Source organism: Bos javanicus, chromosome 9 (genome assembly GCF_032452875.1).
Source record: "Bos javanicus breed banteng chromosome 9, ARS-OSU_banteng_1.0, whole genome shotgun sequence".
Classification (NCBI taxonomy): domain Eukaryota; kingdom Metazoa; phylum Chordata; class Mammalia; order Artiodactyla; family Bovidae; genus Bos; species Bos javanicus.
Window position 1 is genome coordinate 72729956 of NC_083876.1, and position 72089 is coordinate 72802044.

Genomic DNA, 72089 nt, shown 5'->3' on the forward strand with positions numbered 1-72089 from the left:
CCGGAGACAGTGGTTACACTGTACCTTTATAGTCACCTAAGCCCCACCTTCAGAAGGGTCTGTTGGTGAGGGATGATCCTAAGGAAGCAGACGTTGAATGAGACACACTTCAAACCTACCTACGAAATTCTTTCAGGAACTTTAAACAAAGCTATTTTCAACCTCCCATTTTTCCTATTAAGAGTTCATTGTATTGTGAATGCTATCAGTAAACACTTTTAATTTTGAGGGTCTCATGTATCTTTTCTAGTGTTAGGGTGAATCTCTCAAGGCTGATGCTGGCCCCAAATCTCTGTCAGACCTGAGGATGCATTCTCTTTCCTCTTAAAATCCACTTGGTCAAATCAGTGAACCTCTTTCTGCTGGACACTCAGACGCTATCATTGGTGTCAGACTTATCCCAAAGCACTGTTGTTATTTCTCTTTTTAATGATGGAGGAAAATAACAGTTTTTATTAATATATAGTGCTACGTTCAAAATCCTCCATCGTCACACTAGTTTCTAATCTGCAGTTGGTACCAGCCTGCTCCCACCTTTTCTGCCCATTGATCATTAAGGATGCTCTGAGTATTAAACTCAGAAATTAGCTAGACATTTTCCCTCCAGTCCTCATGTGATTTAAATGGCCTGTGCAGACATGCTGAGACTGTAGGTACCAGGCTGCTGTCTCCACCCACATTACTCTTGACTTCACAGTCGTGGCTGATGAAACACCTGAATGTGGGATCATGAAAACTTTAATTCCTATCAGACTCACAAGTACAGAGTTGGTTAAAAGATACCCTTCAGTAGATAGCTGGTTTAGATGGGACCTAGGCATTTTTTCCAACATATTAATATTTGAGAGATTAAAAACTTATTTTTAATTTAATTTAATTTATTTTTTATTTTATTTTTTGTGATAATAAATTTATTTTTTATTTATTTATTTATTTTATTTTTTAACTTTACAATATTGTATTGGTTTTGCCATATATCAACATGAATCCGCCACAGGTATACACGTGTTCCCCATCCTGAACCCTCCTCTTTCCTCCCTCCCCGTACGATAATTTGTGTGTGTATGCTTAGTTGTGCTTGACTCTTTGTGACCCCAGGGACTGTGGCCCATCAGGCTCCTCTGTCCATGTCCAGGCAAGAATACTGGAGTGAAAAAAAAAAAAAAATACTGGAGTAGGTTGTCGTTTCCTCCTCCAGAGGATTTTCCTGACCCATAAGATAATTTGCATACAGCAAAATTCACCCTTTTTTAGTGTACAATTCTCAGATTTTGACAAATATATACAGGTATGCCACTACCATCATAATCAAGGTATAAAAGATCCCCTAGAGTAGGAAAAGGCAACCCACTCCAGTATTCTTGCCTGGAAAACCTCATGGACAGAGGAATCTGGCAGGCCATAGTCCATGGTGGTCATAAAAGAATCAGACATGACTCAGCAGCTGAGCACAAGCATGAGAACAATCCTATCGCCCCAACATGGTCCCCCACCGTGCTTTATAGCAAGCTTCTCATTCCAAAACACTCTTTAGGTGACGGTGATGGCAGTCATGCTTGGGAACCACTGAAATGACCCCAAGCCTTTTACAAATGGAAAAGTTGCACAGCTCCTCCAGAGTCACACTGCTTAACAGCCAGGAAGAGGATTTAGGTCCCCCTTTCTCTTTTTATCTTGTCCCAGCACACAACACTTATTCTAAAGTGTTTTCTTTGTTCAAGATGGTTCCTCTAAGTAAAAACAAGCCTGTGAAATAAATAAGAAAATAACCATAAACTAAAACAACTCCCAAATTAAAACAGGATTAAAAAAAAAAAAAAAAAACTACAATACATAATCCAGAGAATCCTTAAACTAGTCTGAATATACTCAGAAGAAATATCAAGGGAGAAAGGATTGATTGTACCTGGTTCCCAGCACAAAATATTACTCTTTCCTTTCTTTTTCTCTTTTCGCAACACTCTATGCATCTAACCCAGTGCTAAAATACACCCGTGGTGAATCACCTCGAAGCAATACCCCAGAATATAACCTCCTTCCTCTCTTACTTTCCCTCTGACCTGGACAATGGGAAGGGACAAACTTGGAGAAAGCACATGCCATAAATATCTCAGGGTGACTGGCAGATAGACCCAATCCAATTACTGCCTTATGATTAGCCTATAAATAAAGAAGCTTTGCCTGCTTTAAAGTGCACCTCCCAAAGATAGAGGCCATTTTGCTTTGAGAAGCAAACAGCCCCACCCAGGGGATGGGCCAAGAAAGGCCAAGAAATTATGAAATCTTATTTGTTTTTAAATGTTTTAACATGGGTGTGCCCATGTGGGACAGCTCAGTGTGTGGGAGAGATCCATGCTGGGGGTAACCAACATTAGCTGCTTTGCTCTGCATATGCCAGGAGCCAAAGTCAAGAATCATTTAAACCCAGACTTGTGCTCCAGACTGAATGGTGAGCTTTAGGCATCCTTTAGAACAGTATGCGGAGAAGGCAATGGCACCCCACTCCAGTACTCTAGCCTGGAAAATCCCATGGACGGAGGAGCCTGGTAGGCTGCAGTCCACGGGGTCGCTAAGAGTCGGACACGACTGAGTGACTTCACTTTCACTTTTCACTTTCATGCATTGGAGAAGGAAATGGCAATCCACTCTAGTATTCTTGCCTGGAGAATCCCAGGGACAGGGGAGCCTGGTAGGCTGCTGTCTATGGGGTCACACAGAGTTGGACACGACTGAAGTGACTTAGCATAGCATAGCATAGCATAGAACAGTATGACTTTTTCATGATGCCTAAAGGAACTTTCTACCCAGAGATATGTTTTTCATCTTCTTCCTTGACTCTGTGCTAGAAATGTTGCCCTCTGAGGCGCTTTCAATCCCATAGGTCTTTAGGAGTCCACAGATCCTCAGGCCTGAATCCTAAACAGTTTTTATTTCCTTTTCTTTCTTTGGTTTATTATTCAACATACTGTTCAAGGTGATCTGATAAAGCTTTGGTTGGAGTCCTTTCTCCAGCCTTGAACACTGGGCAGTACACTGAAAGATTAACTTCCCGACCAGTAGCCTGTCTTTCTCTGAGTGGTATGGCCTGGTGCTGAAGTGCCCAGATGCTGGCAGCAAACCACCAGGGTTTGAATCCTGACTCTACTATTTGTCTGCCATGTTAGTGGGCAAGTTAGTTAATGACTGCTGGGTCTCAGTTTCCTCATCTGAAAACTGGGTGCAATAATGTTACCTACTTCAAAGGGGTGAAAAATGGAAGTACTTACCCGTGTGCCCAGCACAGAGTGAGTCGTGTTGTATTAGGAAAACTTGGAATAGGCTGGGCTTCCTTGGTGGCTCAGATGGCAAAGAATCTGCCTGCAATACAGGAGACCTGGGCTCGATCCCTGGGTTGGGAAGACGGGTGGGAAAGGAAATGGCAACCCACTCCGGTATTCTTCCCTGGGGAATTCCATGGACAGAGGAGCCTAGTGGGCTATAGTCCATGGGGTTGCAAAGTGTCTGTGGCAAACTGAGTAACATTTTCACTTGCAGCCCATCTTGACTTCTTTAGGAAACAATGTATCTAAAATACCTCTTGCTGGGGTCAGGCAATGGAGAACTCAGTTCAGTTCAGTTCAGTTCAGTCGCTCAGTTGTGTCCGACTCTGCGACCCCATGAATCGCAGCATGCCAGGCCTCCCTGTCCATCATCAACTCCCGGAATTCACTCAGACTCATGTCCATCGAGTCAGTGATGCCATCCAGCCATCTCATCCTCTGTCGTCCCCTTCTCCTACTTCCCCCAATGCCTCCCAGCATCAGAGTCTTTTCCAATGAGTCAACTCGTCTCATAAGGTGGCCAAAGTACTGGAGTTTCAGCTTCAGCATCATTCCCTCCAAAGAAATCCCAGAGCTGATCTCCTTCAGAATGGACTGAGAACTAGTAGTCACCAAAAAAATATGCCTGATATTAAATATTTAACTTAAAAATAATCTTTGGTAATGCTTCACCAAACTATTTTAAAGTATATAGAAATGAGCAATTTGCCTGGAATGTTAAAGAAAGTCAGTGACTAATGTTCTTCTGAAGGTCCGTATGTTTTTGCCATTGTTCAGCCTATGAGGCCACATCACATTCCCAACATTCCAAAGAAACCACAGGTAAATTTTTGAGTGTCTGAATTTTTAAAAGACCATTCATATTCATTGTCCCCATTCCCACTAACTGTGCCACACGAGACAAATGCGTTTGCCGTGTGTGCTTGTGAGGCATACACACATGAACATCAGTGTTGTGCTATTTTTAATTTCACTATAGTTTCTCAGTTTTCTCTACATTATATCTCAGGAATACTGGGAAAAAAAAAAAAAAAGAAAGGTAACTGTCTGGAATAAAAAGCAGAATTTCCCTACGTTTAGTCTCTGCTCCTTCTTTGAAGCTGGTTTGAGAAGGAGAGGATCAGTTATGTCACCAAAGGCTGACATTTCTTGGTGAGCATGTTTGCTGAAGCATGGTGGGAGGTGGCTGCTACGTGAACCCCAAATTCCTTTCCTCCCCTGAGATTTCTCCTGTTGTTTCTCACATAACGAGAGCATACACAGAGGCATGAAAAAATTAGAAGTGTCCAATTATGGAAAGGACACAGCTCCAGAGTTAAAAGGAGTTGAGTTTAAATATCCCAACTGCCACCTACAAGTTGCAGGACCTTGAGTAAGAGACTTAGACACTTTAAGCCTGTTTTACCATCTGTCAAACAGTTTGCAGGACTTTCAGGAAAATTAAATAGCAAATGTGGAGTATTAGCACATAATAGATGCTTGAAAAATAGAAGTGTTTATCCTGATAAGACTCCAGGCTGCAAGCACCAATCATCATTGAATAGGTATCAAGGTTTTTAACTGAGTAAAACAAGTTCTGTTTAATTAGGCTTTGCTCTAACACAATGGCATGGCTAGAAAAAAAAAAGCTCCCAATACAGACCTTCCATAAAGAACTCCAAGAAAGGCTATCTGAGGCCAAGGTTGCAACATATGAATAGACACTAGCAAGCAGAGCATAGTAAAAGTTAATATTCAAGTGTATATTTTTAAGCTCACTGTGAAATGAAATTCCTTTCAGGAGCATAGGTAACAATTTATTAACTAGACTGAGATGCCTTTTTGAAAAATCACCATTGCTTCTTAAAGGATTAGTTGATTGGCTTTTTCCATTTTCACCTGACTTGTTCTCTGTGTGTGATCAGATGACAAGCTAGTCAGAGCTAGTTTTCTAAGAGCTAGTATAACTCAGTACATCAACATGGAAAAGTTAATGAATCATAATAGGTGTTCAGGACATTGTGTATGCACCAGATGAGAGGACTTATTTTCTTAGTCTGATGCCAAAAGACCCATCTATGTGTTTGTAGTTAACCTGGTGGCTGGCACACTTGTATATTTCCAATACAAAAACTATCTGACTTCCTTTAAGCTGCCCGAGGAATACAGAAATTCCAAGACAAAGAAATGATCTAGTGTTGTATTTAAATGCATAGCTATCCAAGATGATAGATGGATATTAAGATTAATATATTTTCAAGTGAAAAAAAAGTCTAAGACTATTACCGATGAATCTTGATCACATATCCAAAATATTAATTTTGTATATTTTGTTTAATCGATTTTATCTGAAGAAAAGTATAACATTCATATTATAGAATTTTTCTTGAAAGAGAAATTATATCTGTGATCAACCACGGAAACTTCTTGGCATATTACTGAGCTTTGCAAAGAGCTATAAATAACTAATATGACACATGTGGGATTATCTAACTTTTAAAAAATTGAAGCATAGTTGATTTACAATGTTGTGTTAGTTTCAGGTGTACAGCAAAGTAATTTAGCCATATCTTTTTTTTTTTTTTTAGATTATTTTCCCTTATGGGTTAATTCAGAAATATTGAATATAATATACTATACAATAGGTCCTTGTTGGTTATCTATTTTATATTTTATACATAGTAGTGTGTATATATAAACTCCTAATTTATCCCTCCCTCTCCCATCTTTCCCCTTTGGTAACCATAAATTTGTTTTCTGTGTCTGTGGGTCTATTTCTGTTTTTGGTAAAAGTTCATTCATATCACTATTTTTTTAGATTCTATATGTAAGTGATATCATATGACATTTGTCTTTGTCTGGCTTACTTCACTTAGTGTGATAATCTCTAGGTCCATCCATATTGCTGCAAACGGCATTATTTCATTCTTTTTTGTGGCTGAGTAATATTCCATTGCATATATGTACCACATATTCTTTATCCATTCATCTGTTGATCGACATCAGGTTGCTTCCATGGCTTGGCTATTGTAAATAGTGTTGCAGTGAACATAGGGGTGCTTGTATCTTTTCAAATTATAGTTTTCTTTGGATATATACTCAGTTCAGTTCAGTTCAGTCACTCAGTCATGTCCGACTCTTTGCAACCCCATGAATTGCAGCACGCCAGGCCTCCCTGTCCATCACCATCTCTCGGAGTTCACTCAAACTCATGTCCATAGAGTTGGTGATGCACTCAGGAGTGGGATAAAGACTTAAAAAAAAACTATCATATGATCCTGTAATCCCACTCTGGAGTATATATCTAGCAGTAACTATAATTCAAAAAGGGATTGCCTAACTTTTGACACAGATATTTCATATGCCAATGCAAGACTAATAGTTATTTGACAACTCCATAAATGCTTATTTTAAGGAACTTACAGAAATAGGTGTTCAGCAGAATAAGCAGAGTGGAGAAAATGAACACAATATGCTGTCACCTTCTAAAAGAACCCAAATCATGTGTTGAAATTTAAGATCAACACAGAAATAAAGGAGAATGAGAGGAAGTAAAACCAGTGGAGAATGTCAAAACTGGCATCATCACACTTATTCAGAATGAGTTTGGATCTTTACTCAGTAATTCCACATTTATAGACATTTACGGTAAGATATGGGCTATGGTCAAAACCTCACAGATAAAAAAATATTTTTAAAACATGTTTCATAGCAAAGACAAATTGGAAACAAAAATTAATGATAGGGGATTAGTTGAATAAATTATGTCACATACTGAAAAGGAATACAACCCATCCTAGAAATATTATGCTTCAGGGAAATACTTATTTTTTTTTGGGGGGGGGGAATAGTTATGAAATGTATTTGAAGAATAATGTCAGATATAAAATAGCATATATTCCATAACCTACATTTTGTAGCACCATATATAAACATGGATGTGATAAGGAAAATGTGATTATATCCTCCAAACCCCTGAAAGATGGGCCCTGAAGCAGACAAGTTGTTTGGCTAAACTGGAGAAAGATGGCAATAGCAATGAGGTATTAGAGGCAACCTATTTCCATTTTCTGACTCTCTGAGCCCTGAAAATCAGGAACCTAGGTATCAGAAAGTCCATAGATTTTTTATGGATATCAAAATATATCAGTGTCTCCTTCTTAACTGCCAGAGTAAATAGGTGAGTCAAAGTTCATTTTTATGAACTTTGCAAAACGGAATCATAAAAGAACTCAGTGTCCCCCTCATACTCATCACTTCATCAAAATTAATTCTGTACTGAAGGAACAATTTAACCATTGTGAAGTTTAACTGAAAAATAAACAAGTTATTTAAATCCAGGGCCTCTGTTAGGAACACAAACAAAAAAGCAACCAAGTTAAAGGAAATGCCAAGAATGTGCCAAGCTCTTGTCAGAGATCTTTCACCTCCATGTATAAAACTCAAGTTCCCGCTGATCTTTGGTGCAATAAAAAATGTAGAGTACAGCGTGAGATGAATCACCATAAACAACGCAGACTGTCATCTCATGGAAACGTGGAAGTCTTGTATAAAGGACACTGAGAAGAGAAAGGGGACTAAGGAAGATGGACAGTCCAGACAAGGGTTGAGCCAGCCAATGCAGTCTCTACAGCACAGTCCTTTTCTTACTCTCGCTTTGAGGGCTACTTGCTCAAAATTAGACTCCACAGTCAAATAGGAGGGGTCTGCAGAAGACACCACTAGTTAAATGACTACTACCCTTGGCCTTCCAAGTCATCAGTAATCTTCTGTTAGGTAGCAGGAATATTTCTACATTATTGACAGTGGTGGAGGGAAAACTTTCAAAATTTTCAGACAGAAAGACTTGGGTCCCAGTCTGGCTCAGTCATTTACTAGTTGCTTGTGTTTATGAAAGTCTTTTATTCTCTGAATACATTTCCTGATGCATAAAACAGTGTTAATGATATCTACTTGGCAAGAGCTCTCTGAGGATTAAAAGAAATATTATATGTAAAATGCCTAAAGTAATGCCTGGCACACAATAGTTGTTTAATAATAGATGCCCTCTTTTATCACCTTCTCTAGGTATAAGTTCTATTTAGTAGTTGCTTAAAAATAGTGAGAAAGCAGAGGAGGAAGAGAACAAAGAGAATTATTTTAGTAAGTTCAGATGTAATTTAAAAGTCCCAAAGACATGACAGGTTATTATAGACTCTAGAGGTTTCCTATTTATGCCCAGATGTCAGTTAATGCTATGTATGTGCATGTGTGTGTGCCTTGTTAAAAGAATTATACTCTTAAGCTGTTTAACTGCAAAAGTTTGTGTGCATGTATTGGTATTGACCGTTGTGTATATATTTTTATTTTGCTATTAGAATTAGGAAAATAATATCTAGAGAAAAAATTCTTAGGCATTTTCCCAGAGATCAAAAGAAACTTGAGACTTATCTTCAGCAAAACTATATAGGAACTACATGGAGAGATGGCTTAATTTTAATTAATTTACATGAAGCAAATGAGCAAGAGAGATTGAAAGTGTGAGTTTGTAGTGTGGTCCTCTATCTGAACAGCTATATAACAAATCCACTTATTTTACAAACATTTATTGGTAACCTTTTTCTGCCAAGATTGTGCTATATCCATGTGCCAATTCTGTGCTAAGAACATGGACCTTTCCCAAGCCATTAATTGCACATGGTTTCTTAAGCTAGTGCTGCAAACACCCAAAGTCATTTTCTAGCTGCTTTCTTGCTATTTTCAATTAAGTGTCAGCATCTGGGTCTAATCTGACCTGCACCAAACCAGAAGCTCCAGGATATAATTCTTCATAATTTGTAACAAGGAGGAGCCAGAAGTAACAACTAAAGGTTTAGTTACTTTTCCAAAGCAGTGAGGACTACGAACCATGAAACAATACTGCCAACTGGGCTTTGCTGGTCCCAGGAAAGCGACTTGAAGGACATGCAACTAGCTTAGGCGTGATTTGAATGCTGCAAAATCCATTCCCATGTTGCTTTTAGCTCATCTGAATGCTCATGCAATATGCAGCTATTCCTCGGTACCCGTGGGAGATTTCTAAGCAAAGTAAAATATTTCTACACAAAACTTGTCACTTCTGTGAAAGAAACTACAATTGTCAAAAATTCTTGTAATTACACCTATTTCTTTGTAACTAGAGCATGTCAGCATAATACCCAGGTAGGGTACAGTTATCAACACTTTCACAGAGGGAAAATCTACCTGGTTTATTTTTCTAGTTCCTTTAGTAATGAGTGTCTTGTTTGCTAGTTCTCTGGCTTTGGGAACATAGACTATCCTTTCTCTCAATTTCTCTCTCTTTCTCTTTTCTTTAAAAAAAGCATTGTGTTGTGGAAAAAGTCTTAGTTAAAGGAAAACAACTGCTTTGATCTGATAACGTGGAAAATAATAGTTATGTAATATTCACAGGAACAATTCTTCCAATTCTTGTTTATCTTTTAAAAATTTTTGATAGAAAAATGAGCCAAGAGAAGCAAGTTTTTAAAAATGTATGCCTAATCACTTCACTTAGAGATACTGTTAGCACTTTAGTATACATCCTCTGGTTCTGTGCATGTATAAATAGACAGCTATAATTTCCTTTAGCTAAAATGGAATCATATCTCTATGATATTATATACCTCACTTCCCCAAGGCGTTCAGTGTTCTCCTACATCGTTATTTCTAATGACAGTGCAGTGTTCCCTGTATTATTATTTATTTAACCAATAGAAGCATATATGAATGGCTTCAGGATAAATAACGCCTTCAGAACTTCAGTTTTTAAACCACCTTTCCCCTCTCCCAGACGGTAAAGCGACTGCCTACAATGCGGGAGACCTGGGTTCGATCCCTGGGTCGGGAAGATCCCCTGGAGAAGGCCATGGCAATCCACTCCAGTTCTCTTGCCTGGAAACTCCCATGTTTCCTGGTAGGCTACAGTCCATGGGGTTGCAAAGAGTCGGACACGACTGAGCGACTTCACTTTCACTTTCCCCTCTAGGTCATCTTGGAAATCGTATTCTCCATCCTATTCTGAGAATAGAGTTAGCTAATTGATAATTATCTTTTGAAAGGAGTGGAATGAAAGTGGTCTAGTGAGTAGAGCTTGGATGTGGCAGTCATCTCCCACTCAGCTACTCACTTGCCATAGGAGCATGGACGATTCCTTAACATCTGTAACACGATATCTCAGACTCTTCATCTCTGGCTCTGAGAAAGAAAACATCTGGATGCAAGGCAATTAGCATTGCCTCGAAGAGTGGTGTGATGAGCATTGTGCCGTCTCCCACCACAGAACTTGGGAATTTGGGGCCCCTTTTCCAGGACTTAATCTTTGAAGTTGAGCCCATATCTCCACAGTTATTAGAAGACTTCTGAGAATCAAATCAGCCTCGACAGACTGCTCAGAATTCTTGGCTCAACCCAGGCTTTGGTATTCAATGGTCAAAATGCAAAAACAGGCAACTTTTGCTCACAGTGCTAAGTTGCAAACCATCTGCTTCTCATTTCTAGTGAGTGCTATTGGGTAGCACAGAACAAAAGTCATCATCCCCAAATCCCAATTCTAAAGTTCTCTTGATCTGTGCATTAAGTCAGAGTCAATTCTACCTAGGTGGCAAGCCAGCGTCATCTGGCTGTCAATATCTACTATGTGACATTTGAGAAAAGGAAGGAAGGGAGAGCCAAACAGCCAAAGATTGTATCTTAATTCACACAAGGGCAGGGGAGAAAATGGAGAAGAACACAAGGACAGCGCTCACAATTGTTGCTGACAGTGTCAGCTAAAATAGCAGCTGGCTCTCATCCAGGGAGTTCCCCATTCAGCTGCTGTGTGTGTGTCCCAGGTCTAAAGAGCACACAGCCCATACCTGGCCAGTCCAAGTTCCCATACATCCTGCAGTGGGTTACACACTGCTTTTTACTAGCCTCCCAAAAAAATGTTGGGGAAGAAGAAAACGGTATGTAGTCCTTCCAAGTTACCTGATCTATTGAACAGTATTGCACTTTTTCAAAAGTGAAGGCTGAATTTTGATGCTTAGGCTGTTGTGTAGGCCTATGTCCTGCTGCTTTCCCTTCATTCTTAGCTTCTGATCATCACAGTGTTAGATGCTGTACAAGGAAAAGAACAAAGACATAGACCTTTAGGAATTGACAAAACTCCTATCTCAATGGGGGTGAGAAATGAAAAATAAGAGATATGGAACACAAGAGCTGAGTGACTGAATTTTAGGGTTGGAGGTAGGAGCCCCACATACTGAGTGGGAAGACGAGTGAGCTGCCAATCAAAATCTCCTTCAGATGATATAGCAGGAGGAGGGAGAGGAGAGGGGGCGATCACTTAGTTCGCTGAGCATGAGGGGAGTATCTTGCAGTTCTAGAGAATGTTGAGAAGTGGAAGTGTGAGTGGGAAGCCTGCATTTTTTCCGCACCCACCACCACACCATCTCCTTGGCTGCAAGAATTCCGTTATTGCACCACGAAGCATTCGTGGTCCAAGTTAGGCAAATGAAAATGCATATGATTCCATCTACCTAGGATCTGTTCTGTTAAGCAAATGCCCTCACATGAAAATGGTTTTTAAAGAATGGAAACATGAGAAAACTTGACTATCTAATCAGGCTCTTGATGTTCTCTTAAACTAATCTGTACTTTACGTTTAAATTGTACCCAGGGGAGGAAATAACTGGTGGAAAGAGCACTTCCTGGGCATCTAGAAACCAGCTCCCTAGCTTCCAGTTTACAACACAGGAACTCTGGGCCTGGTGAAAAGTCTCCTAACTTATTTGATTATCAGATTCCTCATTAAGATTTAAAAAAAAAACAAAAATTAGACTAAGTCACTTCTCAATTCCCTTTCCACTGCAGAATTCTGGTTTTTGCCAAAAATCATAGGATGAGGACTAACATTTACTTAGATTGGTGCCACTGACTCAGGACAGAATTCTCAAACTATCTGCTACTAAATCCTACTGGCTTAAGAGAATCCAAGTAGTTGGTAAAAGAGCTTTGCATTCTTGGAAATACATAATGCCCCTGGAGAATTTATAATCATTTTATAAATAGGCAATGACTCTGCTTTTCTTTAAGCTATACATCATGAAACATTTGGGGGGCGGGAATAGGGGGCGGGGTAGCTCAGTGCAGTGATGGCTTTAGAAGGACAAAGCCCTCTTTTCTGTGAACAGTGGAGGCCCTTAACTTCTCTTAGTCTCAATTTTCTCATCTGTGACTTGGAAACAGTGAGGGCCACCTTGAAGGGCTGGAGGGGTGGAGGAGGAGTTGGCTTTCCACAGAGCAGTGGATCAGGCTCCCCTAATAAGAAAGTGTGAAGTTTTGCTCTCAAGCAGGCCAAGTTCAAGGGCTGGTTCATGGTTTGGAAGTCACTTCATTTCTACAATCTCGGCTTCTTCACGTGTGATATGGGAATAATAACCTTTACCACACACATTTACTATATGTGAAAAGTTGAGCAGGGTTCATAGCACTTAGTAAGAACCCAGTTGATAAGCATAATTACTGCGCATTACCCACAGATTCAGAATTGGCCTACTCGGGCACTGCAACTGGGCTTTTACATGACAAAGGGAAGGGGTCTCACTAGAAAACAGTTCAAATAGTAATGCAAGAATGTAAGTCTAATCTACCAAGAGGATGAGCTCTGTTTACATGGAGATAACAAATTCCATATGTTGAATTTATGTGTAAATACCAATTAGGATGAAAACAAAAGTCAACAATGTTTTATTTGCATAATATTCTATTTACAATCAGGACCACTACCTAATCTTTAACTTGTGAAGTTCTTGAAATACAGAAAAAACTGTGTATTTTCCTGACACAGAACGGGGTTGGAGGAATTACAAATGCTCTTACTTTGAGGCATTAGTTAGGTTCTTTGGTTACAGGCAACAAATGCCAGCTCTGGTTCAAGTTCTTAGAAGGATGTTGGTGAGCACAATGCACCAACTTCATGGAAGTCTGCAGAAGCAGGTTTAAAGTTGGGGGGAAAAATCAGGAGGCCCTCCTGGTAGGGGCAGTTTTCTGCCCTCCTTACATCAGAATTGAAGAGAGAGGGCTTCCTTGGCCGTCTAGTGGTTTAGACTCTGTTCTTCCTCTACAGGGGGCACAGGTTCGATCCCTGGTCATGGAAGTCCTGCATGCTGTTAAGTGCAACCAAAAAAAAAAAAAAAAAACAGAAGAGAATTGAAGACAGGAAGTCCAGTTGACCAGGCTTAGATCTTAGAAGACCTTCCCTTCAAATTCTTCCCAGAGGAAGGATGTAGCCAAAAGATATTCCTGGAACCTCTTTGCCTTCATGGAAGAAGAAGAGCTTATTTGAATTTTCTGACCTACCAAGACTACCCACTATGGGGTGAGAAGCAAATTCCCCAAAGGAAACAGAGATGCTGATAGGAAGAGGGGGTGGATACTGCGTGCTCTATCAACAAAGGTCTACTACTGAGAGAACTGTTTCCACAGGTGAAGAAAACTACTCCCCTCTCTCTGTCTCTTATAAGACAGAGATAATAGTACACCCAACTCTACAGGGTTGGTTTGAAGTATATATATAGTCATGCTTAACAAGTGGCCAGGACAATGTCTATCACATGTCTAGGGTGTCTATTAACTTTCCCTAAATCATACTATTCCTTCTAATTTTAATTGTACCTGTGTTAAGCTTTTCTACTTTTGTTGCATGTATAAACATATTTGTGGGATGTTTCTTAGATCCCTGCATATTAGTATTCTTTATCAAAGTGCGTGTTTCTAGAGAAGAGATCATGCCTCACTTTATTTATTTGGGCCACAACTTGTAGCTTGTGAGATCTTAGTTCGCAGGCCAGGGATTCAACCAGGGCCACTGCACTGAAAGCACCAAGTCCTAACCACTGGACCACCAGGGAATTCCTCATGCTTCACTACAAACAATACAATTTGCTTTTGAATAACCGATGATGATGATAATAACAGAAAGGCATTGCCCTAGTGATTAGTTTCAAGTGTTGTTTTTAGACTTTTTTACTATCTACATATTATTTATAACATAGTCAGTGTTTAAAATTATGCTTGATCAATAGGCTTCCATTTTCTTTTCCATGATCATGTTCAAAAGCCTTGATTATACAGACTACATTGTCCATACAAGGCTTTTGATAATGGAATGGTCGGCACAGACTTCCTTTCCTAAATATTTCGCTGACTCACTTGTTCCATTTTTAAACACCAGCAGATTAGCATTGGTGACATCTGCTAATTATTTGGTTTGACTCGTGGCTGGCATAAGACTTCCATCTGCAGCAATCAGGAAGACGTGATCAGCGTGAGGCTAATGCTACTCAGTCCGTGACCAATTTGTAGTAATGAGTAGCCTTGTCTATTCTCTGTTTTCCCCAGAGGTATCATTATTTATCATGTGTTGGAAACAGAGCTGCCAGAAGTTTAGCATAAACCTGGTAAGAGTGAATCTAACTCCCATCAAGTGGAAGGTGCATGGTCTTCCTATTAACAGCAAATCAGCTCTAGAATTGTATTAATCTGATTACATATTTAAAACCTTCTACAGTCCTGGGTGTCCTTTGGAAGGAATGATGCTAAAGCTGAAGCTCCAGTACTTTGGCCTCCTCATGCGAAGAGTTGACTCATTGGAAAAGACTCTGATGCTGGGAGGGATTGCGGGCAGGAGGAGAAGGGGACGATAGAGGATGAGATGGCTGGATGGCATCACTGACTCGATGGACGTGAGTTTGAGCGAACTCCGGGAGTTGGTGATGGACAGGGAGGCCTGGCGTGCTGCGATTCATGGGGTCGCAAAGAGTCGGACACGACTGAGCAACTGAACTGCACATCTCTCTTAGGGCTTGCCAGGTGGTAGGGTGGTAAAGAATCCACCTGTCAATGCAGGAGACACAAGAGTTGTGGTTTGATCTCTGGGCTGGGAAGATCCCCTGGAGGAGGAAATGGCAACCCACTCCAGTATTCTTGCCTGTAAAACCCATGGACAGAGGAGCCTGGTGGGCTATAGTCCACAGGGTTGCAAAAGAGTCGGACATAGCAACTAAGCAACAACATCTCTCTTAAACTCTCCTCCTAGCCCTCATTCTGATGTAGAAGCAGTCTTAGAAGAGAGCTGAAAACTGACTTTTTTTGCTTCCTGGTACCAGGTTTCGAAAAGTCCCTTCACTTGGCCTTTGCCTCTTTGTTTCTTTCCCACCATCATGTGACTGCCTCAGCTTCATTAAGGCATGCTAGTGAAGTTTCCAGGCTGAATTCTGAGCAAATTAAATCATACTCTATAAGCTGACTAATAATTTTGCCTACTTATTTTTGTGATGCTCAGCCAGGATTAGAGAGGCAGTGAACTCAGATCCTGGCAGTTGCCACATTTGTTAATTCTAACTCTTTATTCAATACTTTGGGTCAAAATTGGTGTACATTTTCCCCATAATGTGGGCTACCGAAGCAAAAAAAGGATAATGCTTTCTGCCCCCTGGTGCTCCTTGCCTGCAACTGCAGCAGATGACTGAGCTCAGGGATCCTCCAGACAGGAGAGGGATTTGTTCATCTGTTCATGGTGCTTGGGAAAGCCAAATTTGAGGGCTTAACATAAGCGGTGGGTGCTAGAAACCTAAGTATCAGGTAAATGAATGGAGAGGAACACTCAATTATTTACAGCAAGCCCTCCTGGAGAGAACAGAAGGCACTCTGGATTCTGGCCTTTGTTGCTCTCTTAGCCCCTCACTGGGGAAACTGCTGGGGTGGCAACCCTGGCCTTTGCTTCTTCTATTGGCTCTGCCAGGTTCCTCCCACCTTAGAGCATCAACCTCCGCTGCTCCCTCTGCCTAAAAATCTCCCTAACCCCCTTCACCCACTGAACCCTCCCCTCTTTTCAGGTTTCCTCTGACAGGACTCTTTGGGCGGATGACTAAATCAAGATTCCATTAAATCTTCTCACACCACCTGGGTCTTCTCCTTCAAGGCATTCATTGTGATTGTAATCAAATAATTAATCCCAGAAACTGTTGTTTAATGAATGTGTAACCTGCTAAAATGGAAGCCCCCTAAGGTCTTATGTCTGCATTTCAATTTTCATATGCAAAGTAGATTCACAAAATATTATTTTTAAATAAATGAGTGAAATTCAGAATTGAAAACTCAACATTCTGAAACTTGAAAACCCTTCTTTAGGTTTTCTAAATAAGCCATAGCCAGGTTTATTCTGGAGCACAGTTTCAATTACCCAGATGAGGGAGAGAGAAAAAAATATGGAGAGGATGGGCTGAATTGGGTCAAATTTCTCTTCTTTCTGTTTCACCCAGGAGTAGTTGTATGCTCATGTGATTAAATGCCAAAACAAGCTTGCAGGGACTTTTCTCTTTCCACAAACTCCTCTAACTGTAGAAAGGGTAAGCATTCTTTTCAAATCCCATTCCCATTTTACCATTTGCCTCACATACTGACTCACCCTCCAAGACTCTAACCATTTTTTTTTATTAAAATATAATTGATTTACAATGCCATGCCAATCTCTGCTGTACAGCAAAATTGCTCAGTTATACACATTTATACGTCCTTTTTTCACATTTTTTTCATTATGGCTTATCCCAGGAGATGGGATATAGTTCCCTATATGCGCTGTACAGTAAGACCTTGTTGTTTATCTATTCTACATGTAATAGTTTGCATCTGCTGCTGCTAAGTCACCTCAGTCGTGTCCAACTCTGTGCGACCCCATAGATGGCAGCCCACCAGGCTCCCCCATCCCTGGGGTTCTTCAGGCAAGAACACTGGAGTGGGTTGCCATTGTCTTCTCCAATGCATGAAAGTGAAAAGTGAAAGTGAAGTCGCTCAGTCGTGTCTGACTCTTAGCGACCCCATGGACTGCAGCCTACCAGGCTCCTCTGTTCATGGGATTTTCCAGGCGAGAGTACTGGAGTGGGGTGCCATAGCCTTCTCCCAATAGTTTGCATCTACCAACCCCAAACTCCCAGTCCACTCCTCTCCCTCCTCTCTGCCTGGGCAACCACAAGTCTGAGCTCTATGTCTGTGACTGTTTCTGTTTTGTAGATAGTTCCACTTGTGCCATATTTTAGATTCTACGTATATGACCCTAACCATTTTTATTCGGATATCTCATTTAGAAGAGAATCCTAGGCACCAAGTCAGGGCTCATTGCTTAGTATGACTAGCAATGATGCTTTTCATTACTGAGCTTATGATACTTTCTGGTTATTTTCTCTATAGCCTTTTTAATTTTTTTTAACTTATTGATTTTTCTCTACAGTCTTATACTGGAAATAAGCAATAAGTGTGACTTTCCTTTGACAGATGGAGGAAATGAGCAAGGGCAAATTTGGAGCCCTGGAACCACTGTCATACTGGCAAGACTGGGTCACTTCCAGGACAGCAGTGGAAGAAAACCTCCAGAACTCTGGGCCTCAGGGCAGTTTCCACAAGGCCTCCAACTGATTACAGATCCAGGGTTTCCTCCCATTGACTGAAAGTATAATAAATACAAGTGACAGTCTGAATACCTTCTGAGATAATCTTGTAATGGTTAGGAGGGGAAAGAAGAGACAATCCAGCTGTTTGCCCATTTTTATCCTGCCTAGTGTGAGCTGAATGCTAACTTGAGAGCCCCTTTTTAAGATGGGCTGTAAAGTACCATCTCTTAAGGAAACGACCCCATATCAGAAAATTGGTTGGATCCAAACAACACAGTGTATTTACTGGAGGACCTGGATGGGGGAAGGGACTGGGGCAGCAAGGTGTGGTCATTATTATTCCACTGACCTGAAACCTAGCATGAGGGGTGAAAGGCTTAAACAGCAAAAGTCATACGGACTCATTATTTTAACAGCACATCAGTTTCTTGTTCATCTAACTTTCAACAAAAATTTATTGAAAACTGGCAATAGACTAAGTTTGGTGGATACAGCCAAGAATAAAAAGAAACTCTTGGTCTCTTAGATTTTTCATTTCAGGGCAGGGGGCTCATAATGGATGGAAGGAGAGATTATATACAAGGAAATAAACAAACAGAATGACTTCAAACACTAATAAATATCCCAGTAATGATAAATCAGAGTAATATGGTAGAGAGTGGCTGGAGGCAGTGGGTTATCCTAGGTCTGTGTGGTCCAATACCAGTTAGCCACCAGTTGCAATGTGGTTGGTCTAAATGTCCTGAATAAACATGCCAGATTTCAAGGACCTAGAATGAGAAAAAAGAATGCAAACTATCTTATTAGTATTGAAATGACAATATGTTACCTATATGGGGTTAAATTAAAGTAGCATTAAAACTGATTTTATCTTTTTTAAATTTTTTTTAATGTAGCTACTAGAAGATGCACCATTACATGTCTGACTCACATTGTCTCACCTGATGTGTCTACTGGACAGTCTCGTGTGGACAGAGGGGGCAGGGAAGACTGCCTGAGGAGATGATAATACGTGTAGGGGGTGACAGGCCATATGATTGTCTGATGAGGGCAAAGGGAATTATAGAGAATAGGTGGGAACCAGTATGATGAGTTAGAAAAGAAAGCCAGAAAGCCAGTGTGCCTGGAGAGAAGAATGGATGGGAGATGCTAGGCTCCTGAAACTAAGGCTTGCTTACACAGGGCCTTGTAGACTAGAGGAAGAAGTTAGAACTTTATAGAAAACATAAATCTTCTATAAAGTATGGGAGCAGATTTGCTTCTGTGCAATTTTCCAGGCACAGCTCCAAAATATCAACATTCAGTATAAATGCTGGCTTAAAACATGCAAAGAATCCCACTCGGCTCAGAATATCTCTATGCTAATAGAGGCTTGCATGGGGATATGCATTTATTAAACTTGTCTACTTTCACATAGTAACTATGATGTTTATATATAAACTTTTTATGAGGAGGAACACAGGTGGACAGAGAATGAACTCATCTAGATTAAATGAAAATCTCAGCTTCATCTTCTACTTTACTCAAGTTCAAACTCTGATTGTATATGTAATAGCAGCAGGCAGATAAACTCAAGTTTATCCAGAAAGTACAAAGTGCAGATTGAGAGACAAACATTGAATATTTCCTTCACTATACGTGAGTGTGCAGATAGAAGGTTTGTAGATGATAGATCCATTTATGCCATATTTTAGAGTCTACATATATGACCCTAACCATTTTTATTTTGATACCTCATTTAGAAGAGACTCCTAGGCACCAGTCAGGGCTCATTGCTTAGTATGACTAGCAATGATGCTTTTCATTACTGAGCTTATGATACTTTCTGGTTATTTTCTCTATAGCCTTTTTTATTTTTATTTTTTAACTTATTGATTTTTCTCTACAGTCTTATACTGGAAATAAGCAATAAGTGTGACTTTCCTTTGACAGATGGAGGAAATGAGCAAGGGCAAATCTGGAGTCCTGGAACCATGTCACTCTGGCAAGACTGGGTCACCTCCAGAGCAACAGTGGAAGGAAACCTCCAGAACTCTGCGCCTCGGGGCAATTTCCACAACTGGGCTTTTTTTTTTTTTCCTACTGGGCTACTCCCAGGAAGAGGAAAATAAACTGAATATGTCCTTCCTTCCCCTAGCCCTACCCCTGGGGGAGTGGTTATTTAAAAAAGTAGTGAATCATTTTAATGATCATATATTTCAGATGTATTTTGAAGTTTATATAATGAATGTATTGCCATAAAAGCAAAAATTTAAGTTTCACAAGTGAAGTGGAAACATGTTTGTTCTCAATTATCAAAGGGAAACTTATATCCATAATTACCAGGTAACTCTTACACAATAAAAGGCAAAAAAGAACATGTCCTAACTAGGGCTAAGTGTTCACAAAATTAAAAGGGAATGAGCCCAAGTGCTCAAATTATCCACAGGCAGCATCAAGGTTGGTGCTTAGCCAAAACACATTAAACCCTACCAGCTGACAGCAATAAGAAATCTCTAAATCCTGAGCTGGTCTGAGCCACTCTTATTGTGGTTCCTGAGAGAGGTATGTATACAAGGAAAAAGGACATGTGAAAAATAAAAACACATATTTAATATTAGTTGCAAGAGATCCTGGTATCCCAATAATAGACTCTCTGGCCAGCTGAACTGGAGCCCGTGTGTAGGCCCAAGCCTGCCATCAGCCCAGCTTCACTTCTAATTCCCAGACTTTCCACAGGCTGACAGCAGAGTCTGAAGGGATGAGTTCTGAGCACTGAAAACTATTCTACATTAAGAGAGGAGGCAAATGACTGGGCCTGCACTTTTTTTTTTTTAAGTCTTTATTGAATTTGTTAACAATACTGTTCTAGTTTATGTTTTGGTTTTTTGGCTATGAGACACTTGGGATCTTAGCTTGCCAACCAGGGATGGAACCTGCACCCCCTGCATTGGAAGGCAAAGTCTTAACCACTGGACCAGGGAACCCTCTGGGCCTGCACTTTTGAAGCAGTGATCCTGCCAGACAATTGGCATGGCCCCATCCACATCCTTGAATTCCGTAGATTTACTACTCCTCCCTCCTGGGACCTGAGGGTTCTTGAGCTAGCAGTGATCTCAATAGGGAGAAAATGAAAATGGAAATTAAGGATAGGTGGTTATAATCTGACAATTTTAAGGAAAAAAATGTAAATGCAATTAAAAAAAGAACGTGCATAAATGTATAATGGAATGGTGTACAGCAGAAACCAAAGCAACATTGTAAAACAAATGTACTTCAGTTTGAAAAAATACAATTTTGAAAATGTGCATGCATATAGTCATCACCATTACTAAGCACAGACTCTGAAAAGTAAGTTTTATGAAGCCTATTTAAAATGAAATCAAATTGAGGTTCACAGTAATTAAGCCACTTGCCAGGGCCAAAAGATAGCCTGATGGTGTGTGTTCAGTCACTTCAGTTGTGTCCAACTCTTTGCAACCCTCTGGACTGTAACCTGCCATGCTCCTCTGTTCATGGGATTCTCCAGGCAGGAATATTGGAGTGGGTAACCATGCCCTCCTCCAGGGAATCTTCCCAACCCAGGGATCGAACCTGTGTCTCCTGTGTTTCCTGCATTGCAGGCAGATTCTTTACCCACTGAGCCACCTGAGAAGCCCCAGCCTAGTGGAGGAGCAGCTATCTGAGCCCAGGTCTGTGATCCTTCTTTTCTGCCACACTGAGCATGGACATACGTCTGTGAATTGAAATAAGAGCAGAACACTATCACCAACATTAGTGTCATGAAAGCACTAACAGAATTTTCAAATAGGAAATTGTTCAGTACATTATGTGTTATCCATTATTGCTATTGATGTAAATTGCATTCATTATACTTACAAGGCATAAATAATTAATAGACAATGTAGCAAGGAGTAACCATTTATGATTCTTCCAGGTCCACAGCAAGGAAAAGAAATATATGTGTCTTATGGTCTCATTTCCCGACATGCCTACCCTGAGCTTTCTCTGAAGGCATCTTCAACTTACACTCAATATGAATGTATAAAATCTGGTTTATTAACTTCTTTACCAAAACAGCTCATCTTTTCGATGTCTGAAGGGGAAGGCAGTTCCAGTTTAAATCAGTGGCTCATATCATCGTCAAGAAATCAGATTTCTTGGATATTTGCGTTGTCCATGGACTAGTTCCTCTTTTCGCAGCAAAATGGTGAACTGGCAGTTCCAAGTGCCACATGGAGACACCTTTTGGCCGGAGAGGCTGTCTCTTGCTCAAAGAGACAAAACAAAGGAGACATTTCCCAGGAGTCCCTAGAGGACTTTCTTCACATCTCTTTGACTAGAAATGGACTCCATAGTCTCATCCTAGAGCAGATTCATCCTCTGAGCAGGGAATAGTGCTTCTTCTTCTGAAGCCCAGGGCTAGGAAAAGGAGAAAGGAGGGGAGATAATAGAACAAAACCGGGATTCAGCTAGAAAGGAAGAGCAAGAGTAGGGACAGAACAGATGGTAGATCGGGAGTATCTCCAAGCTGTCACTATAGACTTTAAGCTGTGTCCTGGGCCCTAGGGTCTCCCTGTAGTAATCCATTTCATAGGCTTTTCCAGAGCAGTCTTCCTAAAGTACAGCACTGGCAGTTTCTGTTCTCACAGAACTCAATGCCAACGCCTCAATCTGGCCTCCAAAGCTCTCTACAGTTCACTCTAAATTTCCCTGTTCCTAGCCCACATTGCCATGTAAGTCTCTGTCTGTTCAGGGCACCTCCTCCTTACCTCCCCTGCACCACATCTCCTGTGTTACCTCTCTCATGTCCCCAAAATGATATTTCTAAATGCAGAGATCTGAACTATACTGTTTTACTTAAAACAATGTCTTCTAGGATGAAGTTTAAATTCCATAGCATCACATGCATTGCCTTTCACAAATTAGCCTCTATATGTCTTTCCAGGCATTTTCTCCGTTCATCTCCATTTCCATCCTCACCTCCTCCCCTGACACTCTTACCACATAGAAGCTTCTCACCCTTCCCAAATGCGTTCTGTTCTTTTATGCCTTCATGGTTTGTCATATGTTGTGATCATTGCCTGGGATATATTTCTCATCTTTTCCATCTGGTAAAACTCTATTCATTATTCAAGCCCAGATCAAAGTTCATTTCCTTTAGAAATGCTTTTTCAATCTCCCAGGCAGAAATAATTTCTTCCTCCATAGTTGCGTCTAAAGAGTGCTATTACACCAGTTAATACATTGTGTGGTAACAATTTCCACTGAAGTGTTTTTCTATAACAGATTATTATTAATATCATCAACAACATTATATTACTCTTTGCACCTTCAGCTCCTAGTACAGAGCATATTATCAATGAAAGTTGGAGGATGATCCATCTAGAATATCTACTTTGAATTCTGCTAATTCTTCAGATCTCATCTCAAATATCATCTCTTTTAGGACTTTGTTGTTATCCCCTATGACTAACCTAGACAGCATATTAAAAAGCAGAGACATTACTTTACCAACAAAGGTCTGTTTAGTCAAAGCTATGGTTTTTCCAGTAGTCATGTATATATGCGAGACCTGGACTATCAAGAAAGCTGAGCACCGAAGAATTGATGCTTTTGAACTGTGGTGTTGGAGAAGACTCTTGAGAGTCCCTTGGACTGCAAGGAGATCCAACCAGTCAATCCTAAAGGAAATGAGTCCTGAATATTCATTGGAAGGACTGATGCTGAAGCTGAAGCTCCAATACTTTGGCCAACTGATGTAAAGATCTGACTCATTGGAAAAGACCCTGATGCTGGGAAAGATTGAAGGCAGGAGGAGAAGAGGATGACAAAGGATGAGATGGTTGGATGGCATCACCAATGCGATGGACATGAGTTTGAGTAGGCTCTGGGAGCTGGTGATGGACAGGGAAGCCTGGCATGCTGCAGTCCATGGGATCACAAAGAATCAGACATGACTGAGTGGCTGAACTGAACTGAACTGAACTAATGAAAAGTTTTCTTCTTTCAAATCCCCATAACTTTGATTTGCGCAATTAAGTCCCTCCTTCATATCCTGTCCTGTCTGATGGTTGCCCTACCCCCCTCTCTCTGCCCCACTAGCCTGTGGGCTCCTTTGGTATTCTCTCGCTGTGTTCCAACTCCCAGTGTGGTACCAACTCCCAGTGTGATCTGCTAGTATATGTGTAGATATAGTCAAGGGAGAATGATTCTTTCCTTTGCATTTCAGCTTTGGGGTCAGTGTTATTTGGGGATTCTTGACTTTAGAGAGTAGGAAGTTAGAAAAAATAGTTAAATGTGTTTGTGAAGCCAAATATTTCTTAAATATCCTAGGCATGGGGGGATCTTAAAGTTCTATAAGAATTTTTGAAAATATATTTATTTGGAGAGTATTTTCTAAAATATACAGACATTCTTGGTGTTTATGACTTTTTTTTTAACCAAATCTTATCACGAGTCCTTGCTCTCAATGGCACCATGTTTGCAATTGTATTGATGTCAATGGATCTAATTTTCAGAGACTTCTCTGAAGTTTAAAGGTAGACAGGGCTACCAATGTACGCTTATTTCAGAGGACAATGAAAGATGAAGATTAAAAAGTACCATTAAATCTAAATACCTAAACAACATTTGCATTTTATTAATATGTCAAAAGGTTAGAGTTATCAGTGATTGTGTCTCTCTTACAGTAAATAAACACCCAATTGACTTGGCTGAGTCAGTGAAAAAAAATCAACCAACCAGTAAAGCTTGAGAAACACTCAAACTTCCCAGAAACCAATATTTCCTAAGTTTCTATTGTTTACATACCAACTGCCCAACCTGTGCCATACCTCTATATCACCAATGATGTAGTAAAATTAATAATTCCTGGAATAAAACAATCATAAATTTTATACTAAAATCATGTGTAATAAACAAAAGGTAATTACTTAAAAAAATCATAACAGTGTGATTACAATTCTAGCTGGAATGTAGGAAAGCCCTTGCTTTCTTTTTTAAGATGGGAGATTAACAAGTGGAGTTGAAAAAAATGCCAGACTAAGAAGGACTGAAAAGACTTTTAAGAAGACATAGTTTTCTCTTTACATAATTCATTTAATAGTAATCTTTGTCCCTCTGAAAATCACCTCCATACATGAGTAACATCATCTTGGCATTGGGAATTATAACTATAACTAAAAAAATTAAGCAGTTGATTAAAGTTAAAGTTTTTAAAGCACTGTTCTGGTTTATGATCATGTGTTTTGCAAGATTACAATGTGTTTTGCAAGACTACAGTATGTTTTGCTAAAGACAATACTTCACCATTTTTGAAGGATTTATAATGTTTGACCAAGTAGGTTATATTCAGGAGTTAAAATCTGAAACTCAATTTTATGAGAAAACAAGTTACACTTAAATAAGACTTTTAGAGAAAGAACAATGAAAAAATGTAGGTGGATTTAGAAGATTTCCCTATTTCAATTTACACCTTAAGAGCATTTCTCTTATTATTGGGCATTTAATGGCTTATTGAGTAGGAGGCTTATTTCTGAAAGAAGTAAAAAAAAAAAAAAAAAAAAGATAAATGTTGTTATCTCCTTTATTTCTTCCAGAACATAAAAAAGAATTAAAGACTCTTACTTGAAGATACCTCTTGGGAGTGTATTTTCATGCATCAGCCTTCATTTTAATCATTCTGAGATTTTTCAAGTTCAAAGTATCTCAAAAAAACTCCCTTTGTTTAAAGGGTATTCAGAGCTGCAGCAATTCAACTATGGAATCCTGGTGCTTTCACTCAGCACCCAGATGGACTGGAAGAAGACAGCACCAGGTACACAGGCCCACATGGCCAGGACTTTACCGCTGTAGAAGCTGGGATGGCAGAGCACAGTTTACCTGATGGAGGCAGATAGCAAGTACAGGTCTCTACCCCTGCTAACCCGTGTCAAAGACTGTCCCAGGGAATCACAATTTCAGCTCACAGTAAAGGAATTGAGAATAATAGAGGTTTTTGTCCTTCCTTCAACCAAACACAGTGTTCTTTCCATGGGCAACTTTAGACCAACTTACTCCTTGCAGTAGATGACTCTTAAGTGCTGAAATTATTTTGTTATTTAGTTAAGAATTCACTGGGAGGGCTCAGACTTATAGGAATTGAAAAAAGCACGTATCCATCTAAGTGGATTAGGTTTTTAGGGAGCAGATGGAGCTGTAGGCAATGGGAGAAAATCAGCTTGCCCTACAGGTTACAGATTGACAAGAGGAAGGCAGAGGCAACAAGAAGGACATCAGCAGGACCAGGGATATTCAAGTATTAGAGCAGGTGGGTGGAGCCAGGGAAGGGGAAGTCGAAACTGTCACAAACAGGTGGGCAGGTGGGCAGCTCAGAAAAGGCTGTGAGCAAGAAACCAGACTCAAGCTACAAACTCTGAGTTGAGGACACTGGGGAGAAGTGACCTTTGTGTGGCTAGAAATAAGAGAGGGAAGAGCTTAAAGCTGGGAAGAAATAAGTACTGGGTGGCATATCAGGGCTGTCTTGGGCATAGAAACAAAGCAGGGGGCTCCCAGAAGAGGTACAAGAGGAGAGCTTGGCCATAAAAAAGAGGCAAAAATCCATTTATTAGAACTGGGGCAGGGATAGCAGTCAGAGGGTTCAGTAAATGAAAGGAAGTGGGAAATTGAGCCATTCCCTAAATGACATGAATTTCTAAGTTTCTTCATTTCTGTTTATATATTTGATCTCTCTTTTGTGTTGGAGGCTTTCCTAGAACATCTGATGATCCTTGGCCACCAATCAACGTTTAAGAACAAAGCACTGACAGCTCTGTGTGCAAGCACGGAGGTTATCAACTGATGAGACTCATTGTGAAATAGTCAGGATGGAAGTCAAATATTTTGGGTGAGACTCAAACATCAGGATGAGGAAATCTCTGATGACATTTATCCCTTCCAAGAATAGTTTCTGCCTGAAGAGTAAATATCTGGAAGATAAACACAGCAGTAAAAAGGGAGGGGGTTACTAGTATTCAATGTGCAGGGCCTTTCAATGCCTCTGTGATCAGCCCATGTCTCAAATATCTTCACGCCTCCATATCTGAAGTTTTCTCCCTTCAGTGCTGCTTGAGAATAAATTTCAAATCTCCTGCTCTTGGTAAGAGTGTAGGTTAACTACAGGCTATATTCAGTCCAGAAAGAGATCAAAGAGCCCAGTCACTCTAGTGCTAGCTTCTTAGGGATTCAATGATGGCGATAAGCTCATTTTGCATTAGCACTTTTACTTTGAAGGTCATGTAAGTTATAGCTTCCTCCTCTCTTTTGAGGCAGTTACCACTTCTCCATCTGCTTTGTGTCTCGTAAAAAGGTTGAAATCTTTCATCCTATTTTTCTTCTGTTTTGTCTTTAAGGCTTTGTAGTCTTCTCTCTTTGTGTGTGCTAAGTTGCTTCAATTGCGTCTGACTCTGTGACGCTATGGACTGTAGCACACCAGGCTCCTCTGCCATGGGTTTCTCCAGGCAAGAATATTAGAGTGGGTTGCCATGCCCCGAGCCAGGGGATCTTCCCAACCCAGGGATCAAACCAGCCTCTCTTATATCTCTTGCATTGGCAGATGGGATCTTTGCCACTAGTGCCACCTGGGAAGCTAGTAAAGGCTTCTCTTACTAGCATATTATTATGCTTTTGAGAAGAGTTTAAATTGTCATCTTTAATGAAAACTCCCTTTTGGTACCGATTGACAACATGAAAAGTGAAGTAGAATTTCAAGGGTAGGCTTTAGTGAGTTCAGTTCAGTCACTCAGTCATGTGCAACTCTCTGCAACTCCATGAACCACAGCACACCAGACCTCCCTGTCCATCACCAACTCCTGGAGTCCACCCAAACCCATGTCCATCTAGTCGGTGATGCCATTCAACCATCTCATCCTCTGTCATCCCCTTCTCATCCTGCCCTCAATCCCTCCTAGCATCAGGGTCTTTTCAAATGAGTCAGCTCTTTGCATCAGCTGGCCAAAGTATTGGAGTTTCAGCTCCGACATCAGTCCTTCCAGTGAACACCCAGGACCAATCTCCTTTAGGATGGACTGGTTGGATCTCCTTGTAGTCCAAGGGACTCTCAAGAGTCTTCTCCAACACCACAGTTCAAAAGCATCAATTCTTCTGCACTCAGCTTTCTTTATAGTCCAACTCTCACATCCATACATGACTACTGGAAAAACCATAGCCTTGACTAGATGGACCTTTGTTGGCAAAGTAATGTTACTGCTTTTTAATATGCTATCTAGGTTGGTCATAACTCTCCTTCCAAGAAGTAAGCATCTTTTAATTTCATGGCTGCAATCGCCATCCGCAGTGATTTTGGAGCCCAGAAAAATAAAGTCAGCCACTGTTCCCACTGTTTCCCCATCTATTTGCCATGAAGTGATGGGACCGGATGCCATGATCTTAGTTTTCTGAATGTTGAGCTTTAAGCCAACCCTTTCACTCTCGTCTTTCACTTTCATCAAGAGGCTTTTTAGTTCTTCACTTTCTGCCATAAGGGTGGTGTCATCTGCATATCTGAGGTTATTGATATTTCTCCCAGCAATCTTGATTCCAGCTTGTGCTTCTTCCAGCCCAGCGTTTCTCTTGATGTACTCTGCATATAAGTTAAAGAAGCAGGGTGACAATATACAGCCTTGACGTACTCCTTTTCCTATTTGGAACCAGTCTATTGTTCCATGTCCAGTTCTAACTGTTGCTTCCTGGCCTGCATACAGGTTTCTCAAGAGGCAGGTCAGGTTTCTGGTATTCCCATCTCTTTCAGAATTTTCCACAGTTTATTGTGATTCACACAGTCAAAGGCTTTGGCATAGTCAATAAAGCAGAAATAGATGTTTTTCTGGAACTCTCTTCCTTTTTCCATGATCCAGTGGATGTCGGCAATTTGATCTCTGGTTCCTCTGCCTTTTCTAAAACCAGCTTGAACATCTGCAAGTTCACGGTTCACTGAACTTTGCTGAAGCCTGACTTGGAGAATTTTAAGCATTACTTTACTAGCGTGTGAGATGAGTGCAATTGTGAGGTAGTTTGAGCATTCTTTGGCATTGATTTTCTTTGGGATTGGAATGAAAACTGATCTTTTCCAGTCCTGTGGCCACTGCTGCATTTTCCAAATTTGCTGGCATATTGAGTGCAGCACTTTCACAGCAACATCTTTCAGGATTTGAAATAGCTCAACTGGAATTCCATCACCTCCACTAGCTTTGTTCATAATGATGCTTCCTAAGGCCCACTTGACTTCACATTCCAGGATGTCTGGCTCTAGGTGAGTGATTACACCATTGTGATTATCTGGGTGGTGAAGATCTTTTTTGTACAGTTCTTCTGTGTATTCTTGCCACCTCTTTTTAATATCTTCTGTTTCTGTTAGGTCCCTACATTTCTGTCCTTTATTGAGCCCATCTTTGCATGAAATGTTCCCTTGGTATCTCTAATTTTCTTGAAGAGATCTCTAGTCTTTCCCATTCTATTGTTTTCCTCTACTTCTTTGCACTGATCGCTGAGGAAGGCTTTCTTATCTCTTCTTGCTATTCTTTGGAACTCTGCATTCAAATGGGTATATCTTTCCTTTTCTCTTTTGCTTTTCGCTTCCCTTCTTTTCACAGCTATTTGTAAGGCCTCCTCAGACATACAGTAAAGTTATTATAACAGGTCTTGATGGAAAAAAAATGACAATTATTCTGATAACTCATGGGGAACAAGAAAGTGTATCAGAGCCTCCTTAGTGGTCTTACTTTAACTCTTCATTGGGTATGAATGGGACTGGACTTACTAGGCAGAATTGACTCAGATTTTCTCCAGAAAAGTGGCTTTACCTAAATTACCAGCCAATTTCACTGCCAGTTGATATCTACTGTTACTTGCTTTTAGAGACCTTCCATTATTCTTATCTCCCCTTAGAAACAGTTTGCCCATTCTCTGATAATTACTTGAACTCATGGTGAACATACCTCACAAGCACACAAAGATGAACTTTATATCCGACTGATTTATTGGTGAGTGATTCCCAAATGCTACTGGTGCAAGATGCCTGTCTGACTTTATGTGAACAACTTGGGCAGTCTCTTAAAAATAATAGAATTGCAGATCCTACCACCACCACCCCCCATGCCTAGAAGAACTGATTCAATAGGTAGAGTATACAGGATTTTGACAAGGTAATTCTGAGTTACTGTTATAAAACAGTCATTTCATTGACTTATTCATACTTATTCATATTGTTTATTTTTAGATGACTAGTGCACTAGTCAAAAAGTATGAATAGACAGTTTTTACCTTTGAAGAATTATTATTTAGTAGAAAACACAGGGCCTTTTCTGGTGGCTCAGATGGTAAAGAATCTGCTTGCAATGAGGGTGACCTGGGTTCAATCCCTGGGTCAGGAAGATCCCCTGGAGAAGGGAATAGCTACCCACTCCAATATTCTTGCCTGGAGAATCCAATGGACCGAGGAGCCTGGGGGACTACAGTCCATGGGGTTGCCAAGAGTTGGATACAACTGAGTGACTAATACACACACGCAGATGACACAGACTTAACAGAAAGAATTTTAATTAAAATCAGTGTGTAATTATGAGGACAAAGTGAATCAACTAAAGTACTGTGGACATTTGGAAGAGTCATAAATGACTTAGAGGGGATCAGGGAAGGTCTTATGAGGAAGTGGTCACTTAGTTGGGCTTTGAAGAGTAAGTGAGGTTTCCATGGGCAGAAGTGGAGAGCATTTGGGTAGGTTTTTTCAGACATATTATCAAAAGAAAGTGCTCAAAACAAAAATTATGTCATACTAGATTTATTTTCATTTTTATATATTCTGTATTGATGAGCATAAGTAAATATTCCAAGTCAAACGTTTAAGTTTTCAGATATTTTCAAGAGCTTTAATTCATATTAATAATCATTGTCACATACTTACTAAGTACCCATCATGTATTGAAATCTGTAAGCTGATATAGGACAAATTACAACAATAGCCTAAAATTTGTCTGCCTTGAAGAAGCTAGGAAATAATAAGACACAGAAATATTAATATAAAAATACTCAATATTTTTTAGTAAATATTTTGATAATGTTCCTTATTCTTTCAACTTGATCCACCTCTCCTCTAATTAGTATGTAGATTGATTCTTATTGTAGATCAGTTTTTGGGTAAAGATGAACATTTTTTTAAGCTTCTATTTTAATATCATCAACCAGCAATACTTCCTCCTGTAATAATAGGGGAACGTTTTATACTGTCCTTCCCTTATTCTATTTATAGTTAAAAGTCATTTTTAAATTTTCCCTTTCCTCTCAAAGGTCCCATCTCATCTCTTGCATTGCTTTTCCAATTTTACATCAATATGTCTTTGCTATTTCTTGGTAATCTTTGCTTTCTTTATTAGTTTCAAAAACAATATTCCCTTTATATTAGCTTCAAGCTCTTCTTTCAGTTAAAGTACAAAATTATGTTGGAATTTCTCCAGAACTTTTTCAAAGAAAAATGCTAATGATGGTAGTGTGATGCACTCTGTATATCATCATTAAAATGATTAAAACTGTTATAAAACACCTTTTTGTGCTCTGCAGTGTACAAAGAAATGGAAATTATTGCTATTCTCTAGAGAATCTAATACTGAGGATGAATCAGTAAAGGACATAAATTGTGAGCAAAACATAAGCAAAGTAATATAACTGTTAAGGAAGATAAACTCTAGGCATTAATGAAGAGAAAGTATTGCAGAATACACTTGGTTTCAGAGACCATATACAGAGAAAAGTGGCATCATTATGGGATACACTTGACCATCTTTTCTTTTGACTCCACTTCAATACAACTCCTCTGCATTCTGCGCTCTCTTTTCTTCTCTTTTTGCGCGCATTTCTCTTTTTCCTCCCCCAATCTCTTCTCCACTCAATGAAAGAACAGTCTCACAGCCTTTTTGGGTCCTATAAAGAGCATTTACCCTTCTCTTAAATTGGTCCTTGCCCAGTGACAGTAGCACAGTGGTTAAGAATCCACCAGCCAATGCAGGAGACACAGAAGATGTGGGTTTGACCCCTGGGTTGGGAAGATCCCCTGGAGGAGGAAATGACAACTCACTCCAGTATTCTTGCCTGGAAAATTCCCCGGACAGAGGAGGCTGGTGGTCTATAGTCCATGGGATTGCAGAGTCAGACACAATTGAGTGACTGAGCACTCAGTGACACTAAGTATGAAGAAGCTTCTTCACTCCTAAAAAGCCACTCTGGGTGCTTCTGATCAGTTCCAGTCTCAGCGGATTGGAATCTCTGCCTTTCAAAAGCACCACCAGTTCCTCACTGAAAGCATGGGAAGACTGACATTATGGTACAGTGTCTATAGCTACTCGTATGACCTTATACCAAGCTGGATCTGAACATGCTACTTTACAAAACGTGGAGGTTTGTGGCAGGCTAAATGATGCCCCATCCCCTTGCCAATATGTCTACATCCTAGTCTCTGAAACCTATGAGTGTTACTTTATTTGGCAAAAGGGATTTTGCGGAAGTGATCGTTAAAGAACTTGAGATGGGGAGATAGTCTTACATTACCTAGGTAGACCCGAGATAATCACAACTATTCTTATCAAAGGGGCCCAGAAGGATTCAATCAGAGGAGAAGGCGAGGTGATGATGGAAGCATAAACTGGAGTGAGACGATCTGAAGATGAAAGAACTGGCCACAAGCCTATGAACACAGGTGTCCACCCTTGAAACCAGCCCCAACTGGAAAAGGAGAGCAAAAGAAATTTTCCCTCAGGTTTTCCAGAAAGAACTAGCCCTCTAGGCAACTTGAGTTAGCCCAGTGAAAGTGATTTCAGACTTCTGGCCTACAGAACTGAAAGAGAGTAAGTTTGTGTTGTGTTAAGTCCCTACGTTTATGGTAACTTGTCACAGCGGCCATAAGAAACTAGTACATAGTAGCACTAGATGACTTCTGTGGCTCTTTCTAATCCTAACTGCTACTTCCTAGCTATGGCCCGTTGCTAAGTGGCCTAGACTTGGCAATACTTGGGTGCCTTAAGAGATCTTGTTGTTTTTTTTTTTTTTTTAAAAAAAACATTGTTTGACATAGCAAGTGCATTCAAAGAAGGTAATTAAAGAAGAGTGTCTGCAGGTTCACATGAGATTTTGTTCCCTAAAGAATTGGTATGCAGAGAAAAACATTCATCTTCCCCTAGAATCTGAACCCAAACTTCATCCCAACTTTCTCTCCTACTATGTCCTACTCTCCAGCCCTATCAGTCTTCCTGTCACTTCCCAAACAGGCTCTTCCATGTTCACATTTCTTGGTTGGTCCTCAGCATGAAGGGCCATGTCCCCAAAGTTCCAACCAAGTGCAAATTCTCAAAATCTCTCCCTGACCACCCAGGTCACATTTACTCTTTCCTTCTTCTATTTTCTCTAAATATATCATTTGAGTTGCTTGTGTTCAGACTCTTAAATCCACGTTCTATGTAGTGCTTGCACATCAGTCTCCTCCATTAGACAGAAGGAACATGGAAGGCAATGTGCACAGCTTATTCATTTTGGTGTTTCCTGAGCAGCATCTACTAAAGTAGACGGGCCATGTTTCTGGTATCAAACTCACAGATGACTAGAGCCAAAGAATCAATTATTGTTGCTTTTCATAAGTGCAACATTTTTCTATATGAAAAGTTGTGAAGGAACATTTATTTATGAGTGCTCCGTATCTTTTTCTCCTTATGTTCTAGTGTTTTACTTTAGTGTAAATTTCCTAGGATTACCCTTCCTCTGACACACCATAAATAAGTAGGGAAAAAATTAGCCAAATCTTACTTGCAATTTTTTTTCCCTTTAAAAGTATTAAAAGTTAACTCAGGAGCCAGGGAAACTGTTAAGAGTTTTTTTTAAAGCATGATACATTGCAATTACATAAGCCCATCTGATTTTTACCTTTACCCATCATTCTTTCTCTTCCTTAAAACTTAGGATTAGGGGCATTTTAAGAGCTTAAAAACTATTTAAAAGTGTCAGGAGTAATCACTGATAATAAGTCTTTGCCCCCTTGTTCCAAAAACAAATTCAGACTAAGTAAAGCTTGTCAATAGACCCTGAACAGTAAAGGCAATTTATTCCACCTTTTTTGTATTAAGCCATATCCCAGTCTGGATTTGATGATGGAGAACAAAGCGGTAAAATTAGTTCACTCCAGAAATACCTTCCAGTGGTAGAATGCTTGTCATCTTACTCATTTCCTTGATCATAGTTGGTGATGATGCCAAACCCTTCATTTGGATAGCTAAGGGAGCTTAACTCTTAAATCCTCAGTACACCAAAAAAGGAGATAAATAGATAGTACCAAAGTGCCCGTTACCGTTATTTTTCAGACGGGTAAATAGATCCAAAGGTCAAGTTCTCATAGTATGTCTGTGAACAAACCACAAAGAGGATGAAGCTAATGGGTGCCCAGTGTTGCTTTATGACCACTTGTCTGATCAAGACAGTCAACTGAAAGCCCCTGACTTGTTTGAACAGAGGCGTGTGAATTCACACATGATGCATTTGAGTGACAGCGATACTGAAGGAGAGTCCACATAACAGCTGTTCAGATTTAGCAGCAGCATCAATAATTTTATCTTTATAAACAATAAATAGATACTGGTTCTTTAAAGAAAAAAAGTCTGCTAATTCTTCTGATAACAAGAGAACATCAATGATATGTTACTATCTACAAATAAATAAACAAACCTCTCAAACTAAACCCAGGTCACCCACATATACTAACATCTTCTTTCATCATTGGTCTTCAGGGACACAAGGATGTTCTAAGTATTTTCCGGTCCATTCTCCTCTTTAAGACACAGGTCAGGACAGTACAACCTCAAGGCTAAGATTTGGGATGAATGTTTATACTGCTGCTCTCTCCCATCAAAAGAATTACAATGACATAACAACCTGAATATCTCTGGAAAAACCTAAGGGGAGAGGTCTTTATTCCAAAAAAAGATCTAGCAGCTAAAGCAGGACAGAATAAAAAGTGCCTGGTTCAGAAAATCTGGCCAAGTCAGTGCATTCTGTACAAAGTAAGTTTTATCTGTTGTCTAGTAAAAAAAAAAAAAATGTAGGAACACATTGTGAATGTGAATTTTCAACAAATATATGTGCATTCTGGATTAGTTAATTATTCTATCGCTTTTTAGTACCTTGAAAGGGAAATTTAAAGTTAAGTGTTTGATCTGTATATTTTGAGGACTGCTGCTGCTGCTGCTGCTAAGTCGCTTCAGTCGTGTCTGACTCTGTGCGACCCCATAGACGGCAGCCCACCAGGCTCCCCTGTCCCTGGGATTCTCCAGGCAAGAACACTGGAGTGGATTGCCATTTCTTCCTCCAATGCATGAAAGTGAAAGGTAAAAGTGAAGTCGCTCAGTCATGTCCGACTCTTAGCGACCCCATGGACTGCAGCCTACCAGGCTCCCCTGTCCATGGGATTTTCCAGGCAAGAATACTTGAGTGGGTTGCCATTGCCTTCTCCGATTTTGAGGACAGAAAGGCCCAGATCTGGGATAGGAAACTGCCAAGCTAGAAATGGTTCTTGGCAGAATTCCATCTGGCCATCCACTGATTTTCTAAAATTAAGTGTTCTTTGCTTCTCTCTCTAATTATTTGGATGAATAAAATTTAAGAGAAAGCATGTCATCTCAGACTTCATAATACTGGGAATAGTCAGATGTGTAATTTACAGAAGGAAGTACATCTCTGAAACTTTCATAAAAAGCACAAACCAAAGTCAGGCCAATGTAAGTTCAAATTTTGATTATGCCATTTGGCTTATGTACCCTAGGACAAGGAACTTAAACTCTCTGAGTTTCAGTCTCCTTATCCATAAAATAAAAATAATAGTACTTCTTTGCAGTGTTAATAAGTTGAAACATGTCATCAAGTCTACACACAACCTGTAGACACTCCAAAAGTGGCAGCTGTTATCCATTATATAAAGCAGCACTATTTATAGAATGGACACATAAAATATCCTTTAGAATATTTTAAACTCTGTGAGCTTGAGTTCTAATAGACTGCCTTTTATAAACTGTTAGACCTCGTATCTCTAGCTGGCACTAGATAAGGATGTGCTAATTTGTTTAATTATATATTTTCTTCAAAACAAACAAATTATACCAACTTTCACCCAGAGCTTCCATTTCCCTTGCTTACTTTATTCATTTCATCAATGTCTCTGGAAGTAGTTTGCCACTAAATGGTAAAGAGCAAAACAATAGCAACAAAACTATTTTGGAGATAGAACAACAAATAGGCCCCAACGGAATAGAGAAAAATAATCTAAAGCAGGAAAGTCTGCCTCAGGAAGGTTGGTCTTGGCTGTCTGTGACGCTGTGTTGAGAAGGAAGTTAAGGTAATAGAATAGGGCACAGTGGATGCAATGAGGAGTAGTGGACAAGGTAGAATAATTTCAAGTTCAGCTCCAGGGAAGTCACAACCATTTATCAGCAGAGCCAGAACTATAACCAAGGTCATCAGATTTGGACAGAAACAGCTGAGATCATAAATCACCATTCAGAGTATGTGAAGCTTTCTACCATGATGCCTTTAGCTGGGAGCTTTGGTGAGTTCCATCATCCTTTCTAATCTGTTTCCTTATCTGTTAATTGAAAGGGTTGGACTAGATGAACTCTCAGATCCTTTCCAGTATTAATAGTCTATGTGTATATGTTTCTATATAGTACAACTTGGCTCTCTAGATTAAGAAGATTACATTTTTAATAGTGCTTTAGAGTTTACCAAAAGCTTTTGAAGTTACCATTCTATTTGACCTTTACAACTACTTTGTAAATCATGCATTTTCATCCTGCAATTTTATGAAATAGTGAAAACCACTCAGTCATGTCTGACTCTTTGCAATCCTATCTACTGTAGTTTACCAGGCTCCTCTGTCCATGGGATTCTCCAGGCAATAATACTGGAGTGCATAGTCATTCCCTTCTCCAGGGGATCTTCCTGACCCAGGGATTGAACCTAGGACTCCTGCATTGCAGCAGATTCTTTACCATTTGAGCCAACAGGGAAGCAATTTTACAGATGAAGGAACTTAATCTGAGAGATCAAGCGAGTCAGCCAAGGGTACAAGATTTGCTAGCAATGGAAATGTGCACATTCAGGCCTTAAAATAAGCTGAGGAACTTAGTATTAAAAATACAAATATATAATATACAAGAAAAAAAGTGCAAGTAAGTGAGATAGAAAGGGTTGGAGGGAGATGTGTCAGGGAAGAGAAAATACTTACAGGCTGAAATAAGAAGCTAAAAGGCCAGAAGCACTTGTACAAATTGCCAAGGGCAGGTAAAGACTTTTCTAAAAACAAAGAAGAGGTAGCCCCACTGCTTGGCAGATGGCTTAAAATTAAAAGGCCCAAGAGGGAGGGTATAGTATATATGAATAATTATGGCTGATTTGCATTGTTATATGGTAGAAGCCAACACAGCATTGTAAAACAATTTTCCTCCAATTAAAAAATAAATTTAAAAATACTTTAAAAAAAACAGACAAGAAAGGATGAGCAAATTCTCTCCTATTTTGTTTCTGCCTTAGAAAGAGTATCTTTCAGTTGGAAAGTATAGAACATAGTAAGGCTTTGAGATCAAAACACTATCTGCCCTATTTATCCAAAGTCAAGTTCCTAGGCTTGGATAAGCTATCTCAAGTTTCTAGAAGGATCCTATTGTGATTGGAAGATCAATTTCTGAAATCTCAGCATTCATAGAAACTAAAAAAATGTTGGAAATGTAGAGATGGACAAAAGTTCCAATTTTTTTTAAAAAGCAGTTTCCAAAAATTATTGATGAATGTTTGATATCAATCTTTAACAAAGTTCTACAAAGATAGGTTGGTTAAACAGATGATATGCAGAACTTATGAAAGGAAGTACCAACCAGAGAGAGCTCCCATTAGTTGACCAAGAATAAGTCAAGGTCATGTAGCCTCATGATGAAGTTATTAGACTATCGTCAGTTTAGAAATGCTATAGATGTGGTAAATATTCATTTCTAAAGATATTTGGCAACTTTTTCTTTAATATTTTCGTAGAATCTGCTTGATAGTATAGTTAGTGGAGTCATAATAAACTGAATAATTCAAAGAGAATTGATAAACATTGATTAATCAAATTTGCACATGAGGCAAAGAAGGATAAACAATGTCTCAAAAGACAGCTCAAGATTTAAAAGAATCTCGCAGTGCTGAAACTATAGATTTAAACGTTACCAAGGATCAGTGAAAAGGTGCACTTGGGTTCTAAGAAACAACCTAAAGGGACTTGTTGGTTGCTTTGAGAAATTTGAAAATTTCTTGTGTGCTAAGGACATCATGACACTCAGTCCTAAATTCTTTGATGATATGAATCATAATTGCATGCATATGCATAGAAGTGCTGAGAGCTATGAGGGACTGTCAGATCGGATACTGCACCCCTAAAACAGAGGACTAAAGAAAAGACCCAGCAGTAAATTCTCACCATGTGATTTTGACACTGAGATGGATGAAGGACAAAGACCCATGTCACATGAAGAATGTTTATGATGGCAGGTGGCCTTGATTGGGGGCTTCCCAGATGGCTCAGTGGTAAAGAATTAGCCTGCCAATACAGGAGATGCAGGTTTGATCTCTGTGTTGGGAAGATCTCCTGGAAAAGGAAATGGCAACCCACTCCAGTATTCTTGCTGGGGTAATTCCACAGACAGAGGAGCCTGGTGGGCTACAGTTCATGGAGTCACAAAGAGTCAGAGGTGACTGAGCATGCATGCATGCCTGAAGTGGCCTTTATTAGAAAATATATCACATTCTTAGCTGAGAAAATGAAAATGTTTTTAATGAATGAATGAACGGATCAGTCGACAAATGAATGTCTGAGGACAGAGTACTGGTTTCTGGCCTTTTCCCCTTCCCCAAAATATGTTAGTAATGATCAGAGCTGGTAAAAGAATACCCACAATCTCCCAGAAACCTAGATTTTATTCAGAAGGCTGGTCCCCTTGTTTCTGAACTCCCTTAATGTTGTCCTTTGGCCCTCTGGCATTCACAACCTTGACCAAATCGTTTTTGCTTTAATTTCTACTGGTTGTGTTTTTGAGAAATTCAGTGAAAATAAGAATTCCTAATTAGAGCACTCAGTGTTCTTCTAAAAATTGGCCGCTGGTACACATTCTCTGTTGACACACCTGTGGGAGGAAAGGACAACCAGTGAAGCACTGATGCTGAGTGCGGGGGGCCCAGGAAGGCTGGGTGGGAATAAGGTCGCGACCGGTGTCACAGTTTTGTAATTCACACAGCAGAAGAGAAGCATGAGGAAGCCCATAGGTTCCCAAGAGGAAGGGAAGTATATGAGGGAAGAACTCATGACCTTTCATTTACAAAGACCAAATTATATACTTTATTTCAGTATAGCATAGCAACTGTTTTCTTTTTTTTCCCCCATAGAGAAATTTGACCAAAAGCTCCCGAGGGAGAAAATACAGTCAGGCAAACCTATATTTATATACTTGAGGCTTCATCTTCAATTAGGATAAGGACTGAAAAGTTTAAACACTTCTACACAGTTTGTTTCCAGGACTCTCCTCTGTACGGCCATGCAGAGGCCACGGACCTGCAGACTCAGACCCTGAGGACTAAGACACAGCAAACTTCTTCCAATTCTGTGTCCCCACCCTCAGAAATACTCACACATACACATGCATACCATACACATTCTGCTTCTAACTATCTACAGATATAATTTCCTTTTTTATTTTTATTTTTAGTACATTAATTTACTCATAAAAACATTCCAAAAATGTACAATTTTTCCTTTTTAACACAGTGTGATAAAACATTAAAAACCCCAAACAGAATACTTGACATTGATAATCTAAAATCAAATTAGCAGAGGATTAAATATTTACAAAACTCTATCTTTTAGAGATATTTATAGTTACATGCAACATTGCAGGATTGACATAAATGAATGGCTCAAAAATGGGAGAATTTTCCTTCATTCCTAAAAAAGAGAATACGTCCAATAGAAGATGTGAAAATATCTTATCAAAGACACTGATCATCTGATTTCATGATCCCAAATATTTAAATTTCAAGATGCAATTAACAATGCCACCCAATACGCATAGCTACAGAAAACAAATGTGTTGATGTTTACTTGCTTTGTCATGTCCAGCTCTTTGCAACCCCATGGACTGTAGCCCACCAGGCTCCTCTGTCCATGGGATTTCCCAGATAAAAATACTAAATGAATGTGTAGTGGGGAAAAAAAGAAAAAGGAGATACAGGAAAAGATGGAATCATGTTTGTTTCTATGATGCAAATGGACTGACAGGGGTTTCCATCACCACTGATACAAGGTGTAACTCTGAGGGACTTCAAGCATGGCATTTTCTTTAATTCTCATGGCAGCTCTGACAAAAAGGTACTATTATCCTTATTTTAAAGAAGAGGAGATTGAGATTTGGCAAGGGAGGTAATTCATCTGAGCCACACAGTCCGAGAGACATAACCCATCTGCCAGCTCCAGAGTCTGTGCTTTCCCTTTTATACAACATGCACCTCCAGTGACGACAATACAGACTAACACACCAAAGCGTGATAATGACCGAATGAAGACCTAAACAGGGTGGGAAAAGAAAGAAATCCCGGCTGGCTGGCTGGGAGCAGGAAAGCCTTTGAGAAGAATAAGTCATTTGAAATGTGGAAAAAACTAGAATGTCAGCAAGTGGAGCTGCAGAGAACGTGATAAAAACTTCTAAGCGTGGCCTGAAATGCACCCTAGGCAGCAATGACATTCATCCCTCTAACTTTAGGTAGATAAAAATTAGTGTCATTCTTCAAGCTCAGGTGTTGTCCTAAGAGACTGTGCCTTTCATCATTACTGATAACCATACAAAGAAAATGAACTAGAATTGCAACACAGGTTTTAAGTTCATATCACATGGCTTATAATTTAAGAATGGTTTGGATACTGACACCAGTAATCAAACAAAATAAAAGAACATCTCAATAGCTAGAGAATTTAATTCAACTTTTCTTTTCAAGGTCACACTGTCTGTGAGTAAGAGATTGGAATAAAGACCCTTGGTGAACTCAGTACTTGAACATATCCATAACAAAGCCTTGCAAGTAAAGACCAAAAAATACTAGCCTATGCTTTTTTTTTTTTTAACTTCATACTGTGCCACCAGGAAATAAAATAATTCATATTTGTTAGTTAAGAAAAATTACATAAAGGTGCTATTCCAAGCAAACAATAAAACCAAACCAGGGCGATGAATAGCAGTTGGGCTTGTTTTTCAAGATTTCTCAGACAGGTGTGTTAGATTAGTAAGGACAAGAGGACCTGTACTTGTCATGTTATACTGAGATTCACACAAGAATACAGATTTTAGATGAGATGCCAGATGACAGGATGTGTGGTCAAGGTGAAGTGGAGATCCTATGGTAGCCTCCAGCCTTTGGGATAGGTTTAGAATGTTACTGCTATGGTCTGAATGTTTGGGTCCCCCAAAAAACTCATATAGTAAAATGCTATGCTCATTGCAATGGTATTAGGAGGTAAGACCTTCGGGGAGTGACGAGGTCAGAGGGTGGAGTTTTCATAAATGAGATTAGTGCTCTTTTAAAAGAGACCCCGCTGAGCTCATCTTCCGCCATGTGAGGACACAGGGAGAAGCCAGCAGTCTGCAACCCAGAAGAGGACCTTCACCAGAGCTCCACCACCCTGGCACCCTGACGTCCAGTGAGGAGACTGTTGTTATTTTTTAGTCACGAAGGCACATACAACACTTTTGCCACCCTGTGGACTGTAGGCCACCAGGCTCTCCATCCAAGGGATTTTCTAGGCAAGAATACTGAAGTGGTTGGCATTTCCTTCTCCAAGATGAGATCAGTAGATGATAATTCATTTTGGAACATGACACCTCAGGGCTTGTGATCCTCAAAAGAAATCTGGGGCAGGGAGTGGGGGAAGGGGCGGGGCTTTAAGCAAACAGTTAAAAATGTAACAGGAGCAAAGTTCAAGAAATTTACAAAATCAAAAAGAACAAATTCTTGTTTCTACTACAGTTATTAATAACAATGATTAGGATAGCAGAGACTTGGAAAATGGGCTGGGCATAGCCAGATTTTTTTTAGGAACAATAACAGACAAGAGCATGAAAGAAGGAATAGGAAACAATCTAGAGGTGGGCATCTCAGTTCAGTTCAGTCACTCAGTCGTGTCTGACTCTTTGCGACCCCATGAATCGCAGCATGCCAGGCCTCCCTGTCCATCACCAACTCCCGGAGTTCACTGAGACTCATGTCCATCGAGTCAGTGATGCCATCCACCCATCTTATCCTCTGTCGTCCCCTTCTCCTCCTGCCCCCAATCCCTCCCAGCATCAGAGTCTTTTCCAATGAGTCAACTCTTTGCATGAGGTGGCCAAAGTACTGGAGTTTCAGCTTTAGCATCATTCCTTCCAAAGAAATCCCAGGGCTGATCTCCTTCAGAATGGACTGGTTGGATCTCCTTGCAGTCCAAGGGACTCTCAAGAGTCTTCTCCAACACCACAGTTCAAAAGCATCAATTCTTCGGCACTCAGCCTTCTTCACAGTCCAACTCTCACATCCATACATGACCACAGGAAAAACCATAGCCTTGACTAGACGAACCTTTGTTGGCAAAGTAATGTCTCTGCTTTTGAATATGCTATCTAGGTTGGTCATAACTTTCCTTCACAAACATCCATCTGGAGGTGGTGAAGGACTAATTCAGAGAGTGACCACAGGAATAACATAGGATAGCCAAATTTGAAATTCATTTTAGAGCAAAATTTCTTGAAAAAATTGGGCTACGAAGTGAGAGAGAGGGAAGCATGAGGACATTCCTAAGATTTCTGAGAACAGGTGAGTAGACATTATTAATCAGCCCAGAGTATACCAAAGTTTTCCTTTCTGCCTTGTTCTTTCCTTTGTACTCACATACCACACCTACCCCAGGCTCTGACAGGTTTCAAAGATATTGGGCCTGACTCTAATCCTGCTGGTAAGAAGAAAATAAATCATTAGCCTTTTTTAAATACTTACAATTTCTAGTGCGTGAATAAATAGCTTGTAGTACTTGAAAATAATAAATTGGGTCTTGGAACTGAAAGTAGTGATTCACTAGTGATGAATGATGCTATTGTTTAATTCCATCACTCATTACTTCATTAGTCTTCACAACATCTCTTACAAGTCTCTGCTTCTCCAAGTGGAAATTAATGCAGATCAGCTCACCTAACTCTATTATAGCCCATCCATCTCCATTCCACCCCCTTAGTACCCCAGAGACTGAAGAGCTACAGACCTTTTGTCATATGCCAGATTTCCTTACAGCTAGCCCAGAGGAAACCACCAGAAGCTCTGTTTTTTCTTAGGCAGTAAAGTATGTGAACCTATAACAACCAAGTGTTAGTCTCTCAGTCGTGTCTGACTCTTTGCGACCCAATGAACTGTAGCCCGCCAGGCCCTTCAGGCCATGTAATTTTCCAGGCAAGAATATTGGAGTGGGTTGCCATTCCCTTCTCCAGGGGATTTTGCCAACCCAGGGACTGAACCCAGGTCTCCTGCATTGTAGGCAGATTCTTTACCATCACAGTCACAAGGAAAAGCAGAGTGAAATTAGGTAGTGAGTCTAATTGAAATCAGGTCACAAATCTCAAACAAATAAAAGGCCTATTCCTTTTAGAGATTTCTGATTTGTAGGAAGAACACTGACTTTTACTGCAATAGTAAGCTAGTTTTTTTCCTTCACTAGGTAAAATGAAGGAAAGCAGACAGACCAGGGGTAGGGTGGAGAAGGATGGAATTTGTAAATGTGAGCATAAGCATTGTAAATTTTGCTGGTCAAATAGAAATTTTGGCAGTCTTACAGTTTTGGAAAGCTCCTTTTGAGATCTGGAGAGAGAAATAAAATCACTAAAAAACTGAGGCCCAAGGCTTAAGTGACATGTAGGCAATGCTTCATAGATAATGTAAATGAAAGTCAAGGCTTAAACTCACAATATTGTTAATAATCACGATAGTTTAGAGTTGTTTTTTTTTAAAGACAGTGCCTCCAGAGTCTAGACCTTTTCTATTGCAAATGGGTTAACCAAGTCTCAGAGAGACAAGGTGACTAACTCAACGTCAAGCAAATAGTGATCTGATTATTTGAAGGACACACAGCTAACCCTTACGTAAGAAAAAATTTACTCATTGCCCTCAGAAAGCATGTTTTGAGAGCCAGGTGTATATTACATGCTAATAGATATGCACAGAGAAATTCGGGCGAAGTTCTTATCTCATGCTGAGAGCACTGACTCAGATGGACAGTTGTACAAAGAGCATCAGATAGAGAGTTCAGCTGAGTCTTCAAGGCCTAGGTCAAATGCAGTCTCCACCCTGAGCCGTCCTAGACTCCCAGCACATGGCTGCCTCTGAATTCCAGGGCACTTCAGTCATTTCTCTGCTAGTAAATTTGGCACTTATTTTTTTGTAGCTTTTACCTTAGTGCCAACCCTGTTCCAAGTGAGTTCCTCAAAACAAGCCTATGTGATGTGCCCTAGTATCATCCTCATTTAATAAATGGAGATCTAAGGGACAGAGATAGGAGGTCTCTGCCAAGGTGGAACAGGATTCAAGTCAAGGCTGTCTGGGCTCCCCCACACTCTTTTCACCATGTTAAGGCTATAGGCATCCACACCCAACTTTTTGTTCAACCTTCAGGATTACTGAGAGCAGAGTTCAGTCTGATTCATGCCTGTGTTCCAGAGAACATTTAACATAGTGCCTGGGGCAGATCTAAAAATCAAATCATTAACTAAATAGATGAATAGCAAGTAGGTGAAGATGGCATCAAGGCATCTGGGCTTAGATCACATAGGATAAACACGGGCTTAGATCACATGGGATACGCACGGGCTTAGATCACATGAGATACACACAGGCTGATGGAACTGGAGAAAGATGTCCTTTCTCTTTGGTCATTTCATTCCCACGTACTGCCCGCCTGCTACCTTCCTTGGGCTGCTGCACTAAAAAGAGTTAAAAAGTATGACTTGCAAGGGAAATTGTCCACTGCAGGATGACAGCAGCTCTTGATGAAACTCAGAAGAAGAAATGTGACTTTGTTGCTCTTTCTTCCCCTTCTATTTTGTTCTTCCCCAATCTGGGTGGCTCCCATGTGAAGTGACCTCGTCTTAGGTTGATGGGTTTGGAGAAGTCACTGCTGGGTTGCCAGGAAGAGAACAGTCTGACCACACCAGTGGGACAATCACCTGAACAATCTACAGGCACATGCTATAAAATATATATCCACTCACACGTATGATTCAGCCTCACTCAAATGTTCCCTGCAGTTTAGATTTGACTATTTGATTTACCCTTCCCTCATAAAGCACCATAAAATCGCCTTAGTGCATGACTCACTTTCTTTCATTTACTCACATTTCAATGATGATAATTAACCTTGGCTAATAGTTTTCTTCACTGGACTGACTCAGAGGTTGTTAAAACCAGCAAGCTCACATAATAGACAGTGGAAGATAGAAACACGCAATGCAGTTTGGCTCATGTGTTCCCACATTGACATCTAACACATCCTTGGGAACTCTCAGCTGGGAGGTCTCTCGGTCAAAAGCAGGGACCCTGGAGCCCAAGTCCTCTATTTTGGTCAGTCTCATGACAGAAGTAGTTCAAGAGCCGGCAACTGGGATAGAAAAAGCAAGAAAAGGAATGGAAGTGTTTTCTTGTTATTATTATATTTTATAATAAAACAGTGTATTTGATTATCTATTTGGCTTTAAATTACACGACTTGTTCCTCAGAAAGTTAAACATAGAAGTACCATATGACCCAGCAATTTTACTCCTAGGTATGTACCTAAAGAACTGAAATCAGATATTGAAACCAATATACCCACTTGCACTTTCAGAGTGGCACTATTCCCAGTAACTAGAACATGGAAAAATCCCAATGTCCATCAACAGATAAATGGGTAAACAGACTGTGGCATACACATAGAGTAGAATACTGTTCATTCATAAAAAGAAGTGAGTGCTGATACATGCTGCACTAAGGTTAACCTTGAAAACACATGCTAAGTCAAAGAAGCCAAACACAAAGGTCACTTATTAGTGACTCCGTTTATACAAGACTTTCAGAATAGGCAAATCCACAGAAACAGAAAATGCATTAATGGCAGCCAGAGGCTGAAGGAAAGGAGAAATGGGAGAATGATTGCTTAATGGGGACCATATTTTCTTTTAAGGAGATGAAGATGCTTGGGAACTAGATAAACATGATGACTATATGGCATTGTGAATGAACTAATTGCCACTGAGTTGTTCACTTCAAAATAGTTAATTTTATGTGATGTGAATTTAATGTCAGTTTTCAAAAATTGCATGCCTTCCCATTGAGATATTGTTAATATAAATAAAATTATAAACTTTCCATTCTTGGGTAAATCAATTTGGCATACAGCCTACCATATAAGGATGATGTTCAAGATACTTAATAACAGCAAGGAACACATGACCCCAGTCAGAAATGACACCCCTCATTAGTGCGAGTCAGCTGACTGTCAGCACTTCCTGGCCTTCAGACCAAAAAACCACCAAAGAATCATTTTCTATATGAGCTACGCATTGCAGGTCAGCAGGCATGATGTCACTGACTCCTCACCAACAATTCAGACTCATTTGTTAAGAGATCGTTCTTCCATTTTAGAAGAAACTAAAGTTCAGTGAGACTAAGCAATTTATTGATAATCACACAAATATTAAGGGCAGAACCAGGACTCACATTCAGGCATTCTTATTTCAAACCAAGATCTCTTTAGTGCACAAAAGTCCTTTTCCTCAAGACAACTTGCATCCAAACAACGCAACTGCTACAGATTTTTTTTTTTAACTTTACAGATTTTTGAAAAGGATATTGGCCCAGATTTTTAAATTAATGAAAGAAGATGGTATAAAATACCAAATGAAGAAACAGACCAGATTTCTTGAAATAAGCTCAATGGTATGGTTACATTAATAAAAACTAGTATTTGACAGTTTAGTATTTTGCTAAAATATGTACCCTGAATATAAATATAGCAAAAAACTTTTACCCCTTCCCCAACGCTTTACCAACAAATCTGATGATAGCAAAGTGTTCAGGGCTGACCTTCACAAGAAGGCGACCTGTTGGGTCACACAGGGCCCTGTGCTCAGAGGTTTCATGGTTCAAAACCCTGCAGTTGCCACTTTGAAATTCTTAATTATTTTTGAACACAAGGTCCTGCTTTTTTATTTTGCACCAGGTACTACAAATTATGTAGCTGGACTTACCAGCTTCCAACTAATATTAATCCTTATCTGACCTACTTAGAAGAGCTATTATGAATGCTGAATAGAGGTCATGTTATAAAATTCTTTATAGTTTACAAAGCATTTTCACATAAGAGTTACTCTTCTTCAGTTAATGGTTTTGTAATTATTTAGATTCACTGTGAAGTGGCTCCTTGAGAAATATACTGCCCATCTAAACCCAGGTCTCCTGACTCTCGGGGAAGGGTTCTTCTAGAAGCTTCTACTGATGCCTTTGCAGCCTTCGGCAGTAAGTTCTAGTGATTCTTCTCCAAAAAGGCCTTGTCGTTTGCACCCTAAAGCATATGAAGAATCTCCTTGCTAATTCTCACTCTCACTTACTCTCTGTCATGTCACTCATGCCCTTCATAACATTGTCAGCATCTGTAATTATTTCTTTCTTGTTTGTTCATTATCTGTCAGCTTCACTGGAATGAAAGCTCTACAAGAGCAAGAGCCTCTCTGATTTCATCAGTCAGTATGTACCTCCAGCACATGGAAGGCACTCAGTAAGTCATTTCTTGAATGAGTGAGTGAATGAAGAAATGAATGAATACTCCTTTCTAGTAGACAGGAGAAGGCTGCTTTCTGCACCAATTCTAAAGCACCATGATGTCCTTTGGTCCCACGGTCAATGGGTGGACTTTGTTGGAATGTATTGGTTCACAAATGTTTAACTATCAGCTTATTTATCTACCTGAGATTCTAAATGATAATATAAAATGGCTTTGGAATTTGTACTAAGCCAACAGTACACATGGTACAGAATGTTCTCAGAAGCAACAGGACTCATGAATAATGAAGCAGCCACTTCTCCAACTTTATGGCCCTGCCTGTCTGGTGTTCTTGCCCATAAACCTTTCACCTTCTGATCTGAATCTGGATTCTCCCCTTCCATGTGAGATAACAGATGAAATCCAAGGGAATTACCTATATCCTGATTCTTGGCTGCCACACGGACATGACAGCTTCCACCCAGCTTGTGCCTAGAGCCCTGCTATTTTATGGAAAGAATGTAATTAACACCATCTACCACAAACTTTGCTCCCCTCAGAGCCTCTGACCAAAGCAGCTTTATTCCATTCAGAATGTGAGTGCTAGATGACTCCAGATGGCAAAGCTGAATCAACAGACCCTGGCAGGAAGGCTGGGTTTAGTTCACAGCAGGTAGGAATGTGCAGCTGAAGCACAAACAGAAAATTTCTTTGACCTTCCCTGAATTATGTGAATGTTTGCTGTGCTAATAAAAATCATAACCTATTGGCCTATTTGCTCCATACACAAAATTTTTTGACTAGCAAATTTACACATAGCTTTACTCACATCGATGTCATTTATACACACACAGAGACAAAAATTCTCTCATTACATGCTCACTCCCCTCTTATAGAGGTATTTTTTAACATTTTAAAGTATATTTCTCTGTTAACATTTTAGAATATATTGTTCTTATACTCTTCCTGCCTTTAAAAACATTTATTTAAAAACAATCATAAATAGCATTTATAAAAACCTTTATAAACCTATTTTCAAGTGTACCTGTGCTCACATATTAACATGTCTGAAATTGGACTGGCTTATATTTGATAGCTTCTTAGATTGAGTGAAACACCAAATTATTCAGTTTTCAATTGAATGGTTCATATTTGATGCATTGTTTTGAAACATGTTTTTCAAGAAAATCTAAAAAAGTATTTTACACAATATTTACCATTCTCATTGCATTTATATCCACATTACTGCTCAATATTTTCAACCTATAAAATAAATGGTTATAGCTTTCATGTCTTCAAATTGCTTCTAAATTTACTCCTGACCCCTCACACAGTGCCATAAGCATAAAGGTCCAAGTCCTTTATACAACTTGTTTGTGGATGAGATAAAGAAGTTGGATCATACTCTTGGGAACACCCTTACAGTCTGTAGTTAATATGCATACAAACATCTTTCCTAAAGCTGAGGGCACTTGGTGTGTCATTTGACTTACACACTGGTTTATATTTTCTTTCTTATTTATATTTTCTTTAAGCTGCTGGTCGAGAATGTTCCACCATATCATACAAGCATACCCCATCTGAGAACCATGGGTTTTGTAATATCTCACCATTTTCTCCTGATAGAAAATGGGGAAGTGAAGTATGGTTCATTTCTGCTTTTGCCCACAGCAGCTGTCACATTACATCTTCCCCCTCATCCCACTGGGCTTCCTAGGTGGTGCGGTGGTAAAGAATCTGCCTGCCCAAGCAGGAGACATGGGTTTGGTCCCTGGGTCAGGAAATTCCCCTGGAGAAGGAAATGGCAACCCACTTCAGTATTCAGGCCTGAAAAATCCCTTGCACAGAGGAGCTTGGAAAACTGCAGTGCATGGGGTCACAGAGTCAGACACAACTGAGCCTGCTTGCATGGGGCATTGGGCCCCATCCCCCAGTTCCTTACCTGTCTGATACTTTCTGGAGATGTCCCAGGGGCTGATTAGGGCTGGGTTGAACTCGCAAAGACCGCAGTCACATTGAGTATGTGTGTAGAGAATGGGAGGTCTACACCCTGTACTCAGATTGACTCAGGCTCAGAATCAACCTCTGAGAAGCTAGTTAGGTCCTGATGCTTCAGGTGAGGTCGGGACTACTCAAGAACATGGAACAGATGCCCCGTAGACTCTGGAGCTACCCCTCATCTACAGCACATCTCCTGGGACTGAGGAAGCCTAGACTTATTCTACCTCTGATGAAAGAGGGTAATTAAATGAGCCCCAAATGTTGCCCAGAATATGGAACTCTGCAGCTGAAAACTGATCCCTTGGTGAAAACAGCATCTCACCCTCTTGACACAGTAAGGCATTTACAACTGCCACAGTGCAACTATCTAATGATCCAAAGGACAAATGGGAACTTGGACTTTGAACGTATGAGACCAGTCAGCATTCTCTCCATTAACCTCCATTTACCTTCATGGGAAGGAGGCCCTGCAGTGGCTTTTGATCCAAGGGCCTGAATCTACAATTGCCACATAGCCAATCAGAACCGTGAATCTGCCACAAATACTAGCTGCCAACTACCACCAAAGAAACTCCAACTTGATTCATGCCTCTCCAGCCCTCTACTACCCCTAAGTCCAAGCTTCCATCATCTGTTGCCTGGGTTATTGCAATGGTCTTCCGAGTTTCCTTGCTTCTGCTATTACGTTCCATATATCTCCATATATTAAACCAGTGCAATCTTTGAAAACATGGATTTCCTACGTCACCTCCACCATACCCCACTGAAAAGCTTGTGGTTTTTAAACTACATTTAGAATAAACCCCAAACTCCTTGGCCTGGACAAGTTCCCATGAAGTGACCTCCCCAGAATCTCCTCCTACACATGGTGTTCCAGACACCAAACTTGAACATGCAGAGTTCTTTCCTGTTGCGGTGGCCCTATCATGGTGGCTGTTGCCTCTGCCTGGAAGACATTCACTTCTATTCTGGGCATAAACTGCTCCCTCTCATCTCAGAGTCTCCACTACAATATCACCTGCTCAGCATAGCTGTCCCTGGGCACCTGTCTCAAGGATCCTCTCCCATCACTCTATCAAATCAGCCCCTTTATTTCATCTTAAGACCACTTATTACATTCTATAAATATCCTTTATGTTTACTTCTGTCTTCCTACATGAAAATATAAACTTCTGAGGATGAGGAATGTTGTTTCTCCTTTTTCTAACCTAGAATATTTCCTGAAAAATTTGGAAAATTAATTGAAATTCATTGGGAAGTGCTGTATGCCATTAAAATCCATCAATCAAAGGCTAACGGTGTCAGGATATGAGGAAAGCTGAATGAAAACAGAATAAAGCAGCTGATCACAACCCAGGTGCCCATCAGCATCACAATTATGCAAGCGCCCTCTGACCTGCCAAATCATAGTCTTCAAGGGCAGAGTGAACATCCTTAGTCAGGAAGTTCCATGGGTGATTCTGCTGCACCTTTGTCTTAAAATGATCAGAAAGAACCTTTCCTTTTCCTCTGGAATCATCAGGGCTCATAATGGACTGTTATGGGATTATGACACATGGTCAGAACAGTGCTTCAACTGTTCTGCCTTAGGAGATGCAGTGAGCATAGAGGTACCCTGGCAGGAACCATGACAAGTGAAAGCAGAGCTCTCAGAAGAAATGTTTTGCCACATCCCAATCTTCCAGGGAAGTGTACGAAGCAACTCAGATCAAAAGACTTCTGTGGGGGTGTATGTGAGTAGTACGTGTGTGTGTGTTTCAACTAGCTCTTTTTATAAAAGTAAAATATTGTAGAAAATTTGGACAATCTCAGAGACCTCCAGGACAATATTAAACGCTACAACATTCGAATCATAGGGGTTCCAGAAGAAGAAGACAAAAAGAAAGACCATGAGAAAATACTTGAGGAGATAATAGTGGAAAACTTCCCTAAAATGGGGAAGGAAATAATCACTCAAGTCCAAGAAACCCAGAGAGTCCCAAACAGGATAAACCCAAGGAGAAATACCCCAAGACACATATTAATCAAATTAACAAAGATCAAACACAAAGAACAAATATTAAAAGCAGCAAGGGAAAAACAACAAATAACACACAAGGGAATTCCCATAAGGATAACAGCTGATCTTTCAATAGAAACTCTTCAAGCCAGGAGGGAATGGCAAGACATACTTAAAATGATGAAAGAAAATAACCTACAGCCCAGATTATTGTACCCAGCAAGGATCTCATTCAAGTATGAAGGAGAAATCAAAAGCTTTTCAGACAAGCAAAAGCTGAGAGAATTCTGCACCACCAAACCAGCTCTCCAACAAATACTAAAGGATATTCTCTAGACAGGAAACACAAAAATGGTGTATAAACTCGAACCCAAAACAATAAAGTAAATGGCAACGGGATCATACTTATTAGTAATTACCTTAAACGTAAATGGGTTGAATGCCCCAACCAAAAGACAAAGACTGGCTGAATGGATAAAAAAACAAGACCCCTACATATGTTGTCTACAAGAGACCCACCTCAAAACAGGGGACACATACAGACTGAAAGTGAAGGGCTGGAAAAAGATTTTCCATGCAAATTGGGACCAAAAGAAAGCAGGAGTCACAATACTCGTATCAGATAAATTAGACTTTAAAACAAAGGCTGTGAAAAGAGACAAAGAAGGTCACTACATAATGATCAAAGGATCAATCCAAGAAGAAGATATAACAATTATAAATATATATGCACCCAACATGGGAGCACCGCAGTATGTAAGACAAATCCTAACAAGTATGAAAGGAGAAATTAACAATAACACAATAATAGTGGGAGACTTTAATACCCCACTCACACTTATGGATAGATCTACTAAACAGAAAATTAACATGGAAAAAAAAAAAAAACATGTATCTATAAAGTTCACTAAAGCAAAGCACAGTAAAATGAGGTATGACAATAAAAGGCATTAAATTTATCAAATAAAAAAAAATAAATAAAGTGCTGAAAAATTAAAAAAAAAAAAAGAAAAGAAAATTTGGAAAATACAGAAAAAATATAAAGGAGATATTTTAGTCCTGAGGAACAAAAAGCTATAGCCACTAATACATGTATTGAGTACTTACAATCTGTCAGGCGTTTCCCTATATGCTTCACATGTATTTATTTATTTAACTCTTACAACAACCCAATGAGATGTTTTCCTCACCCATTTTACTGATGACAATATGGAGGCACAGTGAGGTCAGAAAAGTTGCCCCAAATCATACAACCCTAGGATTTTAATTTAGCAATTTTACTCCAGAACTCACGTTCTTAACTACTATGCAATAAAGCTCTGTGTAGTTGTGTATATTTATATTTGTACAAACACACACATTTATAAATGTAATGGGCAAAAATATGGTTTAAATGTTTACAATCTTTTCTCATTTTTATATGGAGCAAGAAAGCTTATTTTTAGTTGCCTTCTAGATCTCTGAAAAATAAATACAATTTTTTAGATTCACCTTTTCTGGCTAAGGTAGTGATGATCTTATTACCAGGAGTTATGTTTGCTTACTTGTTAAACCATGAACAAGTGTGTAATTTTATCAAATGTTTGTTCTACTACTGTAGAGGTAACCATATTCCTATTTCCTCTCCCACATTCCCTTAACCTATTAAATATATTAGCCTGTATTTGTAAGTTTGGCTGTGACTTAGCTGGACATGACTGAAGTGACTTAGCAGGAGCAGCCGTGACTTTTTTCTAATCGATGGTTAAATTTTGGTTGCTGGTATTTTGTTTCAGAATTTTGCCTCTATATTTAATATTTTCTTTTAATAATTTCTTTTTTATACCATTCTTATCTTGTTTTGATATCAAGGTTGTCATGGACTCATGAAATGAGTTGAGAAGTGCTTCATCTGTTTCTCTTCTGTAAGAGTTTAAGTTTGGAATTATCAATACCTTGAACTTGTCTAAGAAGATAATCAAGGGCATAAGATTTTGCTCACAGAAAGAGTTTAAATTTTTAATTCAATTTTTCCATGGTTATAGCACAAATTGGGTTTTGTTTATTTTTTTAGTCAGTTCTGATCATTTTTATTTTCTTTGTAACACATCTATTTCTTACAAGTTTTTTAATTTATGAGCATAAACTTGTTTTCTCTCATTCATCTAATCCTGTAATGCAACATGTGTAGAAACATTCTTTTCTCATTTTTTCCCCCCTTGACAAAGCCTCACAGAGGTTGCTATCTTTATTACTCTTTTTTCTTTTTTTGGTTGTCCTGGGTCTTTGTTGCTGCCCATGGGCTTTCTCTTGCTGTGGTGAGCGGGACTACTATTCATTGCAGTGCAAGGGCTTCTCACTGCGGTGGCTTCTCTTGTTGCAGAGCATGGGCTCTAGACACCTGTGTTCAGTAGCTCAGTGGTGCATGGGCTTAGTTGCTCTGCAGTATATGGAATCTTCCTGGACCAGGGATTGAAACCTTGTCCCTGCACTGGCAGGCAGATTCCCCTCCACTGTTCTACCAGGGAAGTCCTTTATTACTCTTTTAAAAGCAGACTCTTTTTTTTTTTTTCTATTTTTTAACTTTAAATTTATTTTTAAAATTTTTACAATGTTGTGTTGGTTTCTGCCATACAATGCAAATCTCATTTGTACCTTTGATTCCTGTCTCATTAGTTTCTGTCTCTTCAACTTTCTTTGGGTTATTCAGTGAGTTTGTTCTTCCCTCTGATCTCTTAAATTGAATGCTTAGCTCATTTTTTTTTTTTTTGCATTTATTTTTTAAAACAAGCATTTAAGGATACAAATTTATCTCTCAGTGCAATCTTACTAAATCCCGCAAGTTTTGACATATAGTATTTTATCTATTATTCATGTCTAAGAATTTCCTAATTTCAATTCTTTCTTGAATGGTTTGGAAGTATGTTTTAAACTCTGAATGTACAGAACATTTTTGGTCATCTATTTACTGTATTATAGTAAGAAAATGTGACAGGTATGTTGTGATCTTTCAGATGAGATCGGGCACGTTCAGGGTGGTATGACTGTAGACATGTTGAGATCTTTCAAAAAAATTGAGATCTTTAGGCCAAATATATCAAATTGACTTTCAGAAATGTCCCATGTGTGTTTAAAAACTGTAAGTTTCATGCCAATAACCCCACAAATGTCAATTTCCATACCCCTGTAGATGTTTTACTAGCCTTCAAAGAATTTCCATATTTTCTTACTAGTAAAAGTTGCATTAAAATAACATTTCAAAAAATGTACTTTATCCAAAAATGCTTACATATGCTTCACCGGCAAGGAATCTTGGTTTTGGAAATGAAATTTTTCTATAAATTGAAGATGAATTATTCTCTCTCTCTCTCTTTTGAGCAACTTGACCTTGATTTTAGCACAGATTTATGTTGTGTTATGATCAGATATTCAGAAGTCTGTCTCTCTCTTTTGATGTGAACAGCTTGGGGAAAATGCCTATGTCATATTCACTTTGTAAGCCCTCATTTGCCTGAAACATAATATTTTATTAACAGATTTCTCTTAAATTGATGAAATGCATTAATAGTAACCCTCCCTGCCAAATGGATGGGCTTCCCCAGTGGCTCAGTGGTAAAGAACCCACCTACCAATGCAAGAGCCACAGGAGATTCAGGTTTGATCCCTGGGTTGGGAAGATCCCCTGGAGGAGGGCAGGGCAACCCATTCCAGTATTCTTGCCTGGAAAATCCCATGGACAGAGGAGCCTGGCAGGCTACAGTCCATAGGATCACAAAGAGCTGGACATGACCAAGGCAACTTAGCATACATGCTCGCTGACACTTGGGTACACACTACTGCTCTCTATAGTACAGAAATTATATAGTTCCCCTGAAACTTGATTTGTCTTTCAGCCTCACTAAACCTGGTGTAATTGAATGCACACACCGTAGAACAAAAATCCAAAAGCCCTGAACACTTCACCCTATTAATTCAATGTGTAAAGAACTCTTACTCTATGTGTAGTGCTGTGTCCTCAGGCTATCTGCCATCTTATCTTCTTGAGAGTTTCTATTACTCTTCTTTCACCAATAATATAGGAATGCTGAGGAGTGAGAGTGGTTAAGTCAGAACTAAGGATCCATAATCCAATAGCCAAGGGTACTTTTTACAGCAAAATGTGTTAAACTTTTAAATTTTATTAAACAATGATAAGAGCCTACAAATCTAGTACTTAAAGAAATGAACCAGAACATTCATTCATATCTATTATAAAAGAGAATTCAGTGAATGAATGAAATGCTGGTGTTTAATAGCTTGCCTTGCACTTTGCTGTATAGATGAACTAGAATTACACAGGGATAAAGATTTGATTGGTAGGTATTTTTAAAGTGTCAACTCTTCACTTGGTTTCAGACTAGGATTTAAAAACTAGTATTTGAGAAGATTAAACATTCTCATAGTCAAAGCTATGGTTTTTCCAGGAATCATGTATGGATGTGAGAACTGGACCATAAAGAAGCATGAGCACCAAAAAAATTGATGCTTTTGAACCGTGATGTTGGAGAAGACTTTTGAGAGTCCCTTGGACTGCAAGGAATTCAAACCAGTCAATCTTAAAGGAATTTCCTTAAAGAAATTCCTTCAATTTCTTAAAGGAAATCAGTCCTGAATATTCATTGGAAGGACTGATGCTAAAGCTGAAGCTCCAATACTTTGGTCACCTGATGTGAAGAACTGACTCATTGGAGAAGATCTTGATGCTGGGAAAGATTGAAGGCAGGAGGAGAAGGGGACAACAGAGGATGAGATGGTTGGATGGCATCACCGACTCAATGGACATGAGTTTGAGCAAGCTCTGGGAGTTGGTGATGGACAGGGAAGCTTGGCGTGCTGCAGTCCATGGAGTCGCAAAGAGTCAGACATGACTGAGCAACTAAACTGACTGAAAAATTCTTATTTAGGGTAACTGAGATGAAGTGATTTATACCAAGAAAAGGAGAGAGAAAGAGAGAAACACAGAGAGACAGAGATCAAGAAACCATAATTCTGTATCTAATCAGAAAGCTGCATTAATCCCAAGTTCATAAAACTATGTAAAATGCATCTCCCCAAACTGCAATAGTAACCTCAAAAGTTGGGGGAGGGAGAACCAAAATATTTATGTTGGATGAGTAAATTTGGATTTTTTTCCTCTACACGCATTCACAGAAGTATTATTGTATTAATTTTACAACACTTTATTCTATTTTACAACAGAGACACTGCTTTCTGTCTGTGATATTAATGCCATGACAGTTGTAAGTGACTTTGGGTTGTACCTTTTAATATTAGCCTTGATTTTTCTTTATATTCTATTTTCAGGCTGATTTCACATGATGAGAATAGCATGAAATATATGGATTTAGTTTGTATATCTTACCAGGAATTATAGTCAGGCAATTGTGGGGGGAGGGGGAATCGACCCTCCTTGAGTTCCAAAAAACTTTATCACAGTAGGAAAGCCATTTTATGGTTTTTCTTCTAACCACAAGTGCATGTTAAACTAGATTTCCAGATATATTCATTAAAAGGAAAAAAGCCTACCTGCCAAAAAAATCTTTGCCATGTCCTCTGGCCCTGGGTGACAGTGGGCACTAGTCATCCTTTCTAAATTAGTGAGTGTTCACGTCTCTATCTGCGGGGGTGTGTGGGGGACTCAAGTGCTTGTTAACACTGCCTCTGATCATTAGATGGACAAACCTTGTGTTTTTCTGACACTGTCCTTACATCTTCTTGCCCATTAATCAGGCAGGATCAACAGAGCCCAGGGAACAATTGGCCCAGGGCTACACCCGTGGGAAGCAGAGGTTTTGATCAGAATGCCTCTCCATGATCTCCTGAACTCATCTGAGGAGATTTCTTACTTTATTCCAAAGAAGGTTTGGTTTCTGAAAAAAATTTTGGCCACATAGTGCCATAGGCAGGACCTTAGTTCCCTGACCAGGGATATTGAACCCATGCTCCCTGGAGTGGAAGCACAGTCTTAACCACTGAATTGTCAAGGAAGGAAGTCCCCAAAAGAAGGTTTCCATTGCCATAGGTTATTCATAGCAACTGATTACACCACAAAAGCTATTATTGTTAATATACTTTTAGCAAAGTCAAGGCACACACGATACATCAAAAATGCATCCTCAAGGAACTTGATTCCCTTTCCACTGCACCTGTTATTCTTTGTTATGCAAAATGTTATCAGTGCACATAGGCTACTGTCAAAATATTTACACAAGGCAATGAAAACATGCTTAGAATGTAATAGTCTGCAAGATCCTAATTGCCTAATGACAGTTCAGAGTCCTACAATACACTGCTTCAATCTCTGGACCACCCAGATAGAATGCTGAGGTATACTCTTTTAAATGAATGAAAATAGTTGGAGTTATAAGCACAAAGATCTTAAAAACATCAAGTCATCATTGCCAGGTTCTCTGACCGGGCTTAGAAACACATATGCTTTCCTAGTGGCCTTAAATAAAACATCTGAACTTGATGGTGATTTTAATATAGAACACATTTAATTTGATGAAACCCATCTATTGAGTTGCTAATGTTTCCATTAGCTGTTTATTGTTTTAATAGATATATACTACTTCAGTAATATGAAAAGGAAAACATGCTAGAAGATAAATAAGTCATGGGGTGTGTATATATGTATATACACATAAGAAATATTATCAATAATACTGTAATAACTTTTTATGGGGGCAGATGGTTATTAGACTTTGTAGTAATCATTTTTTGTGTGTATCTAATGTCAAATCACTTCGTGGTACACCTGAAACTACCATAGTACTGTCTGTTAACTATGATACAGTACAATAAAAACAGTGTAAAAAAAAAGAAAAGCATGCAATGCTTGCCTTCCTATATTTTTCTTACAGTTAATTTACTCATCCCTCTACACGTTCACACACCACACTGCCACAACTTGGAGACATATATATGTGTATGTGTACTGCTGCTGCTGCTAAGTCGCTTCAGTCGTGTCCGACTCTGTGTGACCCCATAGATGGCAGCCCACCAGGCTCCCCCGTCCCTGGGATTCTCCAGGCAAGAACACTGGAGTGGGTTGCCATTTCCTTCTCCAATGCATGAAAGTGAAAAGTGAAAGTGAAATCGCTCAGTCGGGTCTGACTCTACGTGACTCCATGGACTGCAGCCCACCAGGCTCCTCTGTCCATGGGATTTTCCAGGCAAGAGTACTGGAGTGGGGTGCCACTAACATACAGTATATATGTAGATAGACTTATTTACTTTTATCAAGGTAAAATTATGATTTGCATATCATTCTGTAGTTATTCCCACTGCCTACAACATGTTTATTGTTCTTAGTTAATACCTCAAACTTCCTTAATTTTTAAATACTGAATAATTGGATTAAATGAATGCAACACTGTTTAGCTATTTTAATTTTAATTGTTTTCAATTGTTCTTATTACAAACAATGCTGGAATGAGCTCACTTATTTTTTCATAACAAATATACTTAGTTTGGACTTCCCTGGTGGCACAGCGGGTAAAGAGTCACCTGCAATGCAGGAAACCCAGGTTTGATCTCTGGGTCAGAAAGATCCCCTGGCAAAGGAAATGGCACCCCACTCCAGTATTCTTTCCTGGAGAATCCAATGGACGTAGAAACCCTGCTGGCCACAGTCCATGGGGTCACAAAGAGTCAGACACAACTTAGCAACTAAAGGACAGCAACAAATACTTAGCTTGTTGCTGCTGCTTAGGGGTACTCATATTTTCGACTCTTCCTATCTGAGATGGAAATGTGAGTTTTTTCAAGATCCCAGTTACTATATTGATGCAAAGTGCTGGAAACCACTCTTTGAACTGCCACTGATGCAGTGAGATCACAAATCAGATCATGTCATCATTAGAAATTATATCCTTGGCTGCTTCAATCTCCCCTACATGAACACAGGAAGTCTGTATTCTGTGTATTAAGCTTGTTCCTGTCAACATGGGGTCTCAAAAAGTCAGACATGACTGAGTGACGATGACAATATCAACATTGCTATCACTTGTTTCTGATCTATTATAAAATATTTTTTCTTGCAAGAGAAACTAAAACATAAGCTTTAAATCAAATAAAAGAAATGCTACGTTCATTCTGTCATTAGATCTGTACTCAGGGTGTTGTGTAAGATGAGGAAATTAAGAACCCACCCAGCTAAGGTTACTGGATGGTGGTTTGGCTGGAAATTCCCAATAATGTAAATAAATTTAACCTAATGATGTGAATGTAGTCAGGAATCAAATACACAATGTAACCTGCCCAGTTCCTTGGACAGGGATTAACATTGTTGATAAAGGCAAGCACTATTAGAATCACATCACTTCATTCCACTATTTCTGGTTTTCAAAGGGAGGAGTAAGTCCCTGAAAGGGGCTGGGAGACACTTAATAAAAATATTTATCACTTCTAACTCCTAAGATTAGATTCTTAGGATTCTAAGTGATAGAATTCCTATCACTTCTAAGTCCATAAGATTATTCCTAAGCAAATATCATGTAATTTTTATAAGCATAGAAACTGAGTTGTGTTCTAATGAAATGAATCATTTGTTCAGTAAGAGTCATTTGTCCTAGGTCTCCCAGCTCTGTGTTCAGTACCTGGGCATCACCACTTCCCCTGACATGAACAACATCACCAAGATAACCTATCCCTTCACAGCCACCGTACAAATCCAGTGCTGTCCCTTGCAGTCCTCAGAATGTGCTATTTTTCATTTAGCAGGCTGGCTTCTATCTTGCTAAATGAGAGCTATCCTATGCACCCTCTAGCAGTTTTTTTTCTACATCTCTTCTCCCGTGAAATTGAAAGATTTTTCTGAAATGTTATCCCGCTGATACAACTTTGACTGCCTGTTCCCCTGGAGAGGAAACAACAGCTCAAAGAATCAAGCTATAGCTTTTTTTTTTTTTTAATATCTGACAATGTTTCAGACCCTAAGGATGTTCTTAAATGGTGGCTACAGTTACACTGTACTAGTAGTGCCCACACCTTGAGGGCAGAGGGGAGCATTAGAGCTCTGGAAAGGAGTTGCGGCATTGCTAACAACCAGACCATGGCAGCGGGCACTTGGACAACTCACTCTGTGGGCATTGACCCTGGGCGGGAGACGCCTCAGAGGAAACCCAGGAATCAGAGCACCTGGAGAGACCCAGAGAGTCGAAGACAACTAGGAGTGGGTATCTGTAAAAGTCCTTCTTATCCTCCACTTACTTCCAAGCCCCCATTCAGTCCCCTCCCTTCCTCCTTCCCTCACTGCTTCCCCTACCACCACTCTATACACTTAGTGGATAAAGAAAGCAGTGAAATTAATCCACCACTGTATATACCTGTGGATTTTTGTAGGAAATATCTAATTCCAACTAACCCCATCTTGCATCTGATCCAATCAATGCTTACTTTTCAAAGAGAGGGGATAACGGTCTTCAGCCTGGGTGACTGGGTATTTAGGGGTGTGCCTATGATAATATCCTGGGATAGAACTGGTGAAGGGTAAGGATTGTGTTATATGTATGTTTTCTAGTGATTAACTCATGAACGTTATGACCATTAAACACTGAGATATAACATTTTGTCTTTCCTCACTTACTAGGGGGAGGGGGCAAAGAATCAGGATGATCCACAGCACTGCCTGTGAGAGGAGGTGAAATCCAAAGCACTCCACAGTGAGCTCTGAGCAAACTCAAGACAAACTTTGGTTCAGGAGCTTTCCAGCCTCTGGGCTCAACTCAAAAGAGATGATCAATATGATCTCCAGGTGGGGTTTGCTTTTGTCACAGCTTATAGCATGTATAGCAAGGAGATCAAACTAGTCAATCCTAAAGGAAATCAACCCTGAATATTCATTGGAAAGACTGATGCTCCAATACTTTGGCCACCTGATGCAAAGAGCCAACTCATTGGAAAAGACCCAGATGCTGGGAAAGATTGAAGGCAAAAAGAGAAGAGGGCGACAGAGGATGAGATGGTTAGATAGCATCACCAACTCAATGGGCATGAACTTGAGCAAACTCCAGGAGATAGTGGAGGACAGGGAAGCCTGACATGCTGCAGTCCATGGGGTTGCAAAGAGTTGGACATGACCTAACAACTGAATAACAACAAAAGCACGTATTTCTGATGTCTGGCTATTGCGTGCAGATTTGAAAATATCCCCACACTTCAAATCACTGTAGACCCACTTTTAAACAGAGTGGCTTAATCCCCCAGACATTGTTTTTCAAAGACACTGCAGCGTGAGCTATGTTTGCTTACCATGTAGTTAGCACTGCATCTAGCCACTTGATAAACTAGAATTTATGAAACAATTTCTCACAGTTCTACCCTACACAACGATGAAAGCCGTAGTGTTAGAAACATTAATCCCGTGGCTGAATTCCTCCTCACCTCTTTCTACCTCTTCATGCCCACCCCCACTTTCATCCATATACCCTTCGCCTCTGAAATCCATTCTGGGGCCATGACCGCTGCGGGGTCCACCTGCTGATGATGGCACCCAGTGTTTCTGTCAGATGAGCATCACCATGGGTTTAGAAGAGAAATCAAACACCCCTCTGATGCATCCTCAGCGACCTCAGTGCAAGGACCACTGCGACAATGTTTCATTTACATTGTGATCACAAAAATGTCTGAAAACACAAAAAGTTTCCCACCATGACTCTGATCTCAGTTTCCTGAGTGCAGTCCTTCTCAGAGAAACAAAATCAAATGATCATATCTAACAACTGGGTTTCTCCAAAAGGTTTGAAACGCTGGATTCAATTAAAGAGAACACAACTGAGCAGCTACTGTATAAACTGTGAGTAGCCCACAGGTGCACAGGGGGGAACACAAAGCCTGGCCCCTACTTCCCAAGGAACCACTATTCAGTGATTCTGGAAATAAATACATGCATGTAACAATACTTTCAAATCTGATAGGATAGTAAGTATAGCAAAGTGCAATAAAAAAAAAAAAGGGAAGAATGGTTAATTTTGACCGGAAGAGAAATAGATTGACATATTACTTCTATTCATGTCTAAATATAGTTTTGGAACAAATAATGATCTTTTGAGATAAGTCGTTTCTCTTGTCTTTACATATTCCTTCCCTAATACACAAATACACGTGGCATCACAATCGTGGATTTCCTTTGAAACGGCACCATTAAGAATTTGCCATATGGGGAATGGTGGGAGGTTGGGGATTCAAGTAATTTAAAAATAATTTCAAAAGGAACTTCAGCCTTGAGCCATCTACAGATACCAGCACAGCAGTCTGTTCTGAGAAGGAACATTTACCACTATTTTCTGTCATCTCTGAAACATGTCTTCCAAAGGTACAACTCAGGATGTGTATTATCCTGTACAAGAAATAAATTCAAAATAAAGCTCACTGAGAAATCACCTCTTACAAGCTTAGCTCTCTACACATATATTGTTTATAAAGTATTAGAAGTTGAAAATATTGTTCAGCTTGGTACAATGAGACTATATCCTTAAATGTCCACATATAACCAACTCTCTTTTAGATAATATTTTACTGCAGATGAAATGATTGTCATGGAGGTGGATGATAAGAAGCAGCCTCCTGTCTTGCATATTCAAATAACAAGTGTAGCACAGATCAAAGTACAGAGCACACAGGGTCCACTGACATATTGTCTCAATTTGTTGAAACCTTTAAAAATATCAAGTTATTTAATAACCAAAGAAATACAAGGATCGGTTCTTCTATAACAGGACAAGAATGCAAATAAAGAAAGCAAGGCAGAGGTAGGATATACTGCCTGGGATGTGGACAGTGTGGGTAACCAAAATACTGAATGCTGTTCAGAATATCTCAGAAAATCTGAGTAAGAAAATCTGAGTAAGCCGGGTGTCTCTTTTGTTCTGGCTGAACTGTTACTCAAAAAGCCACTTTGTATCACATTAACACTCAGAAGAGTATGAGCCTATATATGACCATATATATGCATACATACTGTGAAAAAAGTGAAAAATTAATGCTTTTGAACTGTGGTGTTGGAGAAAACCCTTGAGAGTCCCTTGGACTGCAAGGAGATCCAACCAGTCCATTCTGAAGGAGACCAGCCCTGGGTGTTTTTTGGAAGGAATGATGCTAAAGCTGAAACTCCAGTACTTTGGCCACCTCATGTGAAGAGCTGACTCATTGGAAAAGACCCTGATTCTGGGAGGGATTGGGGGCAGGAGGAGAAGGGGACAACAGAGGATGAGATGGCTGGATGGCATCACCGACTTGATGGACATGAGTCTGAGTGAACTCCAGGAGTTGGTGATGGACAGGGAGGCCTGGCGTGCTGCAATTAATGGGGTCGCAAAGAGTCAGACATGACTGAGTGACTGAACTGAACTCAACTGATATGTGTATATATATAATCAAAAATTTAGCAAAAAAGCTCTTGCCAAATGGAAATGAGTACTGGGGCTCACTGCTCCATTTGTAGAGAATCCACTAGTGACTTTTCTTCCACTGTCTTCCCCCTATAGTTATCATTCTTTTGTATTTCTGTTTATTAATATTTACACTGTAAAGTCTGAAGTATCATCTAAAAAGACATTGAAAGCTAGCTATTGATTTTTCCCATAGGCAGAGATAATGAAAAATTGTTCTGTTATTTTGCTACCTCAATAAAATTATAAATGGCTCTTAAGGCACTAGGAGACTGAATTAATTTTGTTAATCATTGTATGTTTTACATATTTGATATATTTCTTTAGGAAAGACTAAATCATCAAGGTCTATTGGACAGAAATTACATCTTTTAGCAAACACTTTCTCCTTATTAAAAAATCACATCCTGAATACAGGTTAATATGTCAGGATTTCTGAAATCTTGTTCTTATAAAGCAAATCCTCCCATTGACTTTTCCAGGGACTTCATGACCAGACCAGCCCTCCAAATTCAGCTCCAACTCAGCCATAGGGATGAAAAAATAGCAACAAGAAACAAAGAATTATGCCTTTAGAGGCAGGACCAATGTCTCAGTTATTCATTTGACTTTGCTCAAAATAGAAATACATTTGAATATTCAGCATTTTTATTCACTCATTCATTGATTTAGCCCAAGAGGAGAAACTAAAGGCTATTGTAAAAGTCCAGTTTTAAAGTCAGTAGAACGATTTTGCGGAAAAGGCAATGGCACCCCACTCCAGTACTCTTGCCTGGAAAATCCCATGGGCGGAGGAGCCTGGTAGGCTGCAGTCCATGGGGTCACGAAGAGTCAGACATGACTGAGTGACTTCACTTTCACTTTTCCCTTTCATGCACTGGAGAAGGAAATGGCAACCCACTCCAGTGTTCTTGCCTGGAGAATCCCAGGGACGGGGGACCCTGGTGGGCTGTGGTCTATGGGGTTGCACAGAGTCGGACACGACTGAAGCGACTTAGCAGCAGCAGAATGATTTTGGATGTTTTTGATGACCAGGGTGAAAACGGACAGGAGGTAGGAAAGATAATATTAATTCACAGGCCTCTGGAAAGCTTTCAAAATGTATTTGGAACAACCAAGTCTTTGAAAAAAAAAATTTGTGAGTTTAATAATTAGCCTGCCTTGTTAGAGCCAGCACCTTTGCCTTACACTGATTTACGGTGCAGTAAAGCCTTCCCCGTAGTGTGTCTTATGTTCCCTCCCCAGAAAATTGAGGCCTTTTGTACCATCAGAATGAGTGGTTTATTAGCAAGCACTTATTAGAGCCTCCAAAGTCATCTCAATATTTTAAGTGAGTATAGAAGTTTGAAACTGTTACATTTTTAGTTTTAGGAAATCCTGGTAGAAATAGGCACAATTTGATTATAGTTTTTTTTTTTTTTTTTAAGAAAAATAATCTCTGATTATAATATGTTCCTAGAGGCAAATATGGCTGACTCTATGTCATGAAGAAATGCCTTGTTATTAGAATCGGAGCCCCTTTCTAATGCACTTAGAAAACACAAGGGGTTTAGCAAGGTATGTGAATAATGACCTGAGACTTGCCATGCCTAGTGTGTGCTCAGTTGTGTCCAACTCTTTTGTGACCCCGTGGACTATAGCCCTCAAGGCTCCTCTGTCCATGGGATTTTTCCAGGCAAGAATACCAGAGTCAGTTACCAATTCTTCTCCATGCCTGCTAGTCAACAATCTCATCTTAGTCCAGTGGCTGGTGGTGGCCCTACTTAGTAAGACTCAGAGGGAACACACAGATAAAGTGGGGTAACTATCAATTTGACAGCCCACAATTAGGGCTGGGATTCTCACACAATCTCTTTGTCTTCCCTTGTCTGGTCTAGTATCTAACAGCTTTCATAAACAATTTCTTAGTCACATGATTTAAAAGAAATTCCCTACTTCACTACATACTCATAAAGCTTCTCTTTCTTTTACTACTAGACACCCATATGTATTGGGAGGAGTGGGGGATGATTATGACAAAAAATTTAATTATAAATATCCATAAATATTTTCTTAAAAACAAATTCTGAAATCCTGTATACATTTTTTAAGCCAATTAAAAAAAAAATCTCTTAGCACCTCAGATTAATCCTCTTATCTTTCATGATTTTTCCCTGGATTAATCAGTTACGTGTTTACTGGTGTCAGCTGTCCCTTTTCAGTGGGATATCAGACACACTTTAACTCGGGGTATATGGAGATGAACAGTACATGCTTCCTGACTTCAGGAAATACACCATCAGAGGCATGGTACAGACACATTGCAAATAACCCGTGTGCAGTGTTAAATAAACCACAAGCACAGAACAGTGAAGGGAGGTCAGGAAGAGAGAGGGCATCAAGAAAGGCTGCCTGGAGGAGGAGACATGCAAACTGATCTTGAATGGATATATACATTCCAAAGGATACGTATTATCCAAGAAACCAGAATCTTTTCAAACTTTCAAGTTCCTTGCTTTCTAGCCCTGCCTCCTTCATCTTTTCCTAGGTTATAACCCTGGCCTCTTCCTACCTCTCTCACTGCTCCCACACGGATGGCATTCTTAGATTTTCTAGCTCTCCTTCATGCCTCAGGGCCACCTGGAATGCTCTTTCCTGTGTCTGGAGCTGTCTTCTACATAGATTCATTCTTACCCATTCTTCAAAGCTCAGTTCATATGTTAGTTTCTCAAGGAAGCCTTCCTGTAACTACAAGTCTAAGGCAAATAGATATAAAAAGTGGTTAACATATTTGAAAAACAGAGTAACCACAAATCAAAAACATACAACAGACTCACAGAAACCAAAAAAAAAAAAAAAGAGAGAGAACATAAATATAATACAAAAGAAAATCATCAAACCACAAAAGGAAAAACAAAAAGAAAACAGAGAGACAAAGAAGAAATATAAAATCAATGGGAAAACACAGTTTAAAATGGCAATAAATATGTATCTATTAATAATTACCTTAAATGTCAATGAACTAAATGCTCCAATTAAAAAACAGAGTGGCAGATTGGATTAAAAAAACAAGAGGCAACAATATGCTGCCTACAAGAAATCCACTTTAGGGCTAAGGACACACATAGATTGAAAGTAAAGGGATAGAAAATGGTATTTCACATACACAGAAATGACAAGAAAGCAGGGGCCGCAATACTTGTATCAGACAAAATAGACTTTACAACAAAAGCTATAAAGGAAGATAAAGAAGGACCCTATATAAATAAAAAAAGGATCAAAAAAAGAAGAGGATTTTACACTCATCAGTGTATATGCACCTAATATGTTGTTGTTTAGTCGCTAAACCATGTCCAACTCTTTGGGGCTCCTCTGTCAACGAGATTTCCCAGGCAAGAAACCTGGAGTGAGTTGCCATTTCCTTCTCCAGGGGATCTTCCTGAGTCAGGGATAAAACCCTGTTCCTGAATCAGCAGGCTGATTCTTGACTGCTGAACCACCTGGTAAGCCCACGCCTAATATCAGTTCAGTTCAGTGTAGTTCAGCTGTTCAGTCGTGTCTGACTCTTTGCGACCCCATGAATCACAGCACGCTAGGCCTCCCTGTCCAAAACCAACTCCCAGAGTTCACTCAAACTCATGTCCATCGAGTCAGTGACACCTAATATAGGAGCACCTAAATACATAAAACAAATACTAACAGACATAAAAGGAGAAACTGACAGGAATACAATAATATTAAAAGACTTTAATACCCCATTCATATCAATGGACAGATCTTTTAGACAACAAATCAATAAGGCAACAGAGAATCAAAATGATACAATAGCACAATTAAACAATATTTTCAGAACATTCGGTCGGTTCAGTCACTCAGATATGTCCAACTCTTTGCGACCCCACAGACAGCAGCACACCAATCTTCCCTGTCCATCACCAACTCCCAGAGCTTACTCAACCTCATGCTCACTGAGTCAGTGATGCCATCCAACCATCTCATCCTCAGCCATCCTCTTCTCCTTCTACCACCAATCTTTCCCAGCATCAGGATCTTTTCCAATGAGTCAGTTCTTTGCATCAGGTGGCCAAGGCATTGGAGTTTCAACCTAAGCATCAATACTTCCAATGAATATTCAGGACTGATTTCCTTCAGGATTGACTGGTTTGATTTCTTTGCAGTCCAAGAGACTCTCAAGAGTCGTCTCCAACACCACAGTTCAAAAGCATCAATTCTTTGGTGCTCAGCTTTCTTTATAGTACAACTCTCACATCCATACATGACTACTGGAAAAACCATAGCCTTGACTAGATGGACCTTTGTTGGCAAAGTAATGTCTCTGCTTTTCAATATGCTGTCTATGTTGGTCATAATTTTCCTTCCACGGAGTAAGTGTCTTTTAATTTCATGGCTGCATTCACCATCTGCAGTGATTTTGGAGCCCAAATAAATAAAGTCTGACACTGTTTCCATTGTTTCCCATCTATTTGCCATGAAGTGGTGGGACCAGATGCCATGATCTTTGTTTTCTGAATGTTGAGTTTTAAGCTGACTTTTTCACTCTCCTCTTTTACTTTCATCAAGAGATTCTTTAGTTCTTCTTCACTTTCTGCAATAAGTGTGGTGTCATCTGCATCTGAGGTAATTGATATTTCTCCCAGCAATCTTGATTCCAGCTTGTGCTTCATCCAGTCCAGCATTTCTCATGATGTACTCCGCATATAAGTTAAATAAGCAGGGTGACAATATACAGCCTTGACGTACTCCTTTTCCTATTAGGAACCAGTCTGTTGTTCCATGTCCAGTTCTAACTGTTGCTTCTTGATCTGTATACAGATTTCTTAGGAGGCAGGTCAGGTGGTCTGGTATTCTCATCTCTTGAAGAATTTTCCAGTTTGTTGTGATCCACACTGTCAAAGGCTTTGGTGTAGTCAGTAAAACAGAAGTAGATGCTTTTCTGGAATTCTCTTGCTGTTTCGATGATCCAGCAGATGTTGGCAATTTGATCTCTGGTTCCTCTGCCTTTTCTAAAACCAGCTTGAACATCTGCAAGTTCATGGATCATGTACTGTTGAAGCTTGGCTTGGAGAATTTTGAGCATTACTTTGTAAGAGTGTGAGATGAGTGAAATTCTGCAGTAGTTTGAGCATTCTTTGGCATTGCCTTTCTTTGGGATTGCAATGAAAACTGACCTTTTCCAGTCCTGTGGCCACTGCTGCATTTTCCAAATTTGCTGGCATATTGAGTGCAGCTCTTTCACAGCATCATCTTTTAGGATTTGAAATAGCTCAACTGGAATTTATCACCTCCACTAGCTTTGTTTGTAGTGATGCTTCCTAAGGCCCACTTGACTTTGCATTCCAGGACGTCTGGCTCTATGTGAGTGATCACACCACTGCAGTTATCTGGGTGGTGAAGATCTTTTTTGTACAGTTCTTCTGTGTATTCTTGCCACCTCTTGTTAATATCTTCTGCTTCTGTTATGTCCATACCATTTCTGTCCTTTATTGTGCCCATCTTTGCTTGAAATGTTCCCTCGGTGTCTCTAATTTTCTTAAAGAGATCTCTAGTCTTTCCCATTCTATTGTTTTCCTCTATTTCTTTGCATTGATTGCTGAAGAAGGCTTTCTAATCTCTCCTTGCTATTCTTTTGAACTCTGCATTCAAATGGGCATATCCTTCCTTTTCTCCTTAGCTTCTCTTGTTTTCATCCTCTCTCATCCCTTGTTGCTTCTTTCACTCTGCTCCCAGAGCATCCCTCCCTCTTCCTAGGAGAAAGCTAATTTGTAAGGCTGTGACTTTGTCTGAAATATGGAACAAGATTGATTCCATTGTTCTCTCCTACCCTGAGTTCCATATAAAGAGGATTTGTAGTTTTGCCTTTCCTTTTCTCAACCTCAGGGCCTTCTCAGCCAAGAATGAATGCAAAATGGGATCATTTAAAGCCTACCACCATTTATTATGTTTGTCTGTAGAGAAAGACAAAGTTGGGGCTGGAAATGAATGAATTATCACACATTTTCTAGTATCTCAAACATTTCTTCCCCATCCATACCCTTTCCCCCAAACCACCTACCATAGTACTAGTATTTGTGGTTTCAATGTATATAGCAATGCTTGTCTCTCATAGGCATTTTTGGTCAAGAATTTAAATCTCAAGTAAGGTTTTCCATCTTTGGAGGAACAACTCATCATGTAATAGGATGGACTCTCCAAGTTCTCAGCCTGTAATTCTGGAAGGAATTTCAGTAAACATTCATGTAACTAGAGAAATATATCAAATATGAAGTATATGTCCTTAAGTGAAAGAGATTTGACTTGCCTTTCAAAGCCTTAGGATAACCCCAGTTTACTTAAGTGGGACGAATTTGTATGTTTGATCCAATTGATAAAGAAACCCTGGAATGTCCCTAAATCCCTCAGTGACTTGGCTCCAGAGTACAGGACTCACGCTGAATGTCTGACTGGATCTATTCAGTCTATCAACTGAGAGCTACCTGGTGCTGATTCTCACTCTACTTTGGCAGGTTGTTGCCATAATTGTTCTCTCTCTCTCTTCTGTCTCAAATGCTTCCTCAAGTTTTATTTTTTCTTCTTTTCTTAATAAACAGAAATTTTTTTCTCACAGTTCTGGAGGCTAGAAGTTAAAGCTTAAGATACCAGCAGATTAGGTGTCTGGTGAGAGAGAGCCTCCTTCTTGGCTCATAGATGGCTGTCTTTTTACTGAATCCTCAGTGACAGAAGGGGCAAGGGAACTTCCTGGGTCTCTTTGACAAGTACACTAATCTCATTCAAGGCGGCACAGTGGTAAAGAATCCACCTGCCAATGCAGGAGATGCGGGTTCAATTCCTGGGTCAGGAAAATCCCCTGGAAGAGGAAATGGCAACCTACTCCAGTATTCTTGCTTGGAAAATTTTATGGACAGAGAAGTGTGGTGGGCCACAGTGCATAGGGTCACAAAGAGTTAGACACAAGTAAACACAAGCACAAGCACAATCCCATAAGCACAAGCACACTTGCCCATTCATGAGGGCTCCACCCTCATGACCTAGTCATCTCCCAAGACCCCCATCTCCAAACACCATCACACCGGGGTTTGGGTTCTACATAAAAATTTAGCAGAGACACAACATTCACTTTTCTTTTCCTAAACAGTCAATAATTCAACAGTTCCTATTGTAACATGCCCATGACTAGAAAGGCTACTGATTAGTGCTGGAACTGACAGTCTAAGTCCAATAAAACAGCATCTTCACCATACAGAGCTCTATGTAATGGCCACGTTGAGCAGATAACCATGGCGATGCCTCAGATAAACAAGACCATCACATGAAAAGAGGTTCAAACAGCAAAGTTATATATGTCTAGAGGCAGACTTCTGTTATCGAAGCTCTTACTTAGATCAAGGGATGAAGTTCAAGGTTCATATTACTTAACTATATGTCCCTTAGGTACAAAATACTAGTGACTCACTTCACTTCCATGGTGATGTTTTATATCCTTGGCACAAACTGGCATAGCACATGACTAATTCTAAGAGTGTAACCAATTAACCGTGGAGAGTGCTGTGCTTATAACACACATGCCCACCTTCTCCTGCTGTTGTGCCATATCATACACTCTGACCTTGAGAAACATATCAACTCAAAGTGTCCCCAACTTTGCCTTTGCTCCACTCATACAGCAAGTTCCAGTGACCTAATTGTTCCAGGTCAACCCCTGCTGGGAAAGTCTGGCTCCTTGATTTTAAGCCAACAGCAGGGAGTCCAAGTTGTTTGTTGAGAATGATTGTGACTCATGTAAAATCACAACAATATTCCCAGATGCAAACCCACTGTTGCCTTGCCTCCACATGTTAAGAAGGCCACCGTAGAGAAATGAAATGCATATGATCAAAACTAAGTGGAGGTAACATCCCTCTTTCTTCACCCACATGCATTTCAGACTGCTCTTTGTGAGTTTTTCTTCTCCTTCAAGGCTGCTTTTGCTGGATATATTGTCCCATTTCACTAGGGTATGTGTATTCCATGTAAGTTTGCCTCACAGCCCTTCCCCTTTTATCCCCCGCATAAACCCATAGCAAGACTAAG

At 39.7% G+C, this 72089-nt stretch overlaps 2 long non-coding RNA genes across 2 annotated transcripts; one reads left to right on the top strand and one right to left on the bottom strand.

The window, feature by feature from the left end:
- Positions 1-14617: 14617 nt before the first annotated feature.
- LOC133254052 (uncharacterized) lies at positions 14618-20143 on the top strand. The gene is made up of 3 exons (XR_009738551.1): positions 14618-14755; positions 14866-15040; positions 17628-20143. It is a non-coding gene; the product is annotated as an uncharacterized LOC133254052 (long non-coding RNA).
- An 18316-nt stretch (positions 20144-38459) lies between these two features.
- On the bottom strand, positions 38460-51350 carry LOC133254053 (uncharacterized). The gene is made up of 3 exons (XR_009738552.1): positions 51010-51350; positions 45212-45473; positions 38460-38940 (listed from the first exon to the last, which is right to left on the bottom strand). It is a non-coding gene; the product is annotated as an uncharacterized LOC133254053 (long non-coding RNA).
- Positions 51351-72089: the final 20739 nt, after the last annotated feature.